This window comes from Dromiciops gliroides, chromosome X, assembly GCF_019393635.1.
Source record: "Dromiciops gliroides isolate mDroGli1 chromosome X, mDroGli1.pri, whole genome shotgun sequence".
Lineage (NCBI taxonomy): Eukaryota > Metazoa > Chordata > Mammalia > Microbiotheria > Microbiotheriidae > Dromiciops > Dromiciops gliroides.
The window spans coordinates 38,537,686-38,606,936 of record NC_057867.1 but is presented as its reverse complement, the minus strand read 5'-3'; the positions used below and the strand labels follow the sequence as shown (position 1 = coordinate 38,606,936).

Sequence of the window (69,251 nt, the reverse complement as noted above, 5' to 3'; positions counted from 1 at the left end):
TTGCACATTTTTGCCTTGGTAAACTAAGACAATTGTCTGGCAGACTTAACCATATGGATCATAGTCATAATAAACCCATCTGGCCCTGGAGATTTTTTCTCAGGGAGTTCATTGATGGCTTGTTCAAATCCCTTTTCTAAAATGGGGCTATTCAGGTCTTTTATTTCCTCTTCTGTTGATCTGGGCAATTTATATTTTTGTAAATATTCATCCATTTCATTTAGATTGTCAAATTTATGTTGGTTTTTGTTTGCTCATTTAAAAATTTTAATTTGTTATTTAATATTTTATTTTCCCCCAATTACATGTAAAACCTTTTTTTGGCAGGGCAATGAGGGTTAAGTGACTTGCCCAGGGGTCACACAGCTAGTAAGTGTCAAGTGTCTGAGGCAGAATTTGAACTCAGGTCTTCCTGAATCCAGGGCCGGTGTTTTATACACTGTTCCACCTAGCTGCCCCCCCAAAACTCTTTTTAACATTCTTTTTTTATTTTGCTTTACAAGTTTTCTCCCTCTCCCCTCCCCCTTATTGAGAAGGCAAGTGATTTGATATAGGTTATACATGTGTTATCAGGTAAAACATATAGGAAGATCATTTTGATAACTCAATGGAGGATAAAGTGGAGTAAGAGAGATTTAAACCAGGGAGACCAACCAGAAGGCCATTGGAATAATCCAGGTACAAGTTGATAAAGGCCTGACCTAGAGTGGTGGCAGTGTGAGTAGAGAAAAGGACACAGATAAGAGAGGTGTTATAGAGGTAGATAGCAAGACTCTGTAACAGATTGGAGATGAGGGTTGAGAGTGCAAGGATTCAAAGAGGACATCAGTCGCAAGCTTGGGGAACTAAGAGAATGGTGGTGCCTTTGACAGGAACAGGGAATTTATGAAGAGCAAAGGGTTTTGGGGAAAGACCACGCTGAGTTTGAGATGATGTCTGCAGGGCATTCAATTCGAGGGGGTAAAAAAGACAGTTGGAGAGGCAGCTAGGTGGCACAGTGGATAAAGCACTGGCCCTGGATTCAGGAGGACCTGGGTTCAAATCCTGCCTCAGACACTTAACACTTACTAGCTGTGTGACCCTGGGCAAGTCACTTAACCCCCATTGCCTCTCAAAAAAAAAAAAGAAAGAAAGAAAGAAAGAGAAAAAGACAGTTGGTGATTCAGGACTGGAAGTGAGGAGAGAGGTCAGGACTGGATATGTGTGGATGTGAGAATCACTTTATGTAGAGATAATTTTGAGATTCCTACAAGACATTAGAGAAACACTCAAAAACTTAGACAAGTCCTGAATACATATCTTAAAGTGAAACGAGCTGCCTCAAGAGATCGTAGTTCCATTCCTCCTACAGGTATCACGAACAGATATAGAATAAAGTAAGAAGAACCAGGAAAACACTATAAAATTATTATACTAACGCAAATGGAAAGACCACTAAATGCAATAATGCAAATGGAAAGATCTGTCCCAGAGGACAGAGGGTAAAATGTCTCCCTCCTCTTCTCAGTAGAGAGGTGGAACACTATGGATACAGAATAGTGCATACATCTTCAGAGGTAATCATTGTGTCTTTTGGTTTTGCTCAATTGTTTTTCTTCGTTATGAGGAAGAGTTCAACAGTGTGTGGGGGGTACTATTTGAAATGAATGAATGAACAACAATAACCACCACCACCACCAAACCATGCAATGAATAAGTGTTTATAAAATGTGCCAGACCTTTGTTAAGCCGTGGGGACACAAATACAAAACTAAAGTCAGTTCTTGTCCTATAGGACCTTTCATTCTAGTAGAAGGAGACAACACAGAGAGGGTTCTAAATATTTCCTTCCTACCTTATCCCCCTAATCTGTTCCATCAACTGCTACCTGGACAGCAGCCATATGTACTGTACTGAGCAGGTTGTCCTGTTGTGACCATAGATAGTTCCCCGGGGGCAAGCACTGTCTCTTATCTAAACTTTGTCCATTTCCTGGCGCCAAGCAAAGCGTTAAGTACCATGCAGGAGGTTTGCTGACTGAATGGATGGAATGCTGGCCAAACCAGCCTGCTTGGTCTTCCCTGTACACAACAAGCCACGTTGCACAGTAAAGTCATGGCAAAACCAAGACTAGAACTCGGTTCTCCAGAGTCCCAATGCCAGGGCTCGAGGCCTAGGTGACCTTGAATAAGTCCCTTCTCCTGGTTGGGCCTTGGTTTCCTCTTCTGTAAAATGAAGGAGATGGGAAATTAAACTCTGTGGAATTATAAGAACTAAACCAGGCCCTGGGGAAGAACTGAGGAAAGTGAACCTTCCTCTCCTCTTTTTTTTTCATTTTTATTTTTGCTATTTACTTTTTTTCATAAAAGTATTTGATTATTTTCCAGTTACATGTAGAAATAGTTTTCAACATTTGTTTTTGTAAGATTTCTAGTTTCAAATTTTCCCCCCTCCCTCCCTTCCCTTCCCTCCCCCCTCCCCAAGACAGCAAGCAATCTGATTTGGGTTATATATGTACAATCACATTAAACACATTTCTGCACTAGTCATGCTGTGAAAGAAGAATCAGAGCAAAAAGGAAAAACCTCAAAAAAGAAAAACAAAAAAATAGAAATAGTATGGTTCAATCTGCATCTAGGTTCCACAGTTCTTTTTTTCTGGATGTGGAGAGCATTTTCCATTATGAGTCCTTTGGAACTATCTTGGACCATTGTATTGCTAAGAAGAGTCAAGTCTATCACAGTTGATCAACACACAATGTTGTTGATACTGTGTATACTGTTCTCCTGGTTCTGCTCATCTCACTCATCATCAGTTCATGTAAGTTCTTCCAGGTTTCTCTGAACTTCTCCTGCTCAGTGTTTCTTACAGCACAATAGTATTCCATTACATTCATATATACCACAACTTGTTCAGCCATTCTCCAATTGATGGGCAACCCCATAATTTCCAATTCCTTGCCACCACAAAAAGAGCAGCTATAAATGTTTTTCTACATGTGGGTCCTTTTCCCTTTTTTATGATCTCTTTGGGAAAAAGACCTAATAGTGGTATTGTTGGGTCAAAGGGCATGCATAGCTTTATAGCCCTTTCGGCATAGTTCCAAATTGCTCTCCAGAATGGTTGGATCACCTTCCTCCACTCTTTGCAGAGCTGGGAAACTATACATGTGGAATATCCCATATACTGTGAGACATTGCAGGATTCAGGAGGAGTAAAATGAGAAAGATGATGGCATACATACCTACATATCTTTTTTTTTTAGTGAGGCAATTGGGGTTAAGTGACTTGCCCAGGGTCACACAGCTAGTAAGTGTTAAGTGTCTGAGGCCAGATTTGAACTCAGGTACTCCTGACTCCAGGGTTGGTGCTCTATCCACTGTGCCACCTAGCTGCCCCTGATCATTACTTTTTATCAGTCCATTTCTCTTGCCTTGCAACCTCTAACCCAGTTCCTTATTTTCTCTGTGACCTCAGATCCCTCACCTCTCAGTTCTTTCCCGGGCCATCACCCATACACTGGCTAAACTCTCCTCCCTTCCCTATCTTGTCCCTTTGGAGAACCAGTTCAACTTTATACTGTCCTAAACACTGAGGTTCCTTGTCCTTTTCCTTTCCAAACCCCTACCTTGGATTTCTTCAACTGTCTATCACCTTCCATCCTATTCAAAGGCTACTGAACAGAGCTGGGAAAGGTCATAAAACTGCCTACGGGTTCCTCTACAAATGTATGTTACATCATCTCACCTAGGCCCTCACTACTGCAAGGCAATGCTTCTTTTTTTAAAAAAGTATTTTATTATTTTCCAGTTACATGTAAAGATAATTTTCAACATTTGTTTTCATAGGATTTTTTTGGGGGGGGGCAATGATGGTTAAGTGACTTGCCCAGGGTTACACAGCTAGTAAGTGTTAAGTGTCTGAGGCCAGATTTGAACTCAGGTCCTCCTGAATCCAGGGCCGCTGCTTTATCCACCGCACCACCTAGCTGCCTCCCATAGGATTTTTAGTTCCAAATTTTTCTCCCACCCTCCCTTCCCTCCCCCCTCCCCAAGATGAAAAGCAATCTGATATAGGTTATCTATGTACAGTCACATTAAACATATTTCTCCATTAGTCATAATATGAAAGAAGAATCAGAACACAAGGGAAAAACCTCAAAAAAGGAAAAAAAAAACAGCTAAAAAGTAGAAACAGTATGGTTCAATCTGCATTCAGAATCCACAGTTCTTTTTTCTGGATGTGGAGAACATTTTCTATCATGAGTACTTTGGAATTGTCTTGGATCATTGCACTGCTGAGAAGAGCCAAATCTACCACATTGATCATTACACAATGTTGCTGTTACTGTGTACAATGTTCTCCTGGTTCTGCTTATCTTCAGCATCAGTTACGTAAGTCCTTCTAGGTTTCTCTGAAATCCTTCTGCTCCTCATTTCTTTTGTTTGTTTATTTGTTTTTTGTTTTTTGGGGTTTTTTTGTGGGGCAATTGGAGGTTAAATGACTTGCCCAGGGTCACATAGATAGTGAGTGTCAAGTGTCTGAGGCCGGATTTGAACTCAGGTACTCCTGAATCCAGGGCCACTGCTTCATCCACTGTACCACCTAGCTGCCCCCTGCTCCTCATTTATTACAGTACAATAGTATTCCATTACATTCATATACCACAACTTGTTTAGCCATTCCCCAATTGATGGGTATTCCCTCGATTTCCAATTCTTTGCCACCACAAAGAGAGCTGCTATAAATATTTTTGTATATGTGGGTCTTTTCCCCTCTTCTATGATCTCTTTAGGATACAGACCTAGTAGTGATATATTACTGGGTCAAAGGGTATAAACAGTTCCATAGCCCTTTGGGCATAGTTCTAAATTACTCTCCAGAATGGTTGGATCAGTTCACAGCTCCACCAACAATACATTAGTGTTCCAATTTTTCCACAGCTTCTCCAACATTTATTATTTTCCTTTTTTTTGTCATATTAGCCAATATGCTAGGTGTGAGGTCATACCTCAGAGTTGTTTTAATTTGCATTTCCCTAATCAATAGTGATTTAAAGCATTTTTTCATATGGCGATAGATAGCTTTGATTTCTTCATCTGAAAACTGCAAGGCAATGCTTCTTATATTCCCTAATCAATTTATTACCCCATCAACCACAGTGGCTCTTCTGAACCTTTCATTCCTCTTCAAACCTCTCATGGCTCTCCCTCCTTTCCTTGTTCTCCCACCCCCAACCTTGAGGACATTGCTTCCTGCTTCATTGAAAAAATGGAGGCCACTTGCTGAGAGCACCAAGTTTTCCCCTCCTCCTTATCTCCTATCACTGGGATGCCTTCTGCCACCATCTCTTCCTTCACCCCTGTGTCTGATGAAAAGTTAGCCCTTTTCCTTACCAAGGCCAACCCATCTACATGCACAAGTGAGCCCCTTCCATCCTTTCCTCTTCAGCAGAATTGCCCCCTCCATCACTCTCTTACTAGTCCTCAATCTCTCCCTGTCTGCTGACTGCTTGCCTGCTACCTACAGACACGCCCATATCTCCCCCAACCTCAAAAACCCTCACTTGACCTTACCATCCCTGCTAGCTATCATCCCATATCTCTCTTCCTCTTCTTAGACCTAGAAATGGTTGTCTACTTCTTTTTCCCTTTCTTCTTAACCATGGCTCCTAACTTCTTAATTCTCTCCAAACTCACTACTGATTCTCTCTGTCTCTGTCTTTCTCTGTCTCTCTTGGATTTTTCTTTTTCTTTTTTTGTTACATTTTGAGTTGTGAGTTGTCTCCTTCCCCCCCTCCCAATACTGCACTCAGAGAAGGTCTACAGTTGACACAGATATATATATGTGAAACCATACAATACATACTTCCATATATCAGGTCTTTCTCTGGAAGTGGGGAGCATCTTCCTTCATAGACCCTTTGTAGTTGATTTGACTGTTCACATGACTCAAATGCTTAGTCATTCGCAGTCACTCTTTGTACAATATTGCTGTTACTGTATACAACAGACCAGTGATCTCTTAACTGTTAGATCTAATGGCATTTTCTCAATCCTTATCCTTGCTGCCATCTTGGCTACCTTGATCACTGGTGCATGCCCTCTTTCCCTGGCTCTTCTAGCCTTTCTGGATTTTTATGACACTGTCCTCTTTTGGTCCTCCTCCCCGAGGGTTTATTCCTAAGTGTCCTTTGCTGGTTCTTCAGCCAAGTCACTCCCAATAATCATGGGTGTTTCCCAAGGCTCTGTCCTAGGCCCTCTACAAGACTTCCTCTATACTATTTACTTGATGATCTCAACAACTCCCATAGATTCAATTATTAACTCTATGTAGATGATTCTTGGATTTATTTCTCCAGTCCTAACCTCTCTCCTCACCTACAGCCCAATCATCTCCAACTGCCTTTTGGAAGTCTCCAACTGGATGTTCCATCAACATTTCCAAGTGAACTTATTATTTCCCCCCACAAACTCTCCCCATTTCCCTTGAAGATTTGAAGAAGTTATATGATTGATCAAAGTCATAAATGTTAGAGCTGAGATTTGAACCTAGCTCTTCCTGACTCAATAGCCAATCCTCCCTTCAGCATGCTCCAGTGCCTGCTAGGAATATCTGCCCCTTGCTCCTGGTTCTGCCCTCTGGAACCAAGTGGAAAAAGTCCAATCTCTCTTCCATGTGCTAGACCTTAAAGACAGATACAATATTCCTTTAGTCACGGGATAATATTAACTAGCATTCATATGGTGCTTGGAGGTTTCCAAAGCTCTGTGTATACACACATATACATACACATACATACACACCTACACCTATACACATATGCACATATACACACATAAACACACATGCACATATATACACACATATACAACATGCATGAACACAAAATACACACAAAATACACATACATATAGTCACACACATATACACACATATACAATACACATACAAACGCATATACATATACAATACATATACACACATGCAATACAATACACACATACACATATATACCCATACACAATACATTCATATGTATACACATATAAACACATATACATGAATACATACTACAGTATAATACACACATACAATATACACACACAAACATATACACACCTATACATACACACATACACACACATATAAACACATATACATGCATACACACTACACACAACATACACACATACACACTCACTTATACACATGTGCATACACATATAAACACATATACATGCATACACACCACATACAACACACACACATACATACACACTCACATATACATATGTGCATACACATATAAACACATATACATGCATACACACCACACACAACATACACACACTCACATATACATATGTGCATACACATATAAACACATATACATGCATATACACTACGCATACAATACACTCATATACATACACATACACAATCCATCCATATGTATATATACAGTTTGATCCTCACAACAACCCTGCGAGGTAGGTGGCTATTCTTATCTTCATTTTAAAGATGAGGAAACAGAGTCACGCAAAAGTTAAATGGTCAGGGTCAACAGCTAGTAAGTGCCTAAGGTAGGATTTAGACTCAGGTCATCCTGACTAGGGCCCGGAGCTCTAGCCACTGTGTCATGTGAGATGATAGAATTATAGAATTTTATATTTAGGGCTGAAAGGGTCCTCAGAGGCCATCTGGTCCAACCTCCCCTCATTTTCATAGACTGAAGCCCAGGGAGGCGAAGGGACTTGCCCAGTGTCACACTAATCCTAAATGGCCGAGGTGGGATCGAATCCTGGTCTTCCTAAGTCCTGATCCAGTCACTAGGCTCTCGGGGCTCCTAACAACATCCAGCCATTGCTCCTGGTTCTTTCTACCTTCTCAGACCACACAGGATCAATGGAAAATCTCTTCTCAGCTGTCATGTCTTCCCTCCATCCCCAGCCTTCTCTGCTAAGAACGGTATCTAAAAGCCACATGTCATATTGAGGACAAATTACAACCCCAATGAGAGCCTGCTAAATCAGTCACGAGTTTGGAACATGTGTGTAATGTAACCACAAGAACATGATTCTGTATATTTATGATTCTCTATTACACATCACATATGTGTGTACACACATGCATTAATGGCTTGATTTAACGTCTCTGAGGGAAACTGGGGAGAGCTCAGACAACTTCCTGACTTCTCTCCACCATCTTCAGCACACAGATATTCCAACATTTTTGCTTGACTCATGTATTTCTGAAGGGGCCTTGTTTTTATGCTTTCAAGTTATGTGATAAGTACCATCTGCAAAGTCGTGGAGGGAGGGGCCACTTTCACATATGAAAAATGGGAGAATAAACAGAAGCCAGGCCAGCTCTGTCTTTGTTGCCTCAACTAGCTGTAATGACCAAAGACAGCAAGGTGCCCATTGAGAGATGGAGAGAAGAGGCAGCTCTCCACCACCCACTAGTTAGAACCCTGGAAAATCCAAAAATGGAGACAGAGAAGCAGAGACCCAGAGATAGCCTCTCTCCTTCCCCCCAAGTTAGACCCCCTAAAGTATAAAGACTTTGATGTTGGGACAGTATGCATACTCTCATCCCCCACACTTCCTTGTGTGGGTATGGGGATGGTATGGCATTGACCTGTGGAAGATGTGGCCTTCCTTGGCAGCAGTTACAAAATCGTTATGTCACGGGGCCAACAACAGCTGCATCTCACCTTCATTCAAGGTTAGTTAACTAAGGAGGAGCACTCCACATGGGAGTGAAAGTAACCCAAGGACAGCTCTGTGTGTGCATATGTGTGCGTGTGTGTGCATGTGGGTATATGTGTGTGTGTGAGCGTATGTGTGGTGCTTTTATTTCTCTTTTTTTTTTTTGTGGGGCAATTGGGGTTAAGTGACTTGCCCAGGGTCACACAGCTAGTAAGTGTTAAGTGTCTGAGGCCGGACTTGAACTCAGGTACTCCTGAATCCAGGGCTGGTGCTCTATCCACAGTGCTTTTATTTCTATACCAAAGGACACATAACATTTGTACTAAGCTATCGACTTCAGAGATGGGAGGCACCTGCAGGCATATTGCCCGCTCTTTACCGTGCAGTGGCATCTCATCTCTTCAAACAATCCCAATTCCCAGAGGGAGATATCTACCGGAGAGACCAAAGGGGAACTAGAACAGGATGAGATGTTCATATGGGACACCTGGCTAAACATGATCACAAGTTGATGGCCCTGTTGATGTGGCACACCCAGTGACATTGGCAAAGAGCCCTGGCCTCCCACAGCAGTAGCTCATTGAAAAGAGAAGATAAATGTCCCCCTTCTTTTCAGGGTGCAAGAAGCATAGGCCATAGGATCACTGTCAGGACTGACAACACCTCTCCCCCATTTTTCAGAGAAGCAACGGCATCATTCTGACAAAAATCCAGAGATTCATAGACCTGCTTTCTCTGCTAGAAGCAGCTCATCCCTGGCTGTCCTCTCTATGCCTGGATGGTCTTCCTGTGCCCCCTGAACCCACACTGGGTCAATAAGGAGGAGGACCAGCCCTTCTCTTTGCTTCCCACTTCCATTTCCAGACCCCCTCTCCCTTCTGCCTTCTGCCTTCTGCCTTCTGTCTTCTCCTTCAAGGTTCACACCAATGACCTTATCCAGGTCTTGGTGATAATCATGTTCTGGTTTCCTTTCTCAAGGAGTTTAGTGTCTGGCTCCCAGTTTTCCTTTCCAATCTCATCCCCTGTTGGGTATCACATGGCCTGGAGGCTTGGAATTTCATTGGTTGAGGGAACTTCTGGTGAGGAAACTTCTACCCATACAGATCAGCTTTTCTGCCATTTCTATCAGAGGGGCCCCAAAGCTTTCAAACATCACCAAGACTTTGCAGTCTTCTAGAGCAAAGCTTCTTAAACTGTGGGTCGAGATTCCATAGGGGATCGTGTAACCGAATGTGGGGGTCTCGAAAAATTTAGCAACAGCCAAAGACTATGTATGCCTATTTTAGATAACTATATACTTGGGGTCCTGTAAACATTTCTTAGACGAAAAGGGGTGATGAGTGGAAAAAGTTTAAAAGACCCTGGTCTAGAGTAGTCTGAGGCAGTAGGAAGTAAAGTGATTTGCCCAGGGTTATACAATGTGTGCCAGAGGAAGGATTTGAACCCAGGGGACTTTCTGATGCTGAAGCCTGTTTATTTGACCATACCACTCCTTGTATTATTTAAAAAAGTAGATATTAACATATATACATATTTATAAATACATTCACACAACATACATACACATATAGACAGACATAGACATATACATAGATACACATAAAGATACAGATACACATATGTATATGGATACAGATACACACACATACACATACACATGCACATACATATCAATGTATATGGGGAATCAGACTAGTGATTTCATTGATAAAAGGAGCTCCTGGTGAGGAATTCCCTCTAGCAATGAAAACTGGCATAATCTCTCAGATTAGAGTCTGAGAGAATTGTCTGAGGTAACAAGAACTGAAGAGATTTGCCAGGTTCATCTTAAGTAGCATTTATATAGTGTTTCTGATGCTCCAGGCATCGTGTTAAGGACTTGACAGATCTCATCTCATTTGATCCTCACAACAACCCTGGGAGGTAGGTGTTATTATTATACCCTATTTCATAGTTATGGAAACTGAGGCAGGCAGAGTTTTAATTGCTTGCCCGGGGTCACACAGCTAGCTAGTAAAGGTCTAGGGCTGGATTTGAACTCAGGTCTTCTTGATTCCAGGGCCAATGCTCTATGAACTGCCTTACCTAAACGGTAATCTGTACACGCACTCAAATTCAAAAACTCCAATCTCTGCTGAATCAGTGATCTCATCAATGCGAAGATTCCCTCTGCTGACGCATTGTCCCTGGCCACCCATCCTGTGATACTTGTGCCCACATTCTTTTCTGGGCTCTTCACAGGGGGTCTGTCCCAGGGATGGGAGCCTGCCTCATTATCTCATTATCTCTGATCCCACCGAGAGGATACTAGTGGAACACAGTCGTCCCTTACTCTTGTCATATGACCAACTCATCTTCGACATTCTTTACTCTGTCCTTTGAAATTCTATGTTGGCAATTTTTGGAAACCCACTATTTCCTTTTGGGTGATTTTCAGTTTCAATTAGGACCCCTGGACCATAGCTTTAGGGCTGTAAAGAATGTTAGAGGCCAGCTATTCGAATCCCCTCCATTTGACTGAGGCAGCCACTGAGATCCAGGGAAAGGAAGCAATGTGTCCAAGGTCCCACAAATGGTAAGCATCAGAAGTGGCATTTGAACCCAGGTTCTTTTACTACGGGGCCAATGGTCTTTCCATTGTACCATCATCATGAAGGTCTCCCATTTCTTCAGATAGTGTAGCGTTCCATGCTTTGAAGCCATGTACCCATACTGGAAGAATATTTGCACTAAAAATGGCTCTTTGTGGGGCAGCTAGGTGGCGCTGCAGTGGATAGAGCACCGGCCCTGGATTCAGGAGGACCTGAGTTCAAATCCGGCCTTGGACACTTGACACTTACTAGCTGTGTGACCCTGGGCAAGTCACTTAACCCCCATTGCCCTGCAAAAAAATTTAAAAAAAAATGGCTCTTTGTTTTAGGGAGAGGGACTTCTTCCCCCTCCCCCCCAAGATATTTAGGACAAATTCTTTTGAATGATAGGGATCTTGTTTCAGATGCTATGCAGTGTCCTGGTACTTGATGCACTCAGCCCAATGTCATCTGCCAATTAGATCACATGGAGAACACTGTCATTCCTAGTGACTCCCCCTGCAGCTTGGACTGTGGACTCTGCATTGGCTCTCCTTCGGGACATTGCCAATGACCTTTTGTGAGTATAAGCCTACCTGCCCTATGTGTCTGAGGCTGGATTTGAACTCAGGTCTTCCTGACTCTGAGCCTAGAGCTCTGCCCACTGCTCCACCAAGGGGCCTCAAGCAGTGTGGTCTAAGATGTTTTTCCATATCTTTTTTTTTAGTGAGGCAATTGGGGTTAAGTGACTTGCCCAGGGTCACACAGCTAATAAGTGTTAAGTGTCTGAGGCCGGATTTGAACTCAGGTCCTCCTGACTCCAGGGCTGGTGCTCTATCCACTGCACCACCTAGCTGCCCCTTTTCCATATCTTTGATCACTCTCCCCTTGCCCCCTCCATATCTTGAGATTTGATCCCTTTATGCCCTCAGAATTGTGCCAACTTATAACCAAACACATGCACAGGAATGTACATAGACATGTATATGTCACAGGGGAAGCCGCTAACAGCCCCACGATCAGAGGATGACATTTGAAAGGCAGCCAGCAGTGAGTTACTGCTTCAGTGGACTATTATATTGCCATTAAAAATGACAAATATGGGGCAGCTAGGTGGCGCAGTGGATAGAGAACCGGCCCTGGAGTCAGGAGTACCTGGGTTCAAATCCGGCCTCAGACACTTGACACTTACTAGCTGTGTGACCCTGGGCAAGTCACTTAACCCCAATTGCCTCACTAAAAAAAAAAATGACAAATATGAAGGCTCAATGGCAATATGAAAATGGTCTTTATGAAATAATAAAAAGCAAAAAAGTAGAACTGGGGCTAATAATAACAGCCGAGGCATGTTAAGGCTTGCAAAATGAATTACATCCATGGGCTCATTTGATGATTATATCTACCCTGTGAGGTAGTTACCCAAGGCGTTGATTCCCATTTCACAGATGAGAAAACTGAAATGGAGAGCTTTACTGCTTTCCCGGGGTGACGTGGCCAAGGAGCGCTACCATCTGGTGGGGTGACTATGCGGAGACTGCACACATGTAGCACTCTCTAGAACAACTTTGTACAATGATAAGCATTGGAATTATTTGTTAGTTGCTAGTGGCAAATGGGTTTGTTTTTTATTATGGAGCTGATTATAACATTTCAATTGAAACAGCTTAGTTAGAAGAAGGGGTTTCCTTGTCAGGAGTTCGCTATGCCAATGAAATCATGGGTCCAGCAGGTCTCAGGGCACCCAGGATCACATAGGTAGCTATCATCTGAGATGGGATTTGATTCCAAATATTTCTGTCTACAAGTATAGCACTTGATTGATTATATACACCACCCTGCTTCTCAATCACATGGATGTTAAAAAAACCCTTACCGGGGGGCAGCTAGATGGCGCAGTGGTTAAAGCACCGGCCCTGGATTCAGGAGTACCTGAGTTCAAATCCGGCCTCAGACACTTGACACTTACTAGCTGTGTGACCCTGGGCAAGTCACTTAATCCCCATTTGCCCTGCCAAAAAAAAAAAAAGAATCATAGAAGAAAAAAAACCCTTACCAATGCAATGTTAGTTTTTAGTGAGAGAAATATAGTATCCATATAAAGGGAGGAGACACTCTTGCTGTCCCTGACATTGTTAGATCGTATATGGAATTATCATGTTCTATTCTGATAGTCAACTTTAATGAAGATAGATACTGACAAGCTTACTGGATGAGTTCTAAAAAGCATTATTAGAAATGGCTGGGGCAGCTAGGTGGCACAGTGGATAGAGCCCCAGCTCAAGATTCAGGAGGACCTGAGTTCAAATCTGATCTCAGACACTTAATACTTACTAGCTGTGTGACCCTGGGCAAGTCACTTAACCCGAATTGCCTCAAAGAAAAAAAGAAAAGAAATGACTGAATTTACTTCAACTCAATTCAATAATCAATGTAAGGAAAAGCTTCCTAACAATTGAAGAGGCTTTGAGGAAGAATGGACTGCCTTGTAATTGCTTTGCTCTGTCACTGGAAGTATTCAAGCCAAGGCAGAATGACTATCAGGGATACTATAAAGGGGGTTTCCTGTGTTGGGTGAAGGGTTGAACTGAACAGTACAACTTTGGTTCCTTCCAATTCTGAGATTCTATGAAATCAGTTTTTTTTAAATGCAAAAACAGAAAATAAAGGTGATAAATTGATATTATTAAAGCACAGGTGTGACCAAGTCAATCCTTTGCTCAGAAAACTTCAATGGCTCCCTATGACTGCTGGGATAAAATAACATCTCTGTTTGACATGTAAAACCCTTCACATTGTGACTTTAGTCTATGTTCCTGGACATTTAATATCACTTCTCCTCACACATTTTATGTTCTAGCCAAACATGCCTACTTGCTGTTCCCTGTATGTGACATTAAGTTTCTGACTTCTACGCACAATCTGTTCCCCTTTCATCTCATCTTCTTAGAATCCTGTTCTTCCAGATTCAGTAACATTACCATCTCATAGGAGAAACCTTTTGTGATTGGGTTAGTTTCCTCTCCTTGAAAAACCTTCTGTATTTATGTAAAGGATTGGGGGGAGGTATTCTACTCCATTTCATGGGAGCATCTGTGTTACACTAATATTAAAAGACAGAAAGACATGTAGCACACTCTCTCACACACACACACACAAGACAATTGGCTCTTCATGTGCTTCCAGTGGGGTGCTGCAAGAATAGTGCTGTGGACACACAAAAAATCAAGCAAGACAATGCCTGCCTTCAAGGAACTTACATTCTAATGACCTAAAGCAAAGCATAAAGAGGAAAGAGGAGTTATGCATGCAATGGCATGGTTCAGAAATATCTAGGAAGTGACCTGGAGGCCTGATTCTGGGCACAATAAGATGAAAATCACTTCTGGGGCTCTCCCTCCCAGGTACAGAATCTAGGTACTGGTGGCAAGAGGACGAGGAGGCTGGTTGGGCTTCAGGTGCGATGGTATAGAAATGGTCTCTTCTTCCAACTCTCATAGTAACCTCTCTTAAGTCCTTGCCACTGGCTAGGCAAGTCCGCAGCAGAACACCTTGAACTCCAGGGCCAGTTGCCCCAGGGGATGTGGTTAAAGACCATCTCTGATGAGCTGAAGCTACCTGACCCAGAGGAAGAACATCTTTGAGTCCAGAAAGAACTGGCAGGCAGAGTAGTTGGGCCGCTGAAAGGGTCATATGAAATATAGGGATTGGAAAAGTGCAAATGTTGTCCTGAAACTGGAAAAACAGGGAAGAGGCTGGAATATGCAAGTTATAGGCGGGTGAATTTGCCTTCCAATCCTGGGGAAATTTTAGGAGAGCTCATCCAAGTCTCAGTTTGTGAACTGGGCACAGCTTCATCAAGGACAGATTATATTATTGAGTAAGAACAGACTGACTTAATTTACTTTTTTCAGAAGGTTAATAAGATCATAAGGATCAGGGGCATAATTAGAAAGAGTTTACCTGGATCTTGACAAAGTAGTTTATAACTTGCTTCTTCCTATCCATGAAGAAAAGGTGGAGAGATTCGAGTCAGGTGATTAATACCAAAACATGGATTCACAGTTAGCTGAATGGTCTGCTTCAAAGACTAGTTGTTAAGGGCTAAAATTCTAGCTAAACTGTCTAAAATATCTAATGAGTGGTCGCCAATAAATTATAAGCTTTAGCAAGAGTTAGACTTTTAAGCATTTATTAAGGAGAATAAGAATTTGGTAAGGAGAGAGAAAGGCCTACATTCATCTATCTATTAAAGGGAGAGCACATTTCTAGCTCCGCTCTCCACCAGAGTCCAAAGGAAAGAGAGTAAGAGCGAGCGCCGGTCTCTTCCTTCTTCCTCTCACTAGCCCGCGTCACTTCCTGACGCCAAAGAAAAGACTCCTGGTCTTGCCCTCAAAGACCTTCGCTTCATGGGCGGAACTCTTCTACAGTAAGTCTCCAGCAGGGGGCGTCATTCCAATCGTTACATAGTCATGTATTAATAGGCCAATGGGACCTTAGAAAGAGGTCTCTAATAGAGCACCTGGGGTGCTGGCCCCTGTGATATTTACCACTTTTATTAGTGACTTGGATAGAGACATCCTGAAACCTGCAGATGACACAGTGTTGGGGGCGTGGGGATGACTGACCCCAGTGGATCTGAAAAGATCCTGGCAGGCCAAAACACAGGGCTGAATCTAGTGGGATGCCATTCACTACAGATAAATCGAAAGTCTGACAGTTGAATTCAAATGATCAGCTTCACAAGTGTGGGATGAGGGAGGCCTAGTCAACCAGCAGTTTGCCTGAGAAAGGATGACTATGCTCCAAGTGTGGTCTAAGTCATTAGGGATTTGTGAAAGACAAAAAAGAGCTCATGTGATCTTGGGCTGCATTAAGGGAAGCCTAGCTTCCCAGAGGTATCTCAGTGCATAAAGTTCTGGGCCTGGAGTCAGGACAACCTGAGTTCAAATACGACCTCAGATACTTACTAGCTGTGTGACCCTGGCCAAGTCACTTTACCTCTGTTTTGTTTTGTTTTGTTTTTTGTGAGGAAATTGAGGTTAAGTGGCTTGCCTAGGGTCATACAGCTAGTAAGTGTCAAGTGTCTAAGGCCGAATTTGAACTCAGGTCTTCCTGAATCCAGGGGTGGTGCTTTATCCACTGCACCACCTAGCTGCCCCTCACTTCACCTCTGTTTGCCTCAGTTACCTCATCTGTAAAGTGAGCTGGAGAAGGAAATGGCAAACCACTCCAGTCTCTTTGCCAAGAAAAACCCCATATGGGATCATGAAGAGTCAGATGTGACTCAACAACTGAACAACAAGAAGAAGCTTCCTGGAATAAGGACCCTGGTCAGACCACATCTTAAGAAGGGTTAATTGGCTAATTAACCCTTAACCATTGATAAGTTAGAGTCCAGAGAAGAGCAACATGTGTGATAAAGGGCCTTGAGTCGCACTCATATGAGGAGTGGTTGAAGAAATTGGGAATATTTAGCTTGGAAAAGAGCAGATTGGGGGTGGGGGGCATGAGAACTGTGCTCAAGTCTGTGAAGGGCTGGAATGTTTTGTTCTGTTTGGCCCCAGAAGGCAGAACTGGGAGCAACGCAGGGGGTGGAGAGGAGGAGAAAGGAATTGTAAAGAGGACAATCCAGGCTGGACATTTTAACTATTAGGTGTCCTAAAGTGAAATGGGCTGGGGAGGGAGTGACATCCCCATCACGGGAGGCCTTCAAGAAGAGACTGGATAGCCATAGGTCAGTAGGGATACTTTTCTTTCTTTTTTTTCTTTTTTGTGGGGCAATGAGGGTTAAGTGGCTTGCCCAGGGTCACACAGCTAGTAAGTGTCAGGTGTCTGAGATCGGATTTGAACTCAGGTCCTCCTGAATCCAGGGCAGGTGCTTTATCCGCTGCGCCACCTAGCTGCCCCAGTAGGGATACTTTTCAATTAGGAATTGGACTGAATGGCTTCTGAGGTCCTTTTCATCTCTAAAACTGTGTTTCTCTTATTCTGGTGAGCCTGGGTAGAAAAAGCCAATTTTCCAGAGTATGTTGTGGTGTTGTTTACTTTTCTACAAATGTCAAGGGGAAGTTTGAATCCTGGCTCCTGCTAGCCTTCTAATAGTTAATCAGGCATATCTTGCCTTAAGTCTTCTAATGTGTCAGTGGATCTGTGGTCTCCTTGATGGGGGACACCCTCCAGTGGGGCAGACTGCCACCCATCCATGCTTTCTCATGCTGTGTGATTCTTGTCTACGTCCTCCATCGACAGACAACCTGCCCACCTCTAGGTCCTGGGCCATTTTGTGAGCACCAGAGCAACACTGGGGCTGTCCACCTACCATCCTCACTGATGCTATTGAGCAACTATGGAGTGAGCATTCACTTGGCCTTCTTTGAGCAGGCAACAACTTTTGGAAATCTAGCTATTTTGTAAAGGGATGTGCACCCAGATAGCTAGTATCTACACTTGTGCAAAATTCGGTCACTTTCCAGGTAAAGGATGTGGGTGTGGGGCCATCCTGGGCTATATTAGCCTTTTGAGAAAATGTGGAACTTTCTGTGGTGCTGGTGGAGGGGCTGAAGGGAGGGGAGGAGATTGAGCAAGGCTACATTGAAGGAGACTCAAAGGTCTCTTTAGTAGGGGGAAGGAAATCACTTCATCTGCTCATCCAGCATTTCATGATCTTCAAAAAGAATGCCATGGAGCTGATGGGTTGAATAAATTTACCATAATTTTGTTTGTTTCTTCTTGAAAGCGAAGGGGTTGAGAAACCCCAATGGCAACAAGCCAGACACTCCAGGTCCTGGACCTTTCAGAGAAAAGCCAAGATGATAAAACAAGGAATCAACTCAAGGAAACCAGTGGGTGAAAGTGTTGAGAAATTGACACAGATAAACATAAACCTTTGTTGGCATCTGTGGCCTTTGGGTTTCCTAAGCAGTAAGAGTTATGGAGGTTGGGGAGGTAGTAGAGTCTGGGTTGGAATGCTGTCTCTGCTTCTTCCTAGCGGTGGGACTTTGGGAAAGTTAGGTTGTCTTTTGGGGCTTCAGATTCCTTCTCTGTTAAAAAAAGGATAGAATTAAAGATCTCTAAATCCCCTTCCAGCCTTAGATGTTAAGTCTTTGATATTTGTAGGTTCCCATTGTAATGATTGGAATAACGCCACCTGCTGGAGACTTACTGTAGAAGAGTTCCGCCCATGAAGTGAAGGTCTTTGAGGGCAAGACCAGGAGTCTTTTCTTTGGCGTCAGGAAGTGACGCAGGCTAGTGGGAGGAGGAAGGAAGAGACTGGCGCTCGCTCTTACTCTCTTTCCTTTGGACTCTGGTGGAGAGCGGAGCTAGAAATGTGCTCTCCCTTTAATAGATAGGAATCTAGGCCTTTCTCTTTCTTTACCAAATTCTTATTCTCCTTAATAAATGCTTAAAAGTCTAACTCTTGCTAAAGCTTATAATTTATTGGCGACCACTCATTAGATATTTTAGACAGTTTAGCTAGAATTTTAGCCCTTAACACCATAAAGGTGTATTAGAGAGCATGCTCCAGTAAAAAAGAAACAACATTGGAGAAAGGCATAGCCTGACTGTGTGACTGTGGGCAAGTCACTTAACCTCTCATTGTTCTAAGTAACTCATTAGGATAGGGGTTCTTAACTTAGGTGAGTCCATAGTTAGATTTCAAGGCGTCTATTAATTTGGATGGGGGAAAAACCCTACATCTTTATTTCCACTAATTAGAAGCAACTAGGGTATAGTGCTGGGCCTGGAGTCAGGAGGACCTGAATTTCAATCTGGCCTCAGACACTTAGTAGCTGTGTGACCCTGGGCAAGTCATTTAACCTCTGCCTACCTCAGTTTTCTCATCTAAAATGAGGATATTAACAGTATCTACTTCCCAGAGTTGTTGTGAGGATCAAATGGGATAATTGCAAAGCACTTAGCATAGTGCCTGGCATGTTTTTGGTGTCAAATCATGCCCAACTCTTAATGATCCCATACGGGGTTGTCTTGGCAAAGATACTAGAATGGTTTGCCATTTCCTTCTCCAGTGGATTAAGGCAAACAGAGGTTAAGTGACTTGCTAAGGGTCACACAGATAGTAAGTATCTGAGGCCGGATTTGAACTCAGGTCTTCCTGACTCCAGAACCAGTGCTCCATCCACTGAGCCAAATAGCTGGCTCCTAGCACATAGTAGGTGCCTAATAAATACCTTCTCCTTTCCCTTCCCCACCAACCTCTAAATGAAATTTAGCATTTCCATCAATTACATTGAGGAGTCCCATGGGTTTCATCAGGTTGCCAAAGGGGTCCATGACACAAAGAAAAGTTAGTAATATCTCCTCTAATACTAGCAGTTATGGAGCAGGTTCTAATATGTCCTGGCAGAAAAAATACCCAGCAGGAGTTGTCTACACTGATGAAAATCACAGGTTCAACTTTAAAAAGAGCATTGAATTTGGAGTTTGAGAAACTGATTTCAAATCTAAGTCTGCCAATTACTGGCTATGTGACCTTGGGTAAGTTATATAACTTCCCTGAGCTTCAGTTTCCTTATCTGTTCAATGAGGGGGTTAGATTTAGAAGTCTAAATCCTATGACCTCCCAAATGCTACTTTAAAGACATGGCTATTCCTTGCCTCCATGAATTTATAATTCAGTTGGGGAAGTAAAACCTAAACAATTCATAGCAATTTATAATCAAACTCTGAATTGTGTGGGGAGAAGTTGGAACCTGATAAGGTCTAAACTAATCAGGAGAGACTTGCCAGGCATAGCTTTTTTGGGGGAAAGACCTTGAAAGGCTTTGGAGAAGGGCATGAAAGCTAAGCCAAACAGCTAGAGGCTGGATAATTACTCACGGGGGAAGATGGGATGCTTGTTCAGGTATGGGTTGGACTCAATAGCCTCTGAGAACCTTTACAGAGAACCTGTGATTCTGTGACTTGCCCAGGGACACAGAACTAGTTAGTGGCAGATCTAGGTTTCAAATCTAGGTCCGCTGTCTCCAATTGTACATTTCACCTCCAACACTCTTCCCACTCCACTGCAGGAGAGAGTTAATAAGGATAGCATTATTATAATATGAGTTGTTATTGTTATTTTTAAAAAGTAGCCTTGGGGGCAGCTAGGTGGCACAGTGGATAGAGCACCAACCTTGGATTCAGGAGGATCTGAGTTCAATTTTGACCTCAGACACTTGACACGTACTAGCTGTGTGACCCTGGGCAAGTCACTTAACCCCCATTGCTTCACCAAAAAAAAAGTACCCTCTACATAAATTAATCATCATCGAATATATTTCAGTATTGAGTAAGGCCATTTTGGATAATATCCATAGAATTTAGTTACTGAACTAATAAGAGAAGTTCATTTATAAGATAGTTGTTGTTTTTTCCATGATACAATACTGCATGATGAAGAACTGAGAACAGTGTGACTTATTTCAAAAGAATCTATGGAATATTGACTGTGTGTTAGGAAAAGGATGTGTGTGCTGGTGGGGCCTCATTGTACATGCACAGGCTGTGCACCCTGACAAGAAGGAGCACACTCTGCTTTAGTTAATCTTGTTGACTTACTGCTTTTTCTTCATCCTGCCTGGCTTTCAGGAATTAATTTGGATGAATATGTCTATGGAAGTCTTGTAGGCCCTCAGATAATTTAGGTTACTGCTCTCCTGGATCTGGGTGAAGGGACTAGGAAATATTTTTAAGGTGGGACAGAAAGAAGCATGAACCATTCAACAGGACTTACTGAGCACCTACTAAGGCCACTAGGTGGCATAGTAGTTAGCATGCCTGGCTTGGAGTCAGGAAAACTCATCTTCCTGAATTCAAATCTGATCTCAGTATTCTCATCTGTCAAATGAGCTGGAGAAGGAAATGGCAAATCCCTCCAGTATCTTTGCCAAGAAAACGTCAGATGGGGTCATGAAGAGTCTGACACAACTGAGATGACTGAACAACACTGTGTTCAAGCCCCTGGGCTAGGTATTTTGGGGGATAAAAAGACGACAATGATCATGGTCCCTGTTCTCTAGGAGTTCACCATATAGTGGAGGTGGGGGGAGGATAAGATACAGACATGCATAACTATAACACGAGGCAAAATGTGAAAGCACATTAGGAGAAGCCCTAAGATAATGTTATCAGAGGTTGGAGGAAGGAGGGATTGCTACACTGAGGGAATCTCCATGGGTGGGGGGGGGTTGCCCTTGAAGGATGGGGAGGAAATAGATAAAGAAAAGAAATGGATGATCGGAAGAGCAGTGATAGCTCCCATTTTTATCGCATTTTAAGGTTTGCAAAACACTCTCTTCACAACAACTCCTTGAAGTATGCTTGTCATAATCTTCTAGCATCCTCCTAGATAATATTTTGACAATCAGCTGTTATTCTACGCTAGTGTTGTCCTTGGCTGCCATGTGTCTCTGCTTGGCAAAGAGATTAAATGTTTGCTGGCTGAGGTGGTTTCTGGACGACTGCGAAGACATCAGCAGTTACTGACCCATATGCCTGCTTTCTCATCCTTAGACAGATTTAAGAGACTAGTAGGCTAAGTGTATTTTGAGATTATCTTTGATGAAAACAAGAGAAGGGAACAACCAGTAAGCTTTTGCCGTCTAATTTCTGTAGAAGACTCCAACTTCACAATCACACAAATGCCTGAGGATGTAGGAAATATAAGGTTCAGTCATGTTTACAACTTTGGAATTGTTTAAAAGTATTAGATTTGGTTGAACTTGAAGGCTCTCCCCCAAACAAAGTCTGCCCAATGCATATGTCAAAATTATGCTCCGTGATAGATACAAATGTGGAAATAACAGTTCAATATTCCATTGAGAAGTGAGATTGAGGGCAGGTTCAAATAGGTATAAAACATATGTTCACCTTGGGTGTTTGCTTCTTCATGATGAAGTTCAACAGGTGACATGATATTAATTGCCTCAAACCCTGAAACATCTCAGAGCCATGTGACAACAAGCAGGGCCCAGAACAAAGCCACAGGAGATAGTAGGATCACATTGGGGAAACTGTGCCATCTTTGTAGTGATCCCAGGCTTCTCTGTGAGCCAAAGAGCCATCTCGAGGACATGTTTGGCTGGAGAATGAGGTGGTCCTGTCCTGTAGGAAGAGGAAGGAGTAAGGGCCCAAGCGTGGCGCCGATATCTGTGAAATACTGAAAGACCAAGAGGGAGGCCTAGAGCATTCTGGGTAGTTACCATATTGAGAATTTGTAGAAGGACTGGAGGATCTCAGAGCTAGAGCTGGGAGAGATTTCAGAGGCCCTCCAGTCCAACCCCCTCATTTTACAGAGGGGGAAACTGAAGCCCAGGAAGGGGAAAAACTTTCCCAAGGTCAACCATAGGATCCTAGATCTAGAGCTGGAAAGGACCTCGGGGGCAATCTAGTCCAACCCCCTCACTTTACACAAGAGGAAACTGAGGCCCAAGGAAGTGAAATAACTTACTTAAAGTCACCCATAGGATCCTAGATCATGAATTAGAAGGAACCTTGGGAGCCATCCAGTCCAACTTCCTCATTTTACAGAGGAAGAAACTGAGGCCTAGGGAGAGGGAGGGACTTGCCTAAGGTCACACAAATACATATATTTTTTAAATTATAAAAGTATTTTATTATTTTCCAGTTACATGTAGAGATAGTTCTCAACATTTGTTTTTTGTTTTTGTTTTTGTTTTTTTACGGGGCAATGGGGTTAAGTGATTTGCCCAGGGTCACACAGCTACTAAATGTCAAGTGTCAGAGGCCGGATTTGAACTCAGGAACTCCTGAATCCAGGGCCGGTGCTTTATCCACTGCGCCACCTAGCTGCCCCATAACATTTGTTTTTATAAAATTACTAGTTTCAAATTTTTCTCCCTCCCTACTCCCTCCCCTAGACAGCATGTAATCTGATATAGTTTATATATGTACAATCACATTAAACAAATTTCTGCATTAGTCTTGCTGAGGTCACACAAATATTAAATGACAGAACCAGGATTTGAACCCAGGTCCTTTGACCCTAGAGCCATGTTCTTTCCACTCTATTTCCCTGACTATACATAATGTCATCAGTACTCTCACATGATAGTGTAATGATTGGAATGATGCCACCTACTGGAGACTTACTATAGGAAAGCTCCGCCATGAGGAGAATGCCTCAGAGGGCAAGGCCATGTGGCTTTTCCTTGGCGTCAGGAAGTGACGTTTGCTCATGGGTGCTGTCTATCAAGGCTACCAGCCAATCAACTTGAGGAGCCTCCTATTTTCTGGGAGGAGACAGGAAGGAGGAAAGAGGGCCTGCGCAGAGAGCGCTCTCTCTTTTGGGTTCCTGACTTGATGGTGGTGGTGGCGGCAGAGGACTTCACAGGAAATTTGAGGAAAGATAGGAATGCCAGGCTGTTGGAATTCTGTTCTCAATCCTTTTCTTTCTATTTTTCAATAAACCCTTAAAAAACCTAAACTCGTTTTATCAGTGATTTTAGTCAGTTTCCCCCAAAACTGGGGGAACAGATTAGAATCCACATTTAGAATATTGAATTACACAATAGAAAGGCATGGAGAGTCAGTAATCTGCTCCAATCCCGATTGGGAGGTACCTATAAATCCCATTGCATTCTGCCCTGGTCAAGACTAGCACTACAGTTGAAGAAGGACTCTGATAAATGAGAGTGTCCAGAGGAGGGCATCTGAAATGATGTCCTGCGATGATGGGTTGAAGGAACTGGGGCTGCTTAACCCAGAGAAGAGAAACCTGAAGGAGGATGGGAGAGCTGTCTTCAAGTATCCGAAGTGCTATCAATCAGAACCAGGAGCAATGGGCAGAAGTTACAGGGAGGTCAGTGTAGGCTGGATGTCTCTTAATAGGGAGAAATGTCCATGAGTGGGATGTACCACCTGCAGAGGCTGGGCCACGACATAGTTGAAGTTCCTTTAATGAATGGGTTGGACACTGAGGTCCCTCCCAACTCTCAAATTCTGTGATTCTTTGAATAGAAATCAAGACATAGGCTCAACATTCTTAGTCAAAACCTGCAATTATCCTCTTGCATTTACACAATGCATCTCCTGTACTCCCCTGCCTCTGTGCCAAGGGGAGACACATGTATTTCATCACATGTTGGACACATAAGCATGGCTCTCTATGATCACTGTTTCTTCTTTTAGAAGCTTACTAACCACCTCTTTTATATGTCATAGACTTTTGCCAGGAAGTAAAATCAAGCTCATTAGCTTTCAGTTTGCAGACTCCACTTTCTTCCTTTTTTAAAAACTGGAACAACTCTGCCTTTCTTCAGTAGGGCCTCCCTCTTCTCCACAATCTTTCTTTTTTTTTTTAAGTGAGGCAATTGGAGTTAAGTGACTTGCCCAGGATCACACAGCTAGTAAGTGTTAAGTGTCTGAGGCCAGATTTGAACTCAGGTACTCCTGACTTCAGGGCCGGTGCTCTATCCACTGTGCCACCTAGCTGCCCCTCCACAATCTTTCAAATCCCTCTGCCAGTGGGCCTTTTGTTTTTAGGGCCCAAGGATGTGGTTTATCTTGGCTAGGGGACTTATTTTTCATCCAGGGCATTTAAGTACTTTTTAAATCTCTTTATTTATCTTAGGTACCCTCATCCAGGGCAGCTAGGTGGTGCTGCAGTGGATAGAGCTCCAGGCCTGGAGTTGATTAGTCTTCCTGCCTCAAGTCTCTCCCCACTACAATCCATCTCAGCTGTCAATTTAATCATCCTGAAGTAGAGGTCTCTCCTCTCCTCATTCAGTAAACTCCAATGACTCCTTATAAGATCCAGGTTCAAATATAAAATTTGCTGATTTACAAAGCTCTTCATAACCTGTTCCTACCTCCTCCATCACACCCCAGCACCCGCTCACCTTTCCCAGTCTCCTTAGTCTTACTTATCTCTGTGGCCAGTGACACTGGACTCCTTGCTGTATATATGACACTCGATTTCTGGATTCTGTCCATTCTCTCTGGTTGTCCTTCATGCCTAAAACAGTCTCCCTCCTCATCTCTGCCTCCTGGCTTCCCTAACTTCCTTCAAGTCCCAGCTAAAATCTCACCTTCTATAAGAATCCCACATTCTTCTGAGATACTACTACTACTACTAATAATAATAATAACAATAACAATTAGCATTTATATAGCACTTACTATGTGCTGGGCATGGTGATAAGCACTTCATAATTATTCTCTCATTTGACCCTCACAACAACCGTGGGAGGTAGATGCTATTATTATCCCCATTTTACAGTTCAGGAAACTGAGGCAGAGAGAAGTAAATGACTTGCCCATGGTCACATAGCTAGTAATTGTCTGAGGCAGGATTTGAACTCAGGTTCTTCCTGACTCCAGGTTTCCCCTCTCCCCTCTCCATCCTGCCCCTAGCCCTAGCCCTAGCCCACTGTAGCGCTACCCAGCTGCTACTTTGGCATTACCTCTGATTAACCCCAGCTGTAGTTTAAAGTAGCTGTTTGCACATTCTCTCCCCCATTAAACTTTTTTTTTTTTGGTTAAATGTTTTTTTTTTTAATGTATAAGGTATTCTATTTTTTCCGTTACATGTAAAGATAGTTCTCAACTCCCATTAAACTTTGAGATTTTTTTTTATTCCCCAGTACTTAGCACCAGGGCCTAGCACACAGTAGGTGCTTAACAAAACACTTGTTGACTTGAGTTGACTAAGGCATAGTTAATAATTGAATGCAGAGAAAGCTCAGATGATGTTTTTCTATGTATTAAGCTCCTGCCAGTGGATTTTATTGATCGATTCCCTCAGTCAGCAAACATTCGGTGAGCTTGTATCAAGTATAGGGCATGCTACTTAGGGTACTGAAGGGGATATAGAGATAAATGACACGATTCTTCTCCTGTAGGGGTCACAGTCCATCAGCGGTACTAAAATATGAACCCAGTTAACTATGCCACACAATAATATAGTCATTGCACAGGAGAGGAGAACAAGCGCTATGAGATGTACATGTGTGTGGGGGGGGGGCGGGGGGGTTGCTGAGCACATAGGTAAATCAGGGAAGGTTTCCTAGAAAGGCACTGATGAACTGAAAAGGGCACTGGCTTGTGAGTCAGACAACCTGTGTTCAAATCTCACCTGGACTAGGTGCTGAGGTCTTTCTGGCTCTAAATCTTTGATTCCTATATGAGTAACTGCAATGAACAATCTTGGTTCAAGGGAACAGAAGATGAAAGACACTTCTCTCCTCCAGAGAGGGTGGGGGACATTGCACAAGTTTGTGGTTGCTTTGTGAGTTTTAACTGCTTTTCTTTGTTGCAAGGGAGGGTTCAGTGCAGGGTGGGGAGGAGAAATGTGTGGGAAAATGACTATGATATATTTTTTTAAAAAAACAACCCATTAATTAAAAAATAAATAAAGGCATGGGGACTGGCCAGGCCTATCAGAGAGTAGGGAGTATGGGGGTGGGGCAAGGGGTGGGAGTGGGGGTGGAAAGAAGCACTTATTAAGTGCCTACTATGTGCCAGGCACTGTGCCAAGTGCTTTACAAATGGCATCTCATTTGACCCAGAGCAGGAAGACTCCTTAGAGCTCAGCAGTCTAGCCCCATCTTTTTATAGATGATGAGTAACCAAGGTCTGGAGAGTTGAAGCAATTAGCCCAAGGTCACACTACATCTAGGGATCTACAGCTGGCAGGACCCTCAGAAGCCATTGGCTCCAACCCCTTCATTTTACTGAGGAGGAAACTGAGGCCCAGGGAAGGGAAAGGACTTGCCCAAGGTCATATCTAGGACTGGAGATCTTGAGCTGGAAGGTACCTCAGAGATCATCTAGTACAACATCCTTCCACCCATTTTACACATGTGGAAACTGAGGCCCTATTTGAGTTCAGAGTTTGGGGAAACCCTGGACCATGGGTTACTGGCATAACTGATAAATACATGTAAGTAATCAAAGGACCATAGGTTTAGGGCTGGAAGGGACCTCAGAGGCCACTGGGTCCAACCCCTTCATTTTACAGAAGGGGAAACTGAGGCCCAGGGAGGGGAAGTGACTTGCCCAAAGCATAACAGCTAGCAAGTAGAAGAGCTAGGATTTGACTCCAGGTCTTGTGCCTCTAAAACCCTCCACTCTTTCTACTACACTTGAACGAGACAGATGGGGTTGGTGGGAGGGAGCCGTTTGAAGGTAAGCGATTAGTCTAATTTGACTGGAGCAAGAGAGGAAAGGGAGAGATAAGACCTGTCAATTATTACCGCTAGAGCTGGGTTTGTGTAACAGATTAGACTAAGGCACCCTCTTCCTCTTGCCTCCCACAGTTAATCACTCACAATACGCATTTAGTAAGCGGCTACCAGGTACCAGGCACTGGGCTAGGCGGGACACAAAGGGCAGGTGGTGGTAAATTAATCAATCCTTCCATCATTTCCCTTCCCCACCCTCCCCCGCGCCTCCCCAGACATTTACACTGGCGCAGCAGGCCTGCAGCCCAAATGTTGGTTCTGTCTCCAGGCGCTGGAGGGCGCTCTCAACGTCCGCCCCACCCCCAAGCCCCGCCGCTCCCCTCGGTTACCCCGCCCCCTCCCCGATAGCCCAGCCCATTCACAGCCTAAGCCCCGCCCACAACACGCAGTTCCGCCCTATCTCCGCCCACCAGCGCTCCCCTGCCTGCTGATTGGTCGGGGGTGGAGTCCCGCCCTACTTCAGCATAAGACCTAGGGTCGAAGCGTCAGTATCTAATTGCCCTGCTGCCGCGTCCCTAGCCTCCCGGCTCTCAACCATCTGATTCTCCCGGGAGTTTGATTGTCGCTGTCGCCTCTCCTGGGATAGGACCATGTCGCGCAGCTGTTGTCTTCCTCTCCCCCTCCTCACTCGGGGCTCGGCTCTTGCTTTGCTCTGTCTCTTACTGAGTGAGTGGGAACTGGCGGGGGAGGGAGGGTGGGGGCCCGGGCCCAGCTCTTTCTTTGGCTCCGGGTCCGAGGCCGAGGCCGAGGCCGGGGTCCCCCTTGCGCGGCAGCGATGACAGTGCGTGGGGAGGGGGGCCCAGGCCGGGGCCGGAGGGGGCCCAAGGTGGGGAGGGGCCTGGTCGCTTGGAATAGGGAAGAGGAGGGGGGGGGGGAGGGACGGCGACTGAGGAGTGACCAAGATGGGAATGGAGGGGAGGGTGTGTGGGGGTCAGGAGTGACTAAAGTGAGAGGGGAGGGGAGGGGCTGTAGTGAAAGAGTAACCTGGGTTGGCGGGGGTGGTAAAGAGTGACCTACATGGGATAGAAGGGGTTGGGGGACCCGAAGAGTGACCGGGGGGGGGGGAGCTGCGATCATAGGAGTGATCTAGATGGGAATGGAAGGGAGGATGCCAGGGGGAGAGGAATGACCAAAGTAGAGGCGGGGGGCATACAGTTGAGTGGTGATCTAGGAGAGAGATGGGGCTGGGGGCTTTTTGGACGAGGCTAGATGAGAGGGAATGGGAATGGGAGGAGGTGTCAGGTACTGAGGAGTGACCTGGGTGGAATTGGGGGGTATAAGGGACCCAAGGAGTGACCAAAGCGAGAGGGTCAAGGGGGATCTGAGCCATCGAGGTCACAGCACCAAGATTAGTTTGAACCCAGATCCCAAAGCTGAGAATGCCTTAGTGTGAAGGGAATTCTTTCATCTAGGAGACCCCCCCCCCCAGTCACTTCTCTTTCCTTGAGTGGCTAGGGAGAGATCCACCCTCTCCCTTAGTTGTAGTGGCTTCCCCTAGCTTGGGTTGCGCTTAGGGGTCCTGTGTGCTATCTGGCTTCTCAGCCTGCCTGTCCCTTTTCAGTCTTCTCCCCTTCCCCCTCATTCTATTATTACCTCCCAGGGATGTTTTATGAGGAAAGCATTCCAGAGTTCCATAAGCAACTTAGCTCACTCCACCTCATATAGAAGAGGGCGGAGGCTGTATTTTAAATGAAGGTTGGAGAAAAAAAAACAACAACTTGCCATCAGGGATTGTAAATGTCCCCCATATACTTTACTGGTAGAAGAATTAATCTTGTCATCCCACCTCTCTCCCCATTTGCCCCCCAGAAAAATCACTATTTCTTATTTTCTCCCACTTTCTAAACTCTCCTGTAAGCCTTAGGATGGAGTGTACAAGTTCTGTGACATTTAAACTGTTTAGACAGATGGGCAATTCCAAGGCCATTGAGTTGAGAATTTCCATGGAAGTACTAAATGGCAAAGATTTCTGTAAAGCCACCTTGTTGACGCATATGTCGTTGAATGCTGCTGTTATCATAGATGCTTCATTAGGATATGCAGTTAGAGGGATTAATGAATAGGTAGACACTGATAGCATGATAGGGCCTCATATCAATTATTAGGTATGGCAATAGCTTAGGATTGTCGTGATGAACTAGAAAGACCTTGGACAAAGATAAGCACGAGCCACTTTGTGGTCCTCATAAACAGAATTTCTTTTCCAAGGATTTGCTTGAATTCCAGTTAGAAATTAGGCATTCGAAATGACTTGTTTATTATTTAGTTAAGTAGGCATTTGATCCGTCCATCTTGTATTTTTGTGAGGTTTAAAATTTTTTTCACAAGTTTTTTTTTTTGATGGATCGTCTTAACTTCAGCAAGATGCATTCAAATATATGAACTGTAACAAAGGCAACAGTGAAACAAAGTGATTGTAAATCATCCCAGTATAACTGTAAACTTTTGCCAAGATTGTGCCCTCAGCCTTAAACAATCTTTTACTGGTTCTGGGTTGTCTCCCCCCCCCCCCCCCCCCCCCCCCCCCCCCCCCCCCCCCCCCCCCCCCCCCCCCCCCGCCCCTGCCCCTGGCCGTGAATTCCTTATAATATAGCTATCCTGCCTGTGGATCAACTTTGCAATATTACAATAGATTAAACTTTTAGACCTTGGTTCCTGGAGCCTCTGAAATGGGCAAAGCATTCCTGTGAATTCAAGTGAATACAAATTGTTCTGATAATGGAATAATTTGCTTGGAGTCAAGGCTATCTTGATCGAGATGGGCTTGGAGGTTGGCCAAGTGGACAACTCTTCCCATGGTGGGGTGTCTCTTTCTTCCACCATTTCTCAGAGTGAATAAAACTTCTGATTGCAAACAAGTTTAAGCCCTGCCGTTTTAAAATCATATTGCTATTTCAGCTTCAGTCATTTTATTTTATTTTTTGTGGGGCGATGGGGGTTAAGTGACTTGCCCAGGGTCACACAGCTAGTAAGTGTCAAGTGCCTGAGGGCAGATTCGAACTCAGGTACTCCTGAATCCAGGGCCGGTGCTTTATCCACCTAGCCGCCCCCATCTTCACTCATTTTAAACACCTGACAAATGTGTCAGTCTCTGGGAGGTGGGTCCTCATTATGGTGAGGGAAAAGGTACTAGTTAATTCCCTCATGGGGAAACTTTTTCTCTTTTGATTGAAAAAGATTAATTAGATGGGGAAGCAGATGTCAGTAGAGTGAAAGAACCTTTAGGATTTCTCATCATAAATCAAAGTTAATGTCAGTTTGGGGTGAGAATCCGAGACTTCATTTGAAGAGAATAATCGTTAGCAGCAAAGTTGGCTTTGGGGAGGAGGTGCCCCTTAGTAAATCAGAATAACTCAGTAGAGATTTGCAACAGAGAGGCTTATTCAGCATCCATTTCTAGTTTTTCTATAAGCTCTAGAAACTATGAAGGATTTATGTTTTGGAAAGATCTTTTGAGAAATTCATATTATAATTTGATTTGTAAATGTTCTTAAAAACTTTCCTCTGTATCCTCTCTGTGGTTTCTTTCTTCACCTTTGTCCACTCCTCTTTTCTTTTTCCTCACTTGGAAATTATACCAATAAGGGCAACATTGGAATAGTTGTATGGGTTATAGTTTGTTTACTGTCCCAGAGGGTATGGAGGTGGCAAATTGGACTTAGGGATGATGCTAAAAAGGGCTCTTGCTGATTTACTTTGCAAAAGGTTTTTCAGATACTGGGATTTGAAGGGGAAATAAGTTTGAGAACTCCTGATTTATTTGAAAGCATGCCTCCTCAAGCTTTGGCGTTGTTGCCACCCCAGGGTAGGTCCATAATTTGGGGGGGGGGGCGGGGCAATGAGGGTGAAGTGACTTGTCCAGGGTCACACAGCTAGTAAGTGTCAAGTGTCTGAGGCCGGATTTGACCTCAGGTCCTCCTGAATCCAGGGCCGGCGCTCTATCCACTTCGCCATCTAGCTGTCCCCTAGGTCCATAATTTTTGTTGTTGTTGTTTTTTGGTGAGGCAATTGGGGTTAAGTGACTTGCCCAGGGTCACACAGCTAGTAAGTGTTAAGTGTATGACTCCAGATTTGAACTCAGGTCCTCCTGACTCCAGGGCCAGTACTCTATCCACTGTGCCACCTAGCTGCCCCAGGTCCATAATTTTAAGTGCACAGTATAGTGAAATGATAATGACCAAGGTTGGCCCCAAAGAAGAATTGTGAGAAGGCACTTCCCTTGATTTCTTTGCAGGTGGGGAGGGCAATGGGTGTAGAATACTGAATATATAGTATCAAAAGACTTTTTTTTTCTATGTTTTGTTGAATTGTTTTTCTTTTCCTTCTTATCTTTTGTCGTAAGGGATACCTCTCTAGGAGGGATACATTGGCAAATGGGGGTCAAATAAAGACAGAAGATATTGATTAAAAATGTGTGTATGTCTAGATTATCTTTTTTGGAGAACAGAGTGTCCTGAGAGTAATGATACGTTGAGAACCATCCCATTAGAGACTTGACTGAAATATAGAACTGACTGTTCACTTAATTTGCTAGTTTCAGATCAAGATGGGGATCAACATTATTGTTACAGTGATAAAATCAATGAACAGATATTCAAGGGCCCATTTCTTAATTCTATGCTAATATGCTACCCAGAGGCTGCAACATAAGTAAGAGATAGGGCTTCCATACTTGAACAGTTTATAATAATTGGGGAAACTAGGTTTTGAGGAACACCATGTTGCTATCATAGAGAAGACCTTGGTGTCAGAAAGACCTGGCTTCATATCTCACCTCGGGATACTTAGGAACTCTGTGACTCTAAACAAGTCACTTAAATTTCCAAAATGAAGGACTTGGAATTCCAAGGTTCCAAATCGATCTTCCTGTGAAATAATGCATATTATAAGGTATAATGAGTCTAAGTGCAACTTACTCAGTAAAGGCTTTTGGGATAAGCTGAGACTTGAGCTGAGTCTTGAAGGATGGAGAGAATTTCTTTCTTTCCTTTTTTTTTTTTTTTTTTTTGGTGAGGCGATTGGGGTTAAGTGACTTGCCCAGGGTCACACAGCTAGTAAGTGTTAAGTGTCTGAGACTGGATTTGAACTCAGGTCCTCCTGACTCCAGGGCCAGTGCTCTGTCCACTGCGCCACCTAGTTGCCCCTAAGATGGAGAGAATTTCGATAGAAGGATGACCATTCCCTCTAGTAAGAACCACAGGAGGGATGATGTGGAGGCAGAAATGAGCATCACATGGTCAGGGGACAGTGAGGAGGCCAGCCCAATTAGAAGAAGGGTTGGTACCTGGGGGATATGAAAGGTGGAGACAGATTAAGGGAGGACTTCAAGGCCCAGCAGAAGGACATGGTGCCATTGAAAGTTTTAAAGAAAGGAAATAATTGGGAAAAAAGTAGTTTTTAAGGAAGAGAAATCTGCCAGGATGACTTGGAATAGGGAGACACTGGGAGAGGAGTTAGCTAAGGAGGCTTTGTAATAATTTAGGGGCAGGGGATAGGGACTGGACTTGTGATTTCACTGGTATAGTGAATGTTTAAGTAAGGAAACTCCCTCTATCAATGCAGGTCAATAACTTTTCTTCAATTTATATAGTCTGAGAGTTGCCTAGAGCCTAATTTCTTAAAACTGTGGGTCTTAACTCCATATGGGGTTGAGTTACTGAATGTGGTGGGGGGTCACAAAAAATTTGGCAACACTAAAAGGTTACATATACCTATTTTATATACCTATATACCTGGGGTTGTGTAAAAATTTTTCCAGCAAAAAGGGATCTTGAGTGGAAAAAGTTTAAGAAGCCCTGGTCTAGAGCACTAAGAGACTAAATGACTTGTCCAGGGTCTCACAGGCAGAATGAAGTTGAGGGAGGGCTTGAATTTGCATTCTCCTGGCTTTGAGGCTTGGCTCTCTATTTATCATACCACACTGCCTGGACAATTTCAGTTACTCTGAAATAATATGGGTCATATGGGCTCTGAATTTCCCTCTTACTCAAAAATGTTATGTTTTTATGGTTATCCCAGCCTTCCTTCAAATGTATAAGCAAGCAACGACAAAGGAACACCACTGTACTCTGACCCAGGAGGGACTGAGCTTGAATCGCAAGTATCACCTGGGAAATGCACCTTTTGCAGTCGCAGTGTCAGTTTGTAAAATGTTGTGTTGTGTTTTGTTTTTTTAAACTCTAGGAACTTTTGAGATCGATACATTGAGTCTTACTTTGAAGGACTCCCACAATGCTACTTGTTTGCATGCCCAATGGCAGATGAATTTCACAATAGAATATGAAACTGTAAACCATGGCCTGGTAAGTAAACATTGGATAAATGAATGGGAATTTCTATTGATATCATCTGGGCCTGATTTTGTGCTTGTGTTAGCCCCACCTCCCCTAAAAATCTCCTAAATTGATTGACTTGCCACTTAGTATGTCCATGGTTTTTTTTTCTATGTACTTGAAAGCATTTAATTTTTGTGGTTTCACGAATTTTACTTCTCTGAGGTCATGAATTGTTTGGGTTTCTGAGAATCGATTAAGGAAAAATGATGAAGAGTAAGCTACTCATTTCTAATTACTTAATACTTTGATGAACATTTCATTTAAATATTTACCCTTATCTCATCTTCATCCTTCATTCTTTTTTTCTTACTTGTTGGTTAAAGGTTATTTTTCTCCCACTCTCTATCCCCCTTTCCCCATTCCCCTCTCTCCTTCTCCTCCTTTCTCCATATTCCTTTTTTATTCATTGTAATTTACCAGTACAGATTAACACCTGCTCTCCAACTCAGAGCATTAGAGACTTGGGGGTGGGGTGTGCTGAGGAGAGTCACACAGCCAGTGGGTGTTAGAAGTAGCACTTGTACCCCAGCCTGAGGCCAGCTCTTTATCCACTGTGCCATGCTGCTTCTATCTCTCTCTACCAATTTTCAGCCTGGGGGAAAGGCAGGGGGAAGGGGAGGACAAAGACAGATTTGTCTGCTAAACAACATTTGCTCATCTCGACCCATAATCAGTTTTGTGATTTCCCCAGAGGAGTAAAAAATATGGAAGCACCTGAGCCCCATCCCTACCCTCCCCCTTTTTAAAACATATCAGGCTAGGGAAAGGTAAACAGATATGGGAGGGCATGAGAGTCTTAATACTAAACTCCAAACCTTGAAGAAATGTTTTTGTGTACATTCATAATACGTTTCTGTCCCTCCCCTATCCCTGTCGACTTTTTATTTTAGAAAAACATAACAATTCAGGTCCCCGACAACGTATCTTACAGTGGAAGTGATTGTGGTACTGAGGACAATGTTCCCCAAATTAAAGTTCAGTTTGGATCGGGTTTCTTTTGGAATGTGAACTATACCAGAATGAATCATGTGTATTTCGTTGACAACATCTCCTTTTCCTATGACACCAGCAATAACGACACTTTTCCGGATGCCAAAGAGAAAGGTAACTTGGGCACTTGGGGTTTTGTTGTTTTGAGAAGAATCAGGTGGATTGGTTAGACTGGGCTGTGACCTCTTGGGCCATTCTGGTAGCATTTTTTTAAACCAAATCTTTAGTCAGATGCCCAGCCCCTACCCCCCCCCTTTTGCTGTTGGAAGTGCTGTGAAACCCAAATTAACTGAGAAAGACTTGTAGAGTAGATATAGCATTTCTGGCTTGTCAAAGGAGCTGTCCAATTTGGAATGACTTAATCCCTAGAACTAAAAGAAGTTCCTGGCATTTTAAAGCCATGACTGTTTGAAACTTCAGCTATGGCCCACATTTCAGCCACAGTATGCAGGATGTAATGACAGCATTAATAAAAATAGTTTGTACATGAACTAAAACCCCTTCTAAACTGAAAGGGAACGAGGCACTGTAGCTGTTGTTATTTAGTTGTTTTTCAGTAACGGCTGACTCTTCATGACCCAGTTTGGGGTTTTCTTGGCAGAGATACTGGAGTGATTTGCCATTTCCTGCTCCAGCTCATTTTACAGATGAGGAAACTGAGGCAAACAGGGTGAAGTGATTTGCCCAGGGTGACACAGCTAGGAAGTGTCTGAGGCCAGATTTGAACTCAGGAAGATTAATTTTCCTAAATCTAGGCCCAGTACTCTATCCACTGCAGCACCACCTAGCAGCCCCTGAGGCACTATGGTATAATGGGGAAAAAAACCCCACTGCTGTTAGAGTCAGTAGAGCTGGGTATAAATCCTGCTTCTCATCCTTATGACCTGTATGACCTTGGATAAGTCCCTTCATTTCCAAGGGGCCCCAGTTTCTTCCTTTATAAAATGATAGTCTACAAGGTCCCTGCTGGCTCTAGAGCTTGGATCTCATGATTTGCTCTCACTTATATTTTTGTTTTTCTCAGACATAGCAAGCGTTTCATTTTGTTCACCATAACAGCCATTCTGGAAGCAGCCTTTTTATTTAGACTTGCTAATGAATAATTCATAGTTGCCTGTAGTCTACCGAGCTGTACTTCCTGAGATGTGGAAGTGAATGATCCGAGTGTAAAGGTCTTGAAGGGGATGACAAGCTAGATGCTCCAAGTCTTTGCTCAGCCTAGTCTAAGAGAGTATTCATTGTTAAGCTAGAGTTTCTAGAGCCCTAAAGTGGCAGGGACTTTTTAAACATCTCCTATGTGCTTAGCAAGTGCGATGGGTGGTGGTGGGGAGAACTCCTGAGACTTGTCTTTGTTCTCGAGTAGCTTAGCTAGGGAGATAAAACCGGTGTGTAATTCATGGAGCAAACCAATGGTACTCCCTAGAAGGATGGCAGAAAATGGAAGGGTGAGTATGGTTTGGTGCTTCCCAGAGAAGGTAGAACTTGACATGGGAAAAGGAAGTCTACACGGGGGAGAGCAGCCTGAGGCAGGCAGCCATGAGCATAGTGTTTGCAAGAGGCTTACCTGACTATAGTTGAAGAGTGCATGTTGGGATAGGTAGATTGGGCCCTGGTCAAAGTAAATAGAGCTCTGGGACTGGAGTCAGGAAGATCTGAGTTCAAATCTGGTTTCTGACACTTAATGGCTATATAGTCCTGAGCAACTCATTTAATCGCATATGCCTCAGTTTCCTCATTTGTAAAATGGGGCTAATAACAGCACCTACCTCCCAGGGTTGTTGTGAGAATCAAATAAGATAATATTTGTAACATGCTTAGCACAGAGCCCAGCACATAGTAAGCACCATATAAATGTTAGCTATTATTATCATTGTTGTTGCTAGAGGGTCTCAAAAGCTAGACAGAGTAGTTTAGGCTTGTTATATGTAAGTCATAGGGAGCCATAGTGGGTTCTTTTTTTTTTGGTGAGGCAATTGGGATTAAGTGACTTGCCTAGGGTCACACAGCTAGTAATTGTTAAGTGTCTGAGGCTGGATTTGAACTCAGGTCCTCCTGACTCCAGGGCTGGTGCTCTATCCACTGAGCCACCTAGCTGCCCCTCCACTGCACCACCTAGCTTCCCCACCATAGTGGGTTCTTAAGCATAGGAGTTGACATAGCAAGAGCAGAATTGAATATGTAGGATGAGTCTGTAAATGGGAGCTCAAGAAGTAGGGATACCAGCCAAGGGTGGAAGGACCAAGGGCTTGGAATGGGATAGTAGGAATAGAGAAGAGAGGGTAAATGAATAAACACTTATTAAATTATACATATTAGGGGCAGCTAGGTGGTACAGTGAATAAAGCACCAGCCCTGGAGTCAGGAGGACCTGAGTTCAAATCCAGCCTCAGACACTTGACACTTACTAGCTGTGTGACCCTGGGCAAGTCACTTAACTCCAATTGCCTCACCAAAAAAAAAGAATAAATTGTACATATTAAGTACTTAATAAGTGTTTTTTTCTATTCATTCACTGGGATACAAAGACAAGAGAATGAAACAGCCCTTGCCCTTTAGGAGCTTACATTATAACTAGGGAGATAACAAGTGATTAATAAATAAGTATTTACAGAATACATATAACCAAAATAAATATAAAATAAATACCAGAGAGTTAAATACAAAGTGGAAGTTATATAAGGCTAGAGGACACTAGTAGTTGGGGAAATCAGTATAGGCTTCAAGTAGAAAGTGATGATCAAGCTGTGTCTTGAAAGAAGGGAGGAATTCCATGGGGCGTTGATGGAGAGGGAGGGAATTCTAGGCATGGAGGACAGCCAGTGCAAAGGCATGGAGATGAGAGAATAGAATACCATGTGTAAAGAATAGAGAAAAGACCAATTTGGCTGGACCACAGAGTAGGGGAAGGGAAGCAATGTAGAATGAATAAGTAATAACTAAGAGATGTTATGAAAGAAGAAAATCTAGACTTTAAAAAAAGTTAGCAGTTAACAGTTCTAGTTTTCCATAAGGAAAGACGTAATGCTTATAACTACTATGAGAAGGTACTTAAAACTATTTGGGGCTTAAATGGTTTTAAAAATTCTTTTTACATAGAAGTGATGTAGTAAGTCACCATGTTGTCATTTAAGTCACTTAGTAATGGAAATAATTCAGTTGCTGGTTTAGGAGAATTATTCTTGTTCTCCTAAATATTCTCTCTTCTGATCAGTAATGAGGTCACAGCCACATTCATTGGTTCCTTTGTCAGACAATTGTGGAACACGTTCAATATAGCAAGAGTTTTCATAATCTTTGTATATGGGCATATAGAAATGGCACTCATGTGTTCATGCCATATTCTACTGACTCTTCCTTCCATCTAGAGCAGTGGTTCTGTTTTATTAGTGTAAAAATTTTTCTATTTTATTTTTTAAATTACATGTAAAAGTAATTTTTAAGAGTTGTGTTTTAACATTTTATGGGGAGCAGCTAGGTGGCACAGTGGATAGAGCACTGGCCCTGGATTCAGGAGTACCTGAGTTCAAATCTGGCCTCAGACACTTGACACTTACTAGCTGTGTGATCCTGGGCAAGTCACTTAACCCCCATTGCCCTGCAAAAAAAACCCCAAACAAACAAAAAACCCCCCAAAACAAATAAACATTTTGTGTTCAAAATTCTTTCCTTCCCTTCCCTCTTCCCTCCCTGAGACAGCAAGCAATTAGACATAGATTATCCATGTACAGTCATATAAAACATATTTCCATATTAGCTAGCTATGTTGCGAAAGAAAACACAAACACCTATCAGATAGCTAATTAGAGTAGTAGATAGAACGCTGGATTTTATTTTAGAAAGACAGGTTCAGATCTTGTCTCAGACACTTAGTAGCTTTGTGACTGTGGGCTAAGTTACTAAACTTATCTCAGCTTCCATTTTTTCATCTGTAAAATGTAATATCAGTACCTAATTCACTGGATTACTGACAAATTGGATTGAGACAAGTGATGATTCTGTATAAACTACATCAGATTGCTTACCATCTCAGGGAGGGGGGAGGGAAGGAGAGATGGATAGAATTTGGATCTCAAAACTTTTTTTTTTTGGATCTCAAAACTTCTTCTTTTTTTTTTTTTTTGGTGAGGCAATTGGGGTTAAATGACTTGCCCAGGGTCACACAGCTAGTAAGTGTTAAGTGTCTGAGGTCAGATTTGAACTCAGGGCCTCCTGAGTCCAGGGCTGGTGCTCTATCCACTGCGCCATCTGGCTTCCCCTTGGATCTCAAAACTTTTTAACAAATGTTTAAAAAATTATTTTAACATGTAATAGGGGAGGGGGAGGCTAGGTGGCGCAGTGGATAAAGCACTGGCCCTGGATTCAGGAGTACCTGAGTTCAAATCCGGCCTCAGACACTTAACACTTACTGGCTGTGTGACCCTGGGCAAGTCACTTAACCCTCATTGCTCCGCAAAAACAAAAAAACAAAAAACAAAAAAAAAACCATGTAATAGGGGAAAAATAAAATATAGTATAAATTGTTTAAAAAAGATAAGCGATGAACTCTGCAAAATGTAAAGCACTGTGTAAATGTTAGTTCTTGGTTGTTAAAGTTAATAAACAGATTTTTTTCAAGCAAGTTCATGGCTTCATCCACAAATCATTTTTATTTTCTTCGTGATTTGAGTATTCTTGTTCACAGATGTTAAGAGATCTCGAAGGCATCCTAATAAAATGGAGGTCTTCTATAACTTGTAGGCACATGCTAGTTCATCATTCTGGCAACATATTCTTTTTCTTACATGGTAGAAGACCAGTGTCCACACTAATCCATCTTTTTTTTTTTTTCGTAGGACAAGTAAGCACCTTTCTTGAGGTTGGTGAAGTTGATGTTCCAATGGATGAACTCTTTAGATGCCGTAGCTTAATGACGGTAAAAGAAGGCAACGTCACTCACAACTATTGGGATATTCTTGCACAAGCTTTTATCCACAACAGTACGATAAGCACCAGAGGTAACATGCCAAAAGAACATTGTTGGATGCTCTGAAACTTCAGACTTTACTTGGATTCATTATTCGAAAGCATTCCTTAAGGCCTCTTATCCTAGCAAGGCAGCATAGTCTAGTAGATGGAGACCTGGTCTCAAAGCCAGCAAGACCTGGCTTCATCCTCCCCTTCTGCCAAATACAGGCTGGGTGACTGTGGGTGAGCCACTTAATTCTCAGAGCACCAAGCATCTTTCTGTGACTAGAAGTTGGAGAGAAGGTGCCAACCTGCATCAGAAGAGGGATTTTACTGTGTGACCCTGGGCAAGTCACTTAACCTTCATTGCCCCACAAAAAAAGAAGAGGGATTTTATCATGATGCTTGTGACCCTAAAAACTCATGGAGTGTAGTTTGTCATGGGTTCGATAAAAACTGAATTACTTCTACAAGGTTTCCTTCATCTCGATTTTCTAAACTCCTGTATCTGGTTGTTGGTTTGTTCTGTTTTGTTTTTTGGAGGCAGTTGGGGTTAAGTGACTTGCCCAGGATCACACAGCCAGTAAGTGTCTGAGGCCAAATTTGAACTCAGGCCCTGTTGACTCCAGGAACCGTGTTCTATTCACTGCAGCGCCACTTAGATTCCCCCAATATCTGTTTTTGTCATTGACTTAATCCATTCATGAAATTTCCCTGTCATGTAATTGCTTGGTTTCTTTTCTTTTCTTTTCTTTTCTTTTCTTTTCTTTTCTTTTCTTTTCTTTTCTTTTCTTTTCTTTTCTTTTCTTTTCTTTTCTTTTCTTTTCTTTTCTTTTCTTTTCTTTTCTTTTCTTTTCTTTTCTTTTCTTTAACTTTGAGGGTTAAGTGACTTGCCCAGGGGTCACACAGCTAGCAAGTGTCAAGTGTCTGAGGCCATAATTGCTTGTTTTTTACCCATTGTGGATAACTCCCAGTTTTAAATTCTGACTCTGCCACTTGATATCTTCTATGGTCTTGGGCAAGTCCCTTCTCCTCCCTGGGCCTCAGTTTCCTCAGTAAAATGAGGGGGTTAATGATCTCAGTTCCACATCTATGATCCTACAAGTCACGTGGGCTCCTTTGGGAAGAAATGTTTTCTTTTTTCCTAGCTTTCAAACTTAAGAAAACACCAAAAGGAAAACACCATGGTGAAGCCATCTTAATTTTTCCCCTTCAGAGTATGTCTGTGACAAAGATAAAACTGTGCCAACTGTATCAACGACCACCCTTACTACTGTGCCTGCTCCTACTTCAAAACCTATCCCGGAAGAAAAACCCCATCCTGGTACATATTCTGTTAAAAATGGGAGTGCTGTTTGTCTCTTGGCCACTGTGGGGCTGCAGTTGAACATCACCAAAGATAAGGTACAATTATCTCTTCTTCTTCTCCTCATCTCTTTCCTTCTCAATGGGCCATTTTCCTTTCAACCTCTGACCAATTGACCCTGGAATCATGAGGACTTCAAAGGCTCCATGGCTTTGTCTTGTAACTTTTATTTGGATCGGTCCCCATTTGTCATGAAGAAGGGTTAACACAACTTGAATAATATAATGCCCAATATGCATTGAGAGAGAGCTCTCCAGTAGTAGGAATCCTTCTTAGTCTTAAAAATGGCTTAGTTCCTGTGATTCTGCATTGCCAACCCAGAGTATAAATACTTGGGCCTTATTTCCAGGCAGTTCATGTTAAATCTTAGGTTTAGGGGCGGCTAGGTGGCGCAGTGGATAAAGCGCTGGCCCTGGATTCAGGAGTACCTGAGTTCAAATCTGGCCTCAGACACTTGACACTTACTAGCTGTGTGACCCTGGGCAAGTCACTTAACCCCCATTGCCCCACCCAAAAAAAAAATCTTAGGTTTATATCCAAAGCATTGACCTCTAGATTACCAGAGGAGTGGGATGGTGGGAGGGTGGCAAGGATGGCGGGGGTGGCGGATTCAAATAACAGGCATAGATTGGCAAGCACTGTCTACTGATGCAGGAGAACCAGCTAATGCATCTTATTTATTTCCAGGGCTCTGTGTCAAAAGCAAGGCAGATGTATGTAACTCTTATACGCCAGAAAAAAGGGCATACTCCCTTGGCTTTTTTTTTTGCTTTGGGGGGCAATGAGGTTTAAGTGACTTGCCCAGAGTGACACAGCTAGTAAGTGTCAAGTGTCTAAGGCTGGATCTGATCTCAGGTCCTCCTGAATCCAGGGCTGGTACTTTATCCACTGTGCCACCTAGTTTCCCCTCCCTTAGTGTTTTTTTTTTTTTTTTTGGTGAGGCAATTGGGGTTAAGTGACTTGCCCAAGGTCACACAGCTAGTAAGTGTCAAGGGTCTAAGGCCAGATTTGAACTCAGGTCCTCCTGAATCCAGGGCCGGTGCTTTATCCACTGCACCACCTAGCTTCCCCTCCCTTGGTGTTTTAATTGAAGAAACTTCTTTCTTACTGGGGAACACTTCCTTCCTTTGCTATGATCTAAAAGTATATTTCTGAATTATGGCTTACAGGCCCAGAAAAGCCCTAAAAAAATCAAGGTTTAGGGGGCAGCTAGGTGTTGCAGTGGATAAAGCACCGGCCCTGGATTCAGGAGGACCTGAGTTCAAATCTGGCCTCAGACACTTGACACTTATTAGCTGTGTGACCCAGGGCAAGTCACTTAACCCTCATTGCCCTGAAAAAAAAAGAATAAATAAAAATCTAGCTTTAATTAGAACTGGGGGTTTTATACCATTTGGGGGGTCCTAGACTCCTTGGGTAGCCTGGTAAGACCTGTGAACTTCTTCTAAGAATAATGTTTGTCAATGAATAAAGTAAAATATATAGGATTAATTTTTTTAAAAAACCCAATTATATTGAATTATGGTGATCCAGCTATATATTTTATTTAATTGGCAGAATCCAGGCACATGCTATTTTATTCAGTCTCAAAGATCACATAAGGCCTTAGTCCTTTCTTACTTTCCCTAAAGGTTACTTCACTTTTGAACATCAACCCCAATACGACGGATTATAATGGTGTGTGTCTTAAGGAATCAGCCATGCTTTGGTTGAATGGCAGCAGCATCGAGTATCTCGCATTTCTTTTTGCTATAGTAAGTAACAGTTTTACATTGATCTCTGGGTTCCTAATTGTTCAGAGCAGCACTTATTAAGTGCCTGCTGTGTGCTGGGCACTTTATTAGCTGCTGGGGGCACAGGGCTAAATCCAAAATAGTTCCTGTCCTTAGGGATCTTACGTTCCTCTGGGGGTGGGGGGTGGGGACAGCATCAATCGACAAGCTATATACTTCAAGGATCTATTTTCCCTCCGCTGCTGCAGATTGCAACGTTAGTAGACCATCTTTGATGGCAATGGGCCATTCTGAGTTGGTTATTGTGGGACAATAGGCGAATAGCCTTGTCCTGAGTCTATACAGATTGGTGTGAGGTCTGCAAGAACTTGTATTCAACTGGCATAGCCGTCAAGAACCCAGGATCCCCCACATGCCACAACGGGGAGGCATCAGAGGAGGAGGCCTTTAAGGAGACCCTTCTCCAGCTCTTTCCCAAAAGGTGGCCTGTGGGAGCTAGTCCCTTGTATGAATAATTATGGTAGGCTTAATCCATTCATGAAATTTCCCAGTCATGTAATTGCTTCTTTTTTTTCTTTTCTTTTTTTTTTTTGGCAGGGCAATAAGGGTTAAGTGACTTGCCCAGGGTCACACAGCTTGGTGAAGGGGAAGAAAAAGGAGTTCCCAAAATACTAATGATTTGGTTGTTTTTTTTAAAAAGCCTTTGCTAAGAACATGTATTTTTAATATTGCTACTTAGAACCCCATTATGGCCCCCTAGAAATATTTTAGGCCTTTCAAAGACACTCTTCCTTTTGATCCTAACATCAATGCAGCCCATAGTGGCAATTTTCCTCCCTATGCACTACATTCCTCGGCCACACGCACAGTTATCAAGGATGATCAACCCTGGTCTTTACTGTTGCCTGGGTGATAACTCTATATGCAGAGTATTCTCAAAGTTTTAGGGCCAGTTTAGGTGGCTTAACCTCTCGGTGCTTCAGTACCCTCATCTGTAAAATGAGGGGGTTGGACTCGACCTTCAAGGTCCCTTCCAGCACATACTCTGAAATTCCCATGTTTCGGCAGTCTTGTGGCAAGTGGGAATCTGTGGTCTTTGAGAGTCTTGCACTAGCTGTATGAACCTGGGCAAGTCACTTAACCCCAATTGCCTCACCAAAAAAACAAAAGAGAGAGAGAGAGTCTTGCCCCTTTTTGGAGTGGTCTGTGACTAGAGCTCATCAGAGAAGCATTACAGAAGAGCCATTTTCAAATGAGGGATTATTTCATTGTAGAGATAGCATAACATAGTACTGGGTTTGGAATCAGGAAGACGTGTTCTAGTCCTGTCTCTGACACATATGAGAATGACAGTGGGCAAGTCCCTTAACCTCTCACTGACCCAGGCACCTTTCTAACACTCAGTGGCTGATGATTTGCCAAAGCAGACACAAGGAATTCCAGAAGAAGTCACAGATCCCAACCAACCCCACCCCACCCACCCAGTTGGTTCTTATTGGAGCACATTTGCTGCGTTTTGTTCTAATCCCCCCAAATGGGATGATAGTTATTTGTAAACTAGTCTGAAGACTCATTATAGATTAATTTATTAAGTTAGATAGGAATCATTTGGATAAGAAGATACCATTTCTTCCTTTTTTGAAATTTCTCCCCTGTTACTTGGCTTATCTTTGATGACACAATCATATTCAAAATTACTCGTTAAGCTTCTAATTTCAATTCTATAGGATAACTCTAGACTCATTTTCATGTATAATATGATATTTTAATTTTTTTAACAATAGCTAATATTTATATAGAACTTACTATGAGCCAGGCACTATGCAAAGTGCTTTACAATGATCTCATTTGATCTTTTTTTTAAAGAATAAAAGTTTTTTTAAATTATTTTCCAGTTACACGTAAGGATAGTTTTCAACATTTGTTCTCATAGGATTTTTAGTTCCAAATTGTTCTCCCACCCTCCCTTCCCTCCCCCCTCCCCAATACAGAAAGCAATCTGATATGGGTTATATATGTATAATCCCATTAAACTTATTTCTGTATTAGTCATACTGTGAAAGAAGAAATCAGAACACAAGGGAAAAACCTCAAAAAAGACAGAAAAAAAATCTAGCCCCAAAGTAGAAACAGTATGGTTCAATCTGCATTCAGAATCCACAGGTTGTTTTTTTTTCTGGATGTTGAGAACATTTTCTATCATGAAATTCTTTGAAATTGTTTTGGATCATTGCACTGCTGAGAAGAGCCAAGTCTGTCACCATTGTTCATTACACAATGTTGCTGTTATTGTGTACAATGTTCTCCTGGTTCTGCTCCTCTCAGTCAGCAATATTATGATATTTTTAAACTTACCTTTAAATGTTGTTTTTCCTGTGATGTTTAGTTTTGCTTTTTAAAAAAATACACATAGAACTACGCTCTGATGAGCTAGATGTAAAAGTTGTATCCTTTGTCTCTGGTAACAGGACAATGTTAGGGCTTTATTGTGAAGATTTTTTTGAGTGAATTTTTTATTTGTCCAGTGTTACAATATGTTTGAAGTACATCTGGCTTCTTACAACAATCAAGACTGTCCTCAGAAAATGAAGTTTGAGAACATTTTGGGATAATAAAAGTTTCAAAAAATACTCCCAAATAGTTCGATACTTAAATCTAACTATCAAATAAAACCCTTTGAATAATGAAATAAGATTTTTAAAAACCCACTGTCATCGGTACCATAAAACCTAATTGTGGTCTATATTACCTTCAGGCTTGATTCATTGAGCTCCATAAAGGAAACAATGACATCTGTTTTTTGTCGTTGTTGGATTTTTTAATCCTATTTATTTACCCCATGATGCTAATTAGAATGATCTGGGGAACCCTAAGTGGCCAAGGGCCATGAGATTGAAACTGTGGTGAGGAAGGAGAAGGAAAATATTCCATGAAAAGGCTTTGGTAGGGGCAGCTAGATGGCGCAGTGGATAGAGCACCGGCCCTGGAGTCAGGAGTACCTGGGTTCAAATCTGGCCTCAGACACTTAACACTTACTAGCTGTGTGACTCTGGGCAAGTCACTTAACCCCAATTGCCTTACAAAAATAAAAATAAAATAAAATAAATTTAGAAAAGGTTTTGGTATTTCTTTTGAGGCCTCCTAGGAAAGATAGCACAATGTAGCAAATAGAGAACCAAAAAGCCCTGGGTTCAAGACTTGTCTCTGATACTTAACCAGTTGTGTGACCCTGGGCAAGTCACCTAACCTCTCAATGCCCTCAGTAACTCTGGAAGACTAGAAATTGCAGAAAAGGTTCCAACCTGCACTGGTAGAAGATGTTCCTTCAGCTGGAAGTCTCTGAGGCCAATGAAATCCCAGTCCCAGTCCCTATCCCAGCATCCAATTGCTCCCATGGATTCAGGATCTCCTGCGTTTTGTGTTTGTTTTGTTTTGGGTTTTTTTTGGGGGGAGAAGGGTGCCTCATTCCATTGCTGTAGTTGTCCACCTCACCACATATTTCTACCCAAGTCCAGTTTCTATTTTTCTTCAACGATATTGATCTGTGCCTGGCTTTCATCTGTTCTGTTATCTTGGGCCTTGGTCTGCTTTTTCCCCTCTGGGTGTTTAATGTACTCTGTAGACAGTTGGGAGATGATCTGATGAGTTGTTTAACTGAAAACTTTCTTCAAACAGAAAAATGGAAACCGATTCTTTCTGAAAGGGGTGAATGTCAGCTTGTCTTTTGTAAACGGTTCTGGTAAGCTAAGCAGGGTCCTCAAAACCTGAGGGAGGAGGAGGAGGAGGGCGTGGGGGGGACAAGGAGAGAGGATCAACAAGGGTTATTAGAGACTTGTCACTTGACCTTGGGTTATCTATATTTAGCAAACACTTAACTAGTTAGAGTTCCTCTAATATTCTCCCTAAGACCAAATGGTAGATGATTGTTGGAAATGAAGTCACTTCTACAATTTGGAATCTTGCTTAAAGAAATTTTATTGATAGAACTCTGAAATGATTTGAGTATTGAGCCCTTTCAAAGTAGGGAAGGGAAAGAGGAAGGGAATAAGCATTTCTATAGTAGCCCCCCTCCCCATGTTCCGGGCACAGTGCTAAGTGGGTTTTTTATGTTTTTTGTTTTTTTACAAATATTATCTCACAATATAGCTAAAAAGGATCAGATCTATTTGGATCATAGAGAAGGCTAAAGGCTAAGAGTGGTGGGATGACAAGGGCATCAGACTTGAGTCAGAGGACTTGCCTTAGGCAAAGCATTTAACTTCTCTGGGTCTCAGTTTCCCCTTTAGTAAAATGAGGGGATTGAACTAGACAGTCCCCGAGATTCCTTCCACCTCTAACTGTGTGATCCCATGTCGATCTTGAGCAAATCCCTTCCCTTCCCCGAATCTTAGTTTTCTCCTCTGTAAAATGAGGGGATTGGACTAGATGACTTCTGTGTTCCACCTCTAGTTCTCTTATTTTATGTGCCCTTAAGCAAGTTCTTTCCCCTCTCTGGGCCTCAGTTTCCTCCTTTGTAAAATGGCCTTTAGGGCCCATTCAAGATCCAAGTCTATGATTCTAAGATTCGAAGGAGAATATTAAAGACATTTAGTGACCCAATACCTATTACAAATAGTAAATTATGAAAAGCAGTTCTATGCATCTGAAGCTAGCACACTTAACTGAGAATCTTAAGACCTTCCATAAGCTCTAAGTTGATATTTAAAGAAATAACCAATCTTTATCTTTCTTTAAAGATTTTGCTGCCGCGAATAACGACCTTAACTGTTGGGATGCCCCGATAGGAAGCTCTTACATGTGCAACAAGGAGGAGACTATTGCAGTTTCTGACACATTTCAAATAAAGACTTTTGATCTAAGGGTGCAACCTTTCAATGTGATGGGAGGAAAGTATTCTACAGGTAAGAATCAACCAGATTTTATTCAAACCTTCTTCTGTGGACTCATTATCACAGAAGTCACGAACACAACAGCCCGATAGAGAAAATAGGCACTTTTCTGGGCCTCGGGCATTCCTGTGCACAGGCCGAACTGCAGATTGAGACCGAAATTTGCACTCGCTTTGCTCAGACTAAGTTGATCAGACTGTTAGAGAATTCAAGAAGAGCTAAACACAAAGAAGAAAATGTATGAAAAAAGAAATGTGAACAGCTTTAGTGAACTGAGTTAATGGGCTAGACCACAGGTTGGCAAACTATGCAGGTGAGTTTTTGTGAGCTAAGAATGGTTTTTACATTTTAAAATAAAGTTTTCCTGTATTTGAAAATGTAAAAACAAAACAGGCAATAGGCCAGATTTGGCCACAGTCCATGGGTTTGCTGACCCCTGCACTAGACCACCCCCTGTCCTTTTTTGAGGACAGGTTTTAGTACTTGATAGGAACATGATAACTAAGGTCAGCAGATAGGAATAGTGGAACTCTCCCTATGATATCTGTACTATTGAGAAATCCATTTTTTGCTTTTATTTTTCAAACCTCAAGTGACCAGTTGACTGAAGGTCTTTGAAAAGTATGGTAAATTAGGGTTATCTTGACCAGCTCAACAAAGCACAGAACTTCAAATGATATGTGCTTGAGCACAGGTGGGCTTTGGGGAATTTCTCCAGTGGTATATATACTGATCCTAAAAGCAATGCCAACTTTTTAGAAGCATTAAAAAAAAGTTACATTAATAGAATTGCAGGATTATTACTCTTGCAAATTCTAAGCCATGCATGTGTTTCTTTCACTAAAATGCCCTTTCTCTCTATTTGATTTTGTTTTGCAACCAGGGATAAATGGACCATATCAGTTATTCCCATCTTCTGCATACAGAATTCTCATAGTTAAATAGAACCCATAAGCCTTAGAGTGTATTGTAAATAAAACTTGCCATGCTTTGTGAAGCATCTCAATGACTTTGGAGTGGGGTTGAATTTCGAATTTGATCTCATTCTGTGAAAATTAAGCTTTTCACATCACTGCAACCCAAATGTTTACTTCTGAAATTAATTTTTTCCCGTGTCAATCCTTCAGCAATTTGGTTTTTTGGAGAACTTTATTTCACATATCTTTTTCTGACCTCCTATGTTATTGACGTTGCTTTTGGTCTCAGATTTCCATTGATGATTTGAGTCTCTTCAAATGTGTTTATTCCTCAGTTATTTATAATAGAAATGAACTATGTTTTCTTCCCATTTGGAGCTATGGCCTTACATGTATAAAGGTTTAAGAATACCCATCCAGAACATACAAACCTGGTAAACTTTTATAATGTGATATATTAATCTATTTATGAAAATAGACTCTTGTCTGAAGGTGCTTAAAATCACACCAGGCATGCTTGGCTAAGTAGGGAGGAATTGGGGTGGAAAACCGGAAATGTGGATTGGTCGCAGAAGGAGAACTATGGTATATGGTAGAACAGAGGCCTTGATTTGGAGGCAAAAGACCTGAGTGTGAATCTCAGCTCTGTTCCTTACCTGTGTTGTCTTCAGCAAATCAACTTCCCTTCCCTTGGGCCTCGGTTTCCTTCTCTACAAAATGAGGCAGTTGGATTAGCTGCCCTCTGAGGTCCCTTCCCACTATATTTTTGTGATCCTATCTTGTGACCTTGGGCAAATTGCTTCTTCTCTATGGGCCTCAGTTTCCTCACCTGTAATATGAGAGGACTGACCTAAAAGGCTTCTTAAATCCCATGTAGCTCTTGATCTAGGAGCTTGTGGAGCCAGGGTGATCTAGAATTTTTATCTGGGAGTGGGAAGAAACAGCCCATCTTTTTGACTCTTGTGATCTATCGCTCAGTTGTTTGTTTCTGTGGGGAGGATAAGACCTGCCCTGGTCCTCCAACATTTCTGGCAATTTCCAACCCTAATCCCAAGCAAACAACTGAGGGATGTGGCCCCCATCTGGGAGTTGGGAGGGAGTCCCACTTTTTTTCACTTCTTTTGGAGTTCCCAAGTTACCCAAGCCCAAGGAAAAACGGCTTCCGCCCACCTGGTAGACATTGCCCTCCTCCCCAACCCCCGTCAAGCCTCCATTCTGGTTCTGTGGTCCTTCTGCATTTCCAATAAAGCAACAGCTCTTTGAGGAGGAGCAGGCGGCCTTGAGGGGTGGGGCTTGGGCTTGTGTTTGCCAACTCCCCGCTTGGGGTCATCTCCAATTCTCTAGGGCTTTGATCTGCCTCAAAAAGTTGGTTGCATCAACATGCCTTTTGAAAACTAAGCAAAAAAATGTAAGCTCAGTATAATCAATTACAGACAAACCAAAGATTTTTGTATTTACTGTTTGTCACACACTTTTTCTATCTACAGCCCAGGAGTGCTCACTGGATGATGACAACATTATAATCCCAATTATAGTTGGTGCCGGGCTTGCAGGCTTGATTATCATTATAGTGGTTGCTTACATGATTGGCAGAAGAAAAAGCTATGCTGGATATCAGACCTTGTAAACGGAATCACTGTTTACAGTAGGATGAAGCAAGTGCAAGTTCCAAAATTAAACACCATTCCATTAAAAGACCCTTAGCTACAACCTACACCCTAGGGTGGGTGTGGTCTTTGAAACAGAAATAACAACAGTAATAAAAAAAGCAAAAAGAAATGCATGGTCATGTGGCTTTACTTTCCTAACTAAGAAGTACACTCATTGGGTCTCTATTCTTCAACGGGGGGGGGGGCAGGTATGGTGGGGGGAGGGAGGAAGGAGAGACAGGGGAGAGAGAGAGAGAAAGAGACAGGGGGGAGAGAGAGAGAAAGAGACAGGGGGGAGAGAGAGAGAGAGAGAGAGAGAGAGAGAGAGAGAGAGAGAGAGAGAGAGAGAGAGAGAGAGAAAGAGACAGGGGAGAGGGAGAGAAAGAGAGAGAGGAGAGAGACAGAGACAGGAGGGAGAGGAGAGGAGAGACAGGAGAGAGAGAGAGAGAGAGAGAGAGAGAGAGAGAGAGAGAGAGAGAGAGAGAGAGAGAGAGAGAGAGGGAGGAGAGGGGAGAGAGAGCGAGAGAGAGAGAAAGGGGAGAGGGGGGAAAGAGAGAGAGAGAAGAGGAGAGACAGGGGAGAGAGAGAGAGAGAGAGAGAGAGAGAGAGAGAGAGAGAGAGAGAGAAGAAAAAACATTTATAACCAAATGGATTAAAGATCCCATGTTTGTGCTCTTCTTACTATTTTAGCATTTGAGCTTTATACTCCTATGACTAGAGTAAAGGAAAATGTTTAATGATCAAAGGAATTACCTGCATATAGCTAGCTGGGGCATTTCCCCCCTTCCCCTCTCCACCGAATTTGTACTTGCTTCGTCTGTATTTTTATGATAACCTGTTTGGAAAATGAACTTGTGCAACCTGTGCTAATTCTGTATGTCTTGATCTCAGAAATACTGGCCAATGCCAATCGATATCTCATTCTGAGCACTGGATGCTCCCTTGAAAGCATCTTGAACGAGTTTGTTTACTGTAACTGTAAAAACCAGAGTTAGAGAAAGATTTCCCTTTCTCTTCTTCCTGTCTCCCCTCCTTCCCCTCCCGTTTCTCCCTTTATTATTGTGGCTTCTCTTTGGTTTTAAACAGACAAATTACTGGATGGCATCGAAAGTGCAGTCCCTTAAATCCTTTAGTCTATGCTTTTTGTTGCGGTACTCATTGGTACTCTGTAGTTCGACTTCTTCCATCCTTGCTGGTATTGAGTTGAAAAGGGAATTCCCATTCGATTAAATAGCTTGGCATCTAGGTGACAAAGTGTAGTTACTTTTTATACGGGTGTATTAGTGTCCTGCACAGGGTCTTCTTGAAGCAGCACCCATCTCCAAAAATGCTCTCATCTTTGTTTCTGGGCTAGGGTGACTTGCTGCCTGACTTTTTGGATTTTTTTTGTTGCTCCACTCTCCTCCCACTTGGTCCCCCACATAGGGTTTTTTTTTTTTTTCGGGGCAATGAAGGTAAAGTGACTTTCCCCGGGGTCATACAGCTAGTAAGTGTCAAGTGTCTGAGGCCGGATTTGAACTCAGGTCCTCCTGAATCCAGGGCCAGTGCTTTATCCACTGTGCCAACTAGCTGGCAATTAGAACTGGCATTGTGGTTGTTGCTGATGGTCTCTTTTGTGCTCACTTGGGTGCCTTGTGGTGAGATGCACCAGTTATCCATTCATGGGCAGCACCTAATGTTTATGAAGAATGATGTGAGATGGAACAAATGATTTGGGGTAGAGCAAAGCATTGGGGCTTGGTGGGCAGCAGAAAGCACACAAGTTAGTGATCAAAACAGAGCATCCTTTTTCCTTGTTTTTTTCTGGAGAGGGAGGAAGACATTCTGATGATACTGACAAACTACTAACATAATGGAGATTTTTATTTTTATTTTTATTTTTTGCAATCCAATCCTTGTAAATTATATGGGTGGGTACTTAAATGCCACAGATCTTCACTGCACTATATATACACAGGGTGTCTCAAGAGTCTCTGGAGTTTTAAGTAGCTGAAAACCGCACAAAGACTTTTTGGACAGTCTGTCTATGGAGAGGAAATGGGGAGAGATTGAGATTGAGAGAGAAAGACAAAGAGAGAGAGGAGAGAGGAGAGACAAACAGAGAGACAGACACAGAGAGAGACAGAGACAGAGAAAGAGGAGAGGAAAGAGAGAAGAGAGAAAAGAGAAGAGAGAAAGAAGAGGAGAGAGAGAAGAGAGAAAGAGGAGAGAAGAGAGAAAGAGGAGAGAGAAGAGAGAAGAGAAGAGAGAAAGAGAAGAGGAGAGAGAAGAGAGAAGAGAAGAGAGAGAAAAGAGGAGAGGAGAGAGAGAAGAGAGAGAGAGAGAGCACATTGAGAGATTTCCCTAGATATCTACACAAAATAGTACCCTGTGCATGCTCAGTCTAGCTCTGACAAGCCCATAGAAGTGATGGGTTAGCTATATGGGCCTTTGGTTAGTTGGTGCTTTCAGAATTAGCTCAGTACTTAGTTGAAAGCTGTATAGAGCCACAGCACCATGGTGTTCGAATGCTTCCTAAAGATGAATTATAGATTTGGTAGCAAAACCTGTAGATTACTATTTTCATCATTGTTGAGAGTGAAAAGAAATGTGGAAAGTCTTTTGAGAGTTCTTAATCTACAATCACGTTTTAATATTGGTGGCACAGTGAGGATAGATAATGAAAAAAGGCTCTGGGACTTTAATTTCAAACTGAAGCTTTTATGAATTGGAAGCACAAGAGCAAGGCATAGGACTTAACACAGTTGAGAGAAGATTTAGATCTCCAGATGATATACCTGCCTTGTCTTTTAAAAATACCTCTAATTACCACTGTTTTGTAGAAGGGCTGACTTGCAATTTCATTGACTCTCTTTTTAATGTGGATTAGTTTATATGGAGCTATTTCAGCTGATTTTTTGTGTAGCTGTTTGTCCTGTGCACCTTGTGTATAACTCATTCATACCACAAGGTTGTACTGAATGCCAAATCTGACATAGTAAATACCTTCATGGTAACTTACCAGTAGTTACAAGAGAGTTTACAGGAGGAGCAACTGGTCTATGTAAATATTTTCTCATGTGTTTCTGCTTAAAATTGTTTGAGGGGCAGCTAGGTGGCGCTGCAGTGGATAGAGCACTGGCCCTGGATTCAGGAGGACCTGAGTTCAAATCCAGCCTCAGACACTGGAAACTTACTAGCTGTGTGACCCTGGGCAAGTCACTCAACCCCCATTGCCCCACAAAAAAAATAAAATAAAATAAAATAAAATTGTTTGAACCCCTGTCAATTTAACCCACGTGTTGCATTGAAAAATAAAGGGTTTTTTTCCTTAAGGAAACTTGGTTACAAAAAATGGTTCAAACCAAGATTTCTTATACTGTGTAATTTTCTTTCTAAAGGAGAAACTTGGGCATTCTCTTGAAGGAAGTGAGATCCAATTATTTTCTCTCTGGCTCCCACTTCCTTCCCACCTTCTTATCCCCTTTCTTGCTTTCATCAGGTTATAAGTGAGTTGCCAGGTAAAGGGAGTTTCTACATCCCTTATACCAATGGATAAAGTTACAGAGCAGGGAGAATTTGTTGGTGGTAAGGTGTGTATATATGGGGAGAGGGGGAGGTTAGGCCATGGGGTACCCTGGGAGTGAGTAGGCTTCTTGGCATTAATTTTTTTTCCTTGTGAATCCTTCCAAAACCCAGGGGGTGCTTGTCCTGCTCTGCCTTCTCTGTCGCACCACTTTTAGGATTATCAAAAGGCAAAGGCTCTTTCAAGGGTTAGTTGTACTGGTTCACAAGGGGACAAACTGCAAACCATGTTTCTCTTTCAGTATCTAGAGCTTGTATGCATCTTAGACCAGTTTATGTAGTCTCTCTTCTGACTTCTAAGGTCCATCATGGGTCTTTAGTGTCGAAGGAGCTCATTCAGAAGCCCAGGGTAGGTCAGCATCATGAACATTCTCCTCAAGTAGTCTTCAGTTCTGTATTACACATGTGATTGTAATTCACTTCTCAGTTCTTTTTGGAACCCTCCAATTTTGAAATAAGAAAGTTATTATCTCAATAGATCACTTGGTCCCTGGAGACATATTCTCAATAACTCAATGGATTCAGTTTTCTCCTTTTTGCTATCACCAAGCCCTTTGTGAAGAGTTGATTGTCATAACTCCTGCCTCTGTACCAGCCAGTTGTTTGACTTTGGATATATCACTTGCCCCTCTCCGGTTGTCAGTTTCCCCTTCTGCAAAATGAGAGAATGTACTAGATGAATGATCTTTTTGCTCCCCCTTCCAGCTTTTAGTCTTTGATTTTCCTTTCGCTTTGCAAGATGCTTAATTTTCATTGAAATATGAACCACTCAAGGGGCAGCTAGGTAGCACAGTGGAGAGTGTCATCTTCCTGAGTTCAAATCTGACTTGAGACACTTACTAGCTGTGTGAGCCTGGGCAAGTCATTTAACCTTGTTTGCCTGAGTTTCCTCATTTGTAAAATGAGCTGGAGAAGGAAATAGCAAACCACTCCAGTATCTCTGCCAAGAAATTCCCAAATGGGGTCATGAAGAGTCAGACATGACTGAAACAACTAAATAACTAGGAAGCACCCAAATACTTGAGCATCTTAAACCTTAACTAGGCTAAGCTATATAGTGACTTACCCTTTGTCTAGTAAGTGTCAAGTGTCTAAGGCTGGATTTGAACTCAGGTCCTCCTGAATCCAGGGCCGGTGACACCTAGCTGCCCCTACATTTTGTCTTCTAACATGATACAACAGGAAAAGGCAACATCTTCAATCTCTTACAGTTTTACAGATTGATTATTCAAATATTTCATCTCGGGGCAGCTAGGTGGTGCAGTGGATAGAGCACCGGCACTGGAGTCAGGAGTACCTGAGTTCAAATCCGGCCTCAGACACTTAACACTTACTAGCTGTGTGACCCTGGGCACGTCACTTAACCCCAATTGCCTCACTAAAAACAAAAAACAAAAACAAATATTTCATCTCTTCATCTTTCTCTAAGAAGGCCATTTCAGCACTCTCATTTTCTTTATCATGAACTGTCTGCATTCATCAACAAAATACAATTTTTTCCCTTAGGTACCAGGATACAACTGAGCTGTTATCGGGTTATTTTTTTTTTCCAATTTAAGTGATAGGACAAATGTCCTGAGAACAGGCTGATAATGTTGCGAATTGAAGCTATCACACCAAAATGTAATTCTTAATGCTACTTTCTCAAGGAGAGCTTGGTATCAGAGATGGGCATGTAATTGGTTTGACCGGATTTGGGGCTTTGTAACAAATTCAGAACAGGATGGGCCCTTCTTCCTAGTTGAGTAACAGGCATATTCCAAGTGTAGGTTTGCACCATGGCAATCATGTTGAAACTTGATTTGAAACATTGTCTAGCATTTTAAGGAGTAACAGTTTGAAGAATCTAGTTAAAACTTGTTCTTAAATCTCAGCTGCAAAGCTCTTCTGCCTTGCCCATTTATTTATTCTGTTGGGCCCTTTCTAATAACATTCTATTCACCTTTGCCCTGTAACTTTGCTTTTTGGAAGTGAAGAAATCTGTACTGCTTTTGTGACTTTAATTAATCCCCAAATAAATTTTTTTTGTCTTTTCAGCATTAGGTGGTGTTAAGCCCTCACCAGGTGGCGGGCCATCAAAAGACTTTCAGAATGAAATTAACTTTGATTTAGGGTGGAATCTTGTTAAAATGATGGCTTTTCCATTGCTTATAGAACTTGCAAAAGTAAATTTGAATTCTGTTCAATAAAATATTGAATTCTAATGAAGTATTTCCCCCTAAGTCAAGAGCTACTTGAACTTAGTTTTTTTCTTCTAGTTGAGAGCATTTGAAGTAGGTGATAAAGTTCTTCCTTGATGCTTTGTTGCCTGAATTGCCTTTTTGATTCACTTTACTCATGTATGGCTTTTGATGAAAACTAAATTGGTAATATTTGTTAAATTAGTTGTGGTTATGAATAAAATATATAATTTTGGAGGAAGACTAATATGAGTCAGACTCCAGTTCAGCATTTAATTTTACCAACAAAGCAGAAGAATTCAGACTCGGGTCTGGTGCTTTATTACAGGAGAACAATGTATAGGTATATGGTAGCAAGCAGCTGCATGAGAATTTGGGTAAGGGAAGGAGTGGAGAAGATGGGGGCTTCACTGATCTGGCATCCTTAGTTTATTTGAACATAGATGAAAAAGGAGGTGATCTCCAAGTTCATGCTCTTGATTCCTAGGAATGGAGTAGATGATGCCTTCACTCAGCCTACTGCCTCTACTTTTATTCACAGTTCTAACGAACATTGTTATTTGGTTTCCAAGATGAAAGCAGATTAGAAGTGGGTAGAAAGGTTGTTAGAAACAAACTGAAGGCAGGGAAAATTGGCAGTTGACAACCTAAGAGGGAAGGATCCAGGAATTTCCCAATGTAGAGTAGTCAGGTGCTATTTAGTGTAGGAGCAAAACAGAGCTACAGACCTCAGTGGTCCCTCCAGGCATTGTTGTGTTGCAAGCTGGGACAATACTTGATGTTCACGATAAAACATCATCTCCCCCAAAAGTTCAGTTGCCTTCAGTTTTCCCTTTAATAAAGCAGGGGAAGAGTCTAAATGCAGTGTAGAAAGTTTTCAATCCAAAATGGGTGAATTTTTTAAAAGATATGCTGTTTATAGGGCTATGTTCCGTTAGTTATCTGGGAAAATTCACTTACATTGAAATAATTCACTACAGAATGAGGTCAGGTAAATGAGGTGTAGCTGATGTAAAAAAAAAAAAACAAGCCCAAAAACAGATGATAAAACATTTCCCTCTTCTTAACAGAGAGGCAGGGAGGGGAAGTAAGACTGTGGAATGTTGGACAAGTGGCCAACATAGTTGTGTCTGTGTTGCTTACCAAGAAGAGTGGGGGAAGAGCAGGATCCTAGATTTAAACTGTTTAAAAGAAGGGGGAAGCACAACCCCCCACACACACAAACGAAAAGAGATCAATAAAACCTATTTTAAAAAATTGAAGTTAAAAAGAAATCTAGTATTCTGACATGATTTGATGACTTTTCATTCAATCTTGATTTTGATTGGTTTTCAGTTATTTTTTCTCTCAAATTTGCCCTTTTCCCACATCTAGCTGAAGACTGCCATGCAGATGATGACCGCTTCGTTGTACCCATAGCAGTGGGAGCGTCATTGGGAGCATTAGTTATACTGGTGCTGTTGGCTTATATTACTGGTCACACACACCAGGGTATCGGATATGAGAGATTTTAGCGCCTGGATTGACCCTGTCCCGATTTAGCGGCATGCTTACCACAGAATCAAAAGAAAGTGGTTTCTTAAGTGATTATTAGTTCAAGCTATTTTTAGGGAGAAATAACAGACCCAATATTTTAAAAGGGAACATTTCTAATGAAAGCTGTACTATTCATACAACGGCGAATCACTGGCCCTTAGATAGAAGCTTGGGTTCGACAGCTCGTCTACATTCAATGCTGAAACGAACGCTTCTGCGATCTTAGCCAAGCTTTGATCAGAAGTTCAAGTGCCTTAAACTATTATGAACGTGGGCACTATTTGAATAAAATATGTACTTGTGTATAAATGAAATGATGGACTGGTTTCCCTGCCAGTGTTTTCATGTATTGATGTATGAGCTCTTGTGATTAAAGCTTCATTGCTATGCCTTCTGTATACTGTTGATTACAATAAATATTGATGACGCAGCCCAAGTGCCCATGAGATATGATCAACTTTTGGTTTTCCATTGAGTAAATAAAAGATGGTGGTCCTAAGACCAGCTGGCATTCAGAGGAATACAGGGCTATTATGCTGGCTTTCTTTGTTTAACAGAGACAGCTGTGGGGAAGTAGGGGAGGGGGTGGGAACACCAAACTTGGACTCGAGGATCCTGCTTTTTAGTAGCTGTGTGACCTAGGAAAGACTCTTAACTGCTCTGAGCCTTTTTTCCCCTCTGAAATGAGGTCACTTGCACCACTCTCTGCCTCAACTGAAACATGAAGGCTATGGAAACCTCAGAACCTTAAAGAAATGTTGGCTGAGATTATTCTAGGTTAACGAGAAGATACACTAGTAAGGATGAAGCTAGTCTTACCATCTTGCCTAGGTAAAATCCCACCTAAGAGGCTGAGCAAAGTGTGAGAGCAAAGCCTTTTTTTTTTTTTTTGCAGGGCAATGAGGATTGTGACTGGCCCAGGGTCACACAGCTAGTAAGTGTCAAGTGTCTGAGGCTGGATTTGAACTCAGGTCCTCCTGAATCTAGGGCCGGTGCTTTATCCACTGCACCACCTAGCTGCCCCCCAAAGCCTTTATCAATGAGATGGCTTCTCTAGGACACCCTCACTCACCCTTTTTACTACTGTGGACTGGAAGAGCGAAGACACATTTTAACAGTAGTAGGTTTCTTGAAGTTTTGCCTTTGCCTGGTCGTGTTGGTAGGCAAATAGGCCATAGGGCCTCACATTCACTGTTGAGCCCACAGCTGGAGGTTTGTATTCAAGTCTGAGCTGGAGAATGGTGGAAGGTCTTGAGTCCATGTCACATATGGATCCGGTGGGGAAATTGGGAAAATTTAACCTGCAGAAGTGATGAGCGCTGTCTTTGAGAATTGAAAAGGCCATCATAGGCAAGAGGGAATAGATTTGGTGCTTGGATCCAGGGAGCAGAACAGAGAGGGGAAGCTGCAGAGTCAAAATTAGGCTTCGTGTCAGGGTAAACTTCTTAACAGGGCTGTGCAAAAGTGGAATGGGTTGTCTGGGGAGGGGAGGATCAATGTAGTGGGGTCAGAACTCTGGAGGTTTTCCTGTGAGACCACACTTGTCAGCTAGTTAGTCGGGAGGATTGCTTGAGATGGCTGCCCACGTCTCTTCCAACCCCGGTATTCTGTGATACTTGTATTTCTTCCCATTTACTTGGGTGATCTCTAGAGGATTAAAATTTGTTCGAGGTTGCTGGTTCTCCTTGGACACCAAGCAGCTTCTGGAGGGAGACCCTCTCCCTGCTGTGCCCAAACCCAAGAGCCACATTTTAGCTGCTTAAAGATATGAGATATAGGCAGGGTGGGATGTTAGCAGGGTGTAGCTAGAAGGTCCTGATGCTGAAGTGGGCTGGAAAATGTCCCCTCCTCCACTAGGTATCTCCCCTAAAGGCAAGAGTGGGAAGACCACTGAATTAGGGAGCAGCTCAGAAATTTGACCCACTGTACAGCATGACCTTGGGCAAGTATTTTCCTCTTTCCTCCTCTATAAAAAGGGTGGCAGGGCTTGAACTATATGAATTTTCTTTTTTAAAATTTATTTAATTAATTTCTTTTTTTGAATTTTCTCTTTTGAAGAGAGGAGATGTATGTGTTTGACAAGCAGCAGTTTGTTGCCTTGGGAAGAGACACCAATTGAAACTTGATTTGCCATTTTCTTATCTATTTTAATTAGTAAGTGGAAAGATACTGACCCCTTTTTAGAAAATCATAGATATTTTGAGCTTTTTTTGTTTAGTTTTCTATCGAAGGCATCACCAGTAAAGAAGTATTTCTCATTTTACTAATTGATTATTAGTTCAGCATCTCATTTAGTCTTTCTCAGTGAAGGGCAGGAGGTGCTATAATTCCTTTTAATAATTTATTGAGATTCACACTGCAAACCCAGCCAGAGTCCCTTAGCAGCTGCCTTTTCTAATTAAAATGCAAGTGTAGCCTACGAGTTGAAAATAGCAAGGAAGGGTGGAGGGGAATGGCAAGTTTGTTGCCCGAGTATAAAACACCTTTTGTGTCCCTGTTTTTATTTTTTCTTAGTTACATTCTTGGTGTTTGGGTGAAATTCAGTTCAATTCAACAAACATTTCTATTAAAAAAATTAGCAAAAGAAACCTATTCTATTGAAATATGGTTGTCAATTAAAAACAAACTGAGTTCCCTGCTGTCATGTTAATGACCCTTGGCTGGAGCCAAGGACCTCAGGGACCATCTAATCCAGCCCTCTGATGAACAGGATGGAGCAACAGAGGTTATTCAGTCTCTCTCCCCAGCTTCCCTTATATCCTCTGTGACATAACGGCTCAGGACTTGAATGCACTTCAACAAGCAATTCATAAAGTGTCTACTCAGTGCAGGGCCCTATTGAGAATCACAAAAGTTCCAAAGTGGAAGCCCCTGTTCAGAGTAAAAGCCGCAGAGAGGCCCACTGAGGCTTTGCATCGGAGCAGACTTGCTCCCGGTTGAGGGTGACCAAAAGTGGACCAGGCTGCCCAGAGAAAGGTAAGGCACAGCTCTCTGGAGGTTGGCCCACCAGCTTGTTGGACCACTCTTGTCCTGTGCTCGATCAGGGGGTGGTCAAGGCTAGGAATCACGCCAAGAAGATGACCCACTGGTTTCAGCTTCCCGCAGGTATAGCAATCACTAAAATCGCTGCAGGATCTGGTGGCTTTGTGTAACAATAGCACACTGCCTTCTGATGATGCATTTTAGGTACTTTTGGGCTGGGGTTCAAGGTGGACACACGGCATGCCAAAGTCTGTTTGATTTTGGAAAGTTTCTCCATATCCTATAACACTCTCCTCATGGCTACTAGACTTATGATCTGTGCCCTGTATTGGCCATACAAAGATGAAAAGCAACACGGCTCCTTCAAGGATTTCACCTCAAAATAGGGCCATAATATAATAACCATCACTTTTTAAGGTTTGCAAATTGCTTCACATACATTATCCTCCCCAAACTGTGAGATAGGTACTATTATTATCCCTCTTTTACATATGAGGAAACTGAGGCACAGGGAGGTTAAGTAACTTGCCTGAGGTCACATAGCTGTTAAATTTCTGAGGCACGTTTTGGAGCTCAGGTTTTCCTGATTCCATGTGTAGCACACTGCCCACTGTACCAAAGTACTTTATAAGAAAGGAAGAAAATGAGGAAGATGTCGATTTTAGCTGATAGGAATTAGGGCAGAGTTCATGGAGGAGGTATCCCCTGGGCTAGGCCTTGAAGAAAAAAAAAAGATTTCAAGAGCTGGAGATGGGGAGAAGGGATGATGCAGGGATATGAGATAGGACAGGACAAATTTAAGAAACGGCTGGTAGTCATAAGATCCTAGAGCTAGAGTGTTATAGGACCTCAGAGGCCAAGGCCAACACTCACAGATGAGGAAACTGAGGCACAGAGAAGTTGGTTAAGTGACTTACTCAGTATCACACAGCTAGTGATTGTCTGAGGCAGGATTTGAACTCAGGTCTTCCTGACTCCAAGTCTGTGCCAGCTCCATTACATCACCCAGCCAAGTCTGGCTACAACTTAAAATACAAGGGAAGAAGTAGCATAAAATAAGCTCCAGAAGGCAAAATTGGGCCAGATTGCGGAGGGCCTTCAGTGCCCCATTGAAGAGTGTGAAATCAACCAAGTTATCAATCCAACATGGATAAATACATTCACCCAGTACCCACCTGGTCAAAACTGGTCAGAGTGGCAATATTTGTATAAATAAACCTATCTTATCTTTTCCAAGTTTCTCTCTTACAGGAGCTCTTATTTTGAACCCTTGTGTTGTCCCTGAGTTGTATTTTGGTGGGGGACATGGTGGGTAAGGAAATGGAGTGTAGGGATGAGTCTGTTCTCCATTGTCTGGCAGCGGAACAGGGCGCTGGCTAGGCGTGAACTAAGCAAAGCTTTTGTATGCACAGTCACTTGAAATCATCCTTTCCTTCTGATGGAGACTTGTTTTAGCGGAGCTGGTTGGGTTGTGTGTTTTTCGGTTTGGTTGGTTTTGGGGGAGGGGGACAGGGAGGGGCGGATGCGGGAGGTGGGAGACGGGACAGAACCAACCAGATTGGACACTTAGTTTTGCTTTGTGATAAGAGCGGGCAGATGAACGAGAGCGAATGGAATGACCAGATTTGAGAAAAAGGGAAAGGCGGCAAGGTCGTTAAAGATTAATCTCAAGCGTATTTGCTCCTGGCTTAATTGCTCAAATGCTTAGCTTCTTTACTAATATCCTTTCCCTGCTTTTCTGTTTGTTCTTTTTCAACAGCCCAAGAATGCTTTGCTGACTCTGACCTGAACTTTCTTATTCCAATCGCAGTGGGTGTGGCCCTTGGCTTCCTTATAATTCTTGTCTTTATCTCCTATATAATTGGAAGAAGGAAAAGCCACACTGGCTATCAGTCTGTGTAATCACTTCATCCTTCATTGGCTTTCATTTCTAACCAACCAAAGTAATGTGTTCGCTACATGGTGTAGTAGTTTGTTGTTGTTGTTGTTGTTTTAGTCAAAATCTCTTCCCTGCCATGAGCTACTAGCCAACTTTAGTATAAGTGAGCCTTGTCCAAAAACACTTGGGTTCTTTCTGTCCAATCTGGAATGTAATTACAGAAGGAAAGATTTACTCCTTAAAATATTGTCTCGTATGGATCCTGTGGATGGATGTATTCCCCAGTATTGCAGAGCCCAAACCATCCATGCACAACTCTTGTCTAGGTGCCTGAGCCAATCTAAAGGGGGTCCATCCACTGTGCTGGGGGGGGGGAGCCTTCTGGCTCTTGACATTAGGCAACACCATCACTTATCCCTCGTTCTTGCTGGATACTCAGCCCACCTCCTTTTGCAGTCCTCCATCTCTTTCATTTTCTCTTTTACAAAGCTTCATGCATGTAATTCATCTTTTGCAATGTGCTGTGGCCCATTTATACCCACTCTGTGTCCGTCCCTTCATTCCCCTTTGGTTGACCCTCAATTCTGATGCCTTGGAAATTGATTGATTACATGCTTCACTATCATAGCGCATCGGTATTAAGAAGATGGGGTTTCATTTCAGGGAGAAGCTTGGAGTCATTGAAAGCTGACACAATTTCCCACAGTTGATGCAGGAGCTCTTAAGACAGTCAATTTCTCAATAAGCATTTTATTAAGCACTTACTACGTGCCAGGCCAGGGTGCTAGGCTGTTGATGCAAAGAAAAGCAAACAAACGAGTCCCTGCCCTAAGGAAATCCACATTCTAATGAATCATAAAGTTATGGCTGGAAGGGACCGTCAAGGTCATTGAGTCCAACCTTTTCATCTTTCAGATAAAGATACTTAAACCCGCTGAGAGGAAATAGAGGAAATGAACCAATGTGGGATGGTAGAAAGAGGGCAGAACTTGGAATTAGGGAAGGTGGGTTCAAATCCCGCCTCAGAAATTTACTACCTGTGTGTACTTGGACTGAGTCATTTCACTTTTCTAAGCCTCAGTTTCCCTATGTGTAAAATAAGGGGGCTAAATCTGATGATCCCTTAAAGTGACTATTTCATGATTCTGCTGAAATCTTGCTACTTTTCCCAACACACTTTGACACTCCCCTCACCCCAACGAGCAGGAATGCTATTACAGAATTAAGTTACTGCAGGAAGAAATGGAATCTTGTTCAGTTTCACTGGTGTCTAACTTTAAAATTGGTTCATGACAATAATTCCTTCCCCAGCCCCAAGAAGATCATTTCTATTTTTCCACAATGAAACATTGGTCACTATATTGTGATCTATAGTAAAAACCTGGCTATTTTCTTTCTTACTATGATCTGTTCGTTGTTTATCATCATCATTATTAAATAAACATTATATTATCACATCCTCTAACAAGGAAAATTGTGCCCTGCTGAATATGGAACAAATTGATTATCTCACACTTGACCCCTTAATTAAGAATAACCTTTGTCGATTTTTTAGGTGTTACTTTTTCTAATTGAGCAGTCTGTTTCCCTGGAACCCCAACTTAACTCAGAAAACCAAGTTCCCATCTCTCAATTTATGCAGTGCTTTGTGCATATATCTATATGTCCAAAAAGTTCTTTCATTTAGAGCCTTTTTTTGCATGTATTTTGGTTTCTTTTCTCTAAGCAGCTAGTGCTCATTCCAGGGATGACAGGTACACTATACCAGAGCTTCTTAAACTTTTTCCATTCTCAACTCCTTTTTCTCCAAGAAAATTTTACTTGACCCCCTGGTAAATAGGTATAAAAATAAGTATACATAACTTCTTACTAAAAAAAATATACATAACATCTTACTGTTGCCGAATTTTTCACGACCCCCATATTCAGTTATGTGGCCCCATAGGGGGTTGGGACCCACAGTTTAAGAAGCTAGGCACTAGACTCCTTGTTCAGGATCCGGCTGTTCTGGGAATTTGTTTCACCTGAATTATGTCTCTGTAGCAACCCCATTTGGCTCCAGCCTTGTGGGGTAAGCTACTCCCAGCCCCATATTTGCTTCGCTCTGATGGATTATTACCTTGTCCCTATAAGTTTCCCTTGCTTTGTCATCACCACAGGCCTGTGGTTTCACTCCTGCTTTTGTACAGAACACACCCCTTTCACATCTTCTTGGACTGTGCAGCTCTTGTCTATATTCTCCCATAAATCCCTGGCCACATGCAAATTTGTGGAGCTTTGAATGCTTTTTTAAATGTACTCTCCATTCTAGTGACACTGGCACAAGGTTGCATTTCCCACCTCCAAGCCTTTGCATCCGCTGTCCCCCATGTCTAGAATGCACTCCTTCCTCACCTTCACCTCTTGGAATCCCAAGCTTCCTTCTAAGCACAACTCAGGTGCCACCTGAGGCCTTTCCTGATGCCCCCCCCCGTTGTTAGCCCCCTCCCCTCCCTACAATTACTTTGTATATACTTCTTACTTCTCTGTGTCCATGTTATCTCCTCCCAGGAGAATGTACGCTCCTTGGGGGCAGGGACTGTTCGGTTTTTTTGTCTTTGTATCCCAGTGCTTAGAACAATACCTGGCATACTATAGGTGCTTAATAAATGTTGAATTGAATTACACCACATTGGGTTGTTTCTTCTCTCTGGGCCTCAGTTTCCCATTCTGTAAAATGATGGAGTTAGACTGGATGACCTTCAAGGACCCTTCCAGGTGTAAATGAATGTCAGCAGGACTGCTTTGCATGTCTCTCAGTAGCACCAGAAAGATGTTTGTTTTACCAAGATACCTCTCTGTGGGTAACTCAGGACAAAAAAAAATGCCCCAAAGATGACTCCATTGGGCTTCTTCTTAGTTTAAAGACAGAATTTCACCTTACACTTTATTTAAGTCCAAAGCTACCTCTCAGCACAATGCATATGGTCATCCTTTTATTTCCACCATTAATCAGTTCTAAAAACATTAGTCAACTATTGCGGTTATGGAAATGGTTTCTTCCCCAGCTGAAAAACCACAGAGCTTCTCAGTCATCTTTCTCTGCTGCTTTGCTTGACTTATAGCCTTTAAAGGCCTACCTCCCAATTTAGGACAGAACATTAGCTTGTTTAATTATATCTCCTTTTGAGCACTCTAACTATGGCCTACTGATTTAAGCATCTGTCTTGTCAGTGCATGGACACAAAGAATTTTTCCCTCAGAAGCCTCCTTTTGAGAATGTTCCCAAGTGGAAGATGCCAAGAGTTTTGGTCAATGTGATAGCACTGTTTCAGTAAATATATGTGACACGAGTGCCTGAGAAGCCAGATTAATCAAATCATCTGTTGACCTTGATAAAACTTTCACTTTAAAATGTTTTTGGAGGGCAGTTAGGTGGCACAGTGGATAGAGCACTGGCCCTGGATTCAGGAAGACCTGAATTCAAATCCAACCTCAGACACTTGACACTTACTAGCTGTGTGACCCTGGGCAAGTCACTTAACCCTCATTGCCCCACCAAAAAAACAAACAAACAAAAAAAGAATAAAATGGTTTTGGATGCTGGGTATCATATTATTTGCCCTTTTAATGGGCGGGGAGGGACTAGAGAGAGGGAGAGAATTTGGAACTCAAAATTTAAAAAAATGAACATTTAAAATCTTTTTAAATGTATTGATGCTTTAAAAAAGTTTTATTGATGCCTTGTTTTTTTATACCACAGTGATTTCTAGATAAGTCCCTTCCTCCTCCCCTCCACCCATATCTAGTGTCTCTTGTAACTAACCACTGTATTTGACATTATATGCCACATTCCAAACTCCGAGTCCTCCACTTCTCCTATGAAAGGAGGGAGATGATGCTTTATATGGCAGTCATTTTGGGATATATTGCCCACCCCCAGACCCATGCAGTGACTCTTCCCTTGTAATAAAGAAAAATAGTTCAGTAAAATCAACTGATACAGTGACAAAGTTCTAACAGAATCTGCAACAGACTGCACCCCCCCCACACACACACACACTTCTCCAATGAAAGAAAAGAGATACATTTCCTCATGACTTCTCTTTTTTTTTTGGTGAGGCAATTGGGGTTAAGTGACTTGCCCAGGGTCACACAACTATCTCATTGATTCTCTCGGGCCAAGATTTTACCTTGATAATTGAAGCCTACTTGAAAAAAATCAAAAAAGAGAAAAAGTTCCACTCAGGAAATTATCATCGATGATTCACATCCCCCCAATATTGAATTTTATTTAGCAATAGTGATGGTTTAAGAGACTTCAGAACAGAAGTTCTCTGTTTTGTATCTCAGCTTCATTTTAGAAACTAGACAGAGCAAGGAGCTCTCTCTTTGTATCATTACTCATTGATCAGGACTGAACCAGAACAGGGTGGAAATTAGACGCCTCCCCTCCCCTCACTCCCACCTCCAGGCTGGGAGGTTGGAAAAGCGTTCAGCTCTGTTCACCTGGTTTATTTTGATGTCAGTGACATAATACTGGATCAGAAAGGTATAGAGGGGTCTCTGCCATCTAGTTGGTCTTGCAGCCAGGCTTGGTTAGAGGAAGGGATGCATGGCCTCTGCTGCTATTGAAATGTTTGGATGGATGTGTATATCTGCTAAATTTAACCAAAGTATATACCATAGGCAGGCACTTTGATTGGCTATTTGTAGCTGGAGAAGAAAGGATGCGAGCTCTGTGCTTTTCTTGAGCAGCTGTTGGGTTCATCGTGGCTAATTTTGTGTTTATTTCACATGCTGATCTTAGCCTTAATCTAAGTCAAGTGGATTCACAGAGCCTCCCTTAACAACTCTGACCCGTGGTTTATCTTTAGAGAGAGACATTTCAGAACCTCAGTCCAGACCAGGAGGCCCACATGGCCATGGAAATACCAGGCATGCAGTCTAGAAATAGAAACACAAGCTGAGACCTGACTTACGTCAACTCTTCTCGACCAGTGTGGTTTTAGGGAATAACAGTCTTCGTGGATGCTCATGAATGTCATTGTTTCAATTCGTTCTGATCAGAGAAAATTGGGGGACACTAGGGGGCGTTGCTTTATCACGACTGTAATCTCCCTACTACAAAATGTTTATATACAAATGCTTACATATAACCTTAAATAATAATGTTGTCCAACTCATTAATTATTTATTAGGAGAATTTTCATTTGGACGTCCATTCATGGTTTTTATATTTTGGAGTTTCATTAGAGGTGAAAGAATTCATATTCACGTAGAATGAAAACCTTTCATTCTAGGAAGCTACATGAAATTGTAAGAGACTTGAACAGCTTTTAGATAAGAAAAGAAAGGGAGTACCCATTGCACCCAACTGCAATTCAATGGAGGGTATTTTTTTTTTGCCCTGGCCTTTAGTCACCTACATAGCACACTGCAGAGCCTATCGCCTGTACTGTCATACTCCCACCCAACTTGAAGTTCCTGCCTGGCTTCTTTAAGTGTCCAGAGGACACTTTGCAGGGTGAGGGTGGGTGCTGCTTAAGAAGCCAACATCAAACAAGCACTTTAAGGTTACTGTAGCATGGGGTGATTATAAATATGATCCTCTGACTTGGAGAAAGGTCATATTATTTTATAATCATTGGATAATGATGGCATACATGCTTTTAAAAAATAAGTTTACTTTGATGTTTGATGTTTTCTCAGTGTTATAGTGGTGATTTAAGTGCTAAGATTTGTTTTTAAGTTTCTTTACTTTGAAATCTGGGGGCATCCAGTAGTTAAGGGATGTGAATAAAAAGTTCTCAAAGGAAGAATTGTAAACTATTAACAATCAGATGAAAAATGGCTCCAAATCACTAATAATAAAAGAAATGTAAATAAAACCAACTGTGATTTTACCTCTTCACCCTGAAAATTGGGAAGGATGACAGAAGATGGAAATAGTCAATGTTGGAGGAAGACATGCATTGTTGGTGGAGTTGTAGAATGGTTAAACCATTCCAAGAGATCAAATTGGAATTATGTTTTTAAAAAGTGACTACAATGTTTATACTCTGATCCAGAGGTGCCATTGCTAGGCCAAGGAAGTCAAAGACAGAAAGAAAGGTCCCATATGCTCCAAAATATTCATAGCACCATTTTTGTGGTAGCAAACACCTGAAAATAAAGGTGTCCTTTAATTAGGGATCTGGGTAAAGAAATTGTAGTACTGCTTGTCACATAGTAAGCGCTTAATAAATGTTTGTTGACTAACATGAATGTAATGGAATATAATGGCACCATGAGTAGCAATGACTATGAAGAATTCAAAGAAGTATGGGAAAACATATAACTGATGCAAAAGGAGATGATCAGAACCTGGAAAACCACATTCTTGATTATAATGATGCTAATGGAAAGAATTTTTAAAAATAGAGTACTGTGTAATTATAATGAACAAGCTTGATCTTGGAAAGGAGTTGAGAGAATGTACCTACCCTCCATTAAAAGGTGTATGTATGTGGGGGGGGGGCATTGGGTGTAGAATACTATATGTGTGTTAGTGTTTGCCTACTTGAATTTTTTCATGCTTTGTTACAAGGACTGGCTTGCTAGGCAGGGGAGGGAAGAAGGATATGTTCAGAAACAAATGTCATAGAAACAAAAGATATCAATAAAATTTCAAAAGAAAAAACCTGGGAGTATGTTTAACTTTTTTTTGCTTTTGTTTGCTGCCTCTGTGTGTGTGTGTGTGCGCGTGTGTGTATGTGTGTGTATGTGTGTGTGTATATAAGAGTGGTTGGCTTAATTTTGAGTATCCTTGTTTCAAGGGTGTGAAAGGAATGGAAGAAATCA

The 69,251-nt window shown here is 42.3% G+C and overlaps 1 protein-coding gene across 4 annotated transcripts; it reads left to right on the top strand.

Annotated features, from left to right (window-relative positions):
• Positions 1-27,936: 27,936 nt before the first annotated feature.
• LAMP2 (lysosomal associated membrane protein 2) lies at positions 27,937-69,046 on the top strand. Of its 4 annotated transcripts, none has more exons than XM_043973830.1 (9): positions 27,937-28,131; positions 33,649-33,767; positions 34,691-34,904; positions 39,623-39,784; positions 40,951-41,138; positions 42,732-42,854; positions 46,509-46,572; positions 47,570-47,734; positions 67,286-69,046. In XM_043973830.1, exons 1-9 carry the CDS (start codon positions 28,056-28,058, stop codon positions 67,357-67,359), a joined length of 1,185 nt encoding a protein of 394 aa, XP_043829765.1. In that variant the 5' UTR covers positions 27,937-28,055; the 3' UTR covers positions 67,360-69,046. The 4 variants fall into 4 exon arrangements, with proteins under 4 accessions (XP_043829765.1, XP_043829762.1, XP_043829764.1 ...); XM_043973827.1 differs by lacking the exon at positions 67,286-69,046 and adding an exon at positions 62,310-65,879; XM_043973829.1 differs by lacking the exon at positions 67,286-69,046 and adding an exon at positions 57,407-58,014 and having other exon boundaries at positions 27,938-28,131.
• The last annotated feature ends 205 nt before the right edge of the window (positions 69,047-69,251 follow it).

Coding starts and splice junctions, on each gene's coding strand:
- LAMP2 (XM_043973827.1), top strand. CDS start 28,056: ATGTCGCGCAGCTGTTGTCTTCCTCTCCCCCTCCTCACTCGGGGCTCG. Junction 34,905..39,622: donor TCCGGATGCCAAAGAGAAAG/GTAACTTGGGCA, acceptor TTTTTTTCGTAG/GACAAGTAAGCACCTTTCTT. Junction 47,735..62,309: donor GGGAGGAAAGTATTCTACAG/GTAAGAATCAAC, acceptor CTTTTTCAACAG/CCCAAGAATGCTTTGCTGAC.